The 50976-nt window shown below is 35.9% G+C and overlaps 1 protein-coding gene across 1 annotated transcript; it reads left to right on the forward strand.

Moving 5' to 3' along the window:
• The first annotated feature begins 517 nt into the window (after positions 1–517).
• Positions 518–47965, forward strand: Rtc1 (RNA terminal phosphate cyclase 1). The gene is made up of 7 exons (XM_090373823.1): positions 518–693; positions 10718–10789; positions 11743–11918; positions 22230–22555; positions 23602–23761; positions 27045–27148; positions 47789–47965. Exons 1-7 carry the CDS (start codon positions 552–554, stop codon positions 47937–47939), a joined length of 1131 nt encoding a protein of 376 aa, XP_090229949.1. The 5' UTR covers positions 518–551; the 3' UTR covers positions 47940–47965.
• The last annotated feature ends 3011 nt before the right edge of the window (positions 47966–50976 follow it).

A 50976-nucleotide genomic window follows, 5' to 3' on the forward strand; every position in this document is an offset into this window, starting at 1 on the left:
TCAACTCTGTTAGTACGTTGGTGCAAGGAGCCTTTAATCCAATAATTCAATCTTATGCAGATTTTAAAAATTAACCAAAGAAATCTATCTATCTTTTCGAAATAAAAACTTGCTACTTCCCAAGTTAAATAGGACGCGGTCTTGAATTTCAGTTCCCTGTGGTTTGAAATCCCCAGGGAACAGAAATTCAAGGATTAAGATTTCTCTCTTCCGCGTCAATTACCCGTTTAGCTGAGCAGTGTTTCATTCCTACTCGCATGTCCCAGACTACGAAGTAGTAGCGTCTCAAAAAGTAATAGAAAAATATGTAACGTGAAAAAAATAACATAAGTGTCCCAACGGTAACCACTGAAAGATTTGTACACTCGTTACGCTATAAGCACTACCCCTGGGTCTAGTACGTACACCCAAAAACTCGCGGGCAAATACATCTGCTGCTTTGGGCGACTTAAAAATATTTTCGTTAAAAAGAAGACTAGTTTTGTGTAGAGACCGCCAGTAGTCTGGTAACTTTTGGAAAGCATGGGTTTTAGATTGTTTAGGTTGAAAGCATGTCATTTTCTGGTGGAAAAGATGTGGTTGTTTTACGTGGAAGTCGATGTTTTCGCGAAAGGTTTCTTATGGCTACATTATCAGGAAAGCAGATGAAAATTATTGATATACGATCAAACTCCGAAGAACCAGGGATTAAAGGTATAGTAATTTTTTTTCCCCTTTCTATGCTCCTTCCCAACTATAGGAACGTAAAATCTGATGCTTTTGCACTGTGGTACATTTTACAAAAAAAAAAAAAAAAAAAAACACACACACACAAGTGTTGAAATCGGCATTATAAAATCCACATAGTAGTAAGATACAGAGTGGACACTCCCATAGACGACAATGTTAATTCTGGTTACAAGTTAAAACGCATAGACAGTGGAGGCACCAGTTTCAGGGCATAGAAAAACAGGCCGGAACATTGCTAAGAAATTCGCTATGTTCCAATATAAAAAAAAAAAAAAAAAAAAAGAACACTAAGAGCGGCGGACGATTAGCGAAATATAACATAAGTATATAAGTCATGGCCAAACATCCATAAGGTAGCTTAGGAGGAGGTTAAGGTGCCAGTTGCAATTAACATTAATAAATACAGATTTTTATATAGACACTACTGGGTTCATGTGGCTAATTATAGCAGGTCTCTGTACAATGAGGCCAGTGCATCCGTCTCTGTATTGAAACCTTTTATTATTACCCACCTGAATCCAGTAGTGTTTACATAAAATTCTGTATTTATTAATGTTTATTGCAACTGGCACTCATCACTGGCATCTTAATATCCCTCTAGGCTGCATTTTAGGCAATGTCTGGCCATTATATTTTAAAATATTACTTAATTGACCTTAAATCCATAAATTTACATCTGTCATTTTGACTAATCTCAACTGTTGTTTTAGGTTTCAATGTAATGAATGAATTGAACTTCAACTTCTGTTCTAATTTTTTATTTAATTCTTTTCCTTTATTTATTTATTGTTTTATGTCTGGCATCCTATGAATACTGTATCATTTACCTGCTAACCAGAGCTACTAATACATTTTTTTTTTTTTTTTTTATACTTCACAGAAATACAAAGAATCTGGAATGAATGAAAAATTTGGAAGATAATTCTCTGTGATTAAATTTTGACTGTTTTTTTTTTGCTGAGTTAGTTATTTTCTTTAACAAAAGAATTTAGCATTCTTTCATTTGAGTTAGCATTACAATAACAAAAAATAAAAAAAAATCAATCACACTGTATAATTGAAATTCTTTTTTATTTATAAATTTTCTCATTACATATGTTTGTTTGTTTGTTATTTGGTTTTTAGGAGCATTAGCAACTAAGGCCATATTGCTCCGGGATATGCGGTGGTCATTCCCTGACCTTTCCGCATCCTCCATATTTGGTGGTGACGGGCTCGAACCCCGGTCTAATCAAGAAGCATGTGCTACGCACTGCTGCTCCTTCCCACCTGGCTACGGAGGCGCCCTCATTACATATGAAGGATATTTGAATTACATGTAGTCCAATGCAAATTGAATTAGCAATATCTTCACATGAAATATCCTGTAATAGATATAAAAAGGACATGCTGATTTAATTCATAAAATTAAAAGCAAGACTAAAGATTTATATGCCCAGTACAAGAAACAAAAATGATTTAATTAATAATAAAAATAATAACACCACAGAGACCCAGTAGAATCCAGACAGGCCTATCAGTTGTATACCAATGATATACAAGATTATGACCAGCTGCATAACCAAGAAGATATCACACCACTTGGAGAGCCTGAACATAATAGCCAAACGTAGTGTATAGTGCTAATTGTATGGTACTAAAGACCTAGCAGCACTAGGTCTCCCAGAGAACATATACAAGGAACTCCAGAAAGTTGCAATCCTGAATACCTGTAGGATTGTCAGAATTCCTTGATCTACAGTAACACGTCACATAATAACCACCCTGTGCACTTGGTAGTAATACCTGTCATGGGCTGGATCCACCCAATCAGTAATAATGTAAGAGCAACAATACTACTAATAATAAAGCACTGTTTCCCAGTCTGTAATGTGACCCTACATAATCCAATCATTGATTTCATAATCTGTAGAGATGGCATCACATATTTTGTGAAGTACAGTATTGCACTGAGTGAGATAAAAGGTTTAGAAATCACTTGGTAGATGAAGACACTGTGGGAACATTGCATTATATAGCCTCGGTCTCAAGAGCAATGTGACATAACAGCCTAGCAGCAATAAGTACACAGAGAACAGATACATACATATACACTGATTTAGATAAATGGTTCAGACTTCACTTGATTGATAATGACAGTGTGGTAACATTGCATTATATGGCTCCTGAGCCACAAGAGCAATGTGACCCTTCATGACAGCAATAGGGTTCCTAGAGAACACATACATACATATACACTGAGTTGAATAAAAGGTTTAGACTTTGCTTGATTGTTAATGACAATGTGGGAACATTGCATTATATAGTACCTCAGACTCCAGAGAGAAATGTGACCCTACATAACAGCTTAGCAGCAATAGGTCTCCCAGAGAACACATACATGCATATACACTGAGTTGAATAAAAGGTTCAGACTTCACTTGATTGACAATGACACTGTGGTAATGTTGCATTATATAGTTACTTAGCTACAAGAGCAATGTGACCCAACCTAACAGCAATTGGGCTCCTAGAGAACACACACAAACATATACACTTGGAGTTGGATAAAAAGTTCAGACTTCACTTGATTGTCAATGACACAGTGGGAACATTGCATTATATAGCTTCTCAGACACAAGAGCAATATGTTCACAGAGAACACATACATACATACATACTTTAAAATAAATAAATGCACAAGGCATAATACTTTGAGTTTGGTATCTATATAATATCGGTGTTTAGTTACACCATAGATAGGGTGGTGGTACTCAACTGAGAATAAGTAACAATAGTCTTCTCTATTAGTGAAGAGTTACTTATTCGAAGTAGTGCAATATCATGGCAACTCGTCGTGAAGGCAGAGCACAATATGAGAAAGAGCAAATGATGCCTACAACAACTACTTTGTAGTTTATTAAGAGTTATCTATGGTGTATCTAAACACCGATATTATATACATACATACATATACACTGAGTTGGATAAATGGTTCAGGCTTCACTTGGTGGATGATGACACTATTGGAACATTGTATTATACAGCTCCTTAGCCACAAGAGCAATGTGACCCTAGGTAACAGCAATAGGTCTCCCAGAGAAAATTTACATACACATGCACTGAGTTGGATAAATGGTTCAGACTTCACTTGATTGACAATGACACTGTGGTAATGTTGCATTATATAGTTACTTAGCCACAAGAGCAATGAGACCCTACATGACAGCAATAGGGCTCCCAGCAAACACATACATACACATGCACTGGTAGATGATGACAATGTGATAAAAGGTTCAGACTTCACTTGGTGCCGACCGGGCTAGCCAGTTGGGTAAAGTGCCTGCCTGGCAACCCAAAGGTCGTGCGCGGGTTCGAATCTCGCCTCGGGCTTGGATCACAGTAAAATGCAAAAACTTTGGGAGGTGCATTATGGCCACAGAAGCTGATGCGCCAACAACTAACAAAAAAAGAAGAAAAAAAAACTTCACTTGGTTGACGATGACACTGTGGGAATGTTGCATTATATAGCTTCTTAGCCACAGAAGCAATGTGTCGCAGATACTAAAAATGTTTAGTTTTTCAATGAGTTGTTCACTAGGCTTTATCAAATTGCTTAGTGATCTCAACAGTGTCTAATTTAAGATAGCTCTAGAGAGTTTTGGATGCACATTGCCAGAATGGTATCAAATTAGCGATTGCTGATTTTCCACAAACAAAGACATATTGATTTTGATGTATGTAAGGCTTGAAAAAATTGAAGAGTTGTTTATGCACTACTGTGTCAAATAGTTTAGAAAGGCTTTTTTTGGTGGGGAGTGGTCTGAAATCTTATACAGCACACTTGTCACTTGTTTTTGAATACCAGAAGTATGTTAACCTGATTTAAATGCTTGGGTAAATGCCCAGTCTCAGAGATAAGCTGCAAATATGAAGCATGATAGGATTAAGAGTAGTGGCAGACTTTTTCCAAAATATGGTTGGTGAGTCATCTGGGTCTTTTGTATTGTCATTTTTCATATGCTTCAATGCTGAGTTTTGGTCATCCTCACAGATCTCAACCAGGAAATGAAACCGTAGGCTCCATATCAATAGTCTCAATCCATGACAAATGTTTGGAAAATACTTCAGCGGTGTGGAATTCATCAGACAGTAGAATTCAAACCAAATTACAGAGCAATATGTTATTTATTGTTAAGATATATGTAGTTCAGAATGGCCAGTTAATCCAGTATTGATCAATTAATATTGCTTTGATACAAGTGATCTCTAAAAAAGAAAAATCATGACAATTTTCCCCTCTATCTTTCACAGCACATGCTTAACGTTTCCCAGTTACATGTGTTTAACATGTTTCAGTAGTTTTTGAAGGGAATTTCATGCTTGACTGGACAGGCAAGCCAAATTCATAGTTTTCACTTTTTTCCATAATTTGTAAGATAGACTAAGCAGTTTTTGCACATGTGCTTGGTACTCCTGGTTCCCAAACCACTCTAAGTCAATAAAACTTGTTTCAGCATAAAGCTCTCTCTCTCTCTCTCTCTCTCTCTCTCTCTCTCTCTCTCTCTCTCTCTCTCTCTCTCTCTCTCTCTCTCTCTCTCTCTCTCTCTCTCCCCCCCCCCCCATTTTGGGCCTAATAATAAATCTTTACATGTTTCACAATTATTGCTCTTTAAAATATTTCTAGCTAGATAACCTGAGACATATGCTAATACATTTTCATCATAAATATCCATATCCTCCCAGTACCTGGGCGATTATAACTCTTTTGCTTTGTCAGTGAGACTCTGGCTGACTTGACTTGATTTCAGAAACAGTAAAGATGCTATGACATATTTCATGAAGTTTTTTATGGAATAATTTAATTATTTCATAAACTATTACTTCGATTAATATCAATACACTATTCATATAAATTAATGTAATAAGTTATGAATTAGTTGTTAATTAAGCATACTATTCAGTATGCTTTTTTTAAACATTTCATTAAACATTTTCAGGTTCTATCAATTCTGATAAATTACCAATTGGTACAATCGAACTTCAGATTTATAGCACACAAAACACTTATTTCTGTGCATGATGTCAGCAGATAATTATAATAATAATTTTAAAAAAAAGCACAAATAATTATAATAGTAAAAAAAAAAGCTATGTAAAACAAAATTGCTACATTCAACGAACACTAGACTCAAAAGAAAGTAGCAACCATGTGTTATTAAATAGCTATTCGGTTTTTTTTTTAAAAACATTTCATTAAACATTTCCTGGTTCTATGGATTCCAATAAATTACCTTAAATGTTCGCTCGGAAATCAATACAATCACAGTCCACATTTATTGCACACGCAACACTTATTTCTTTCAACAGATAATTATAATAATAGAAAAACAAATACATCAATAATCATAACAATAGTAAACAAAAGCTACGTAAAACAAAATTTCTGTGTTCAATGAACACTAGAACTCTAGACACCGAAGCAACCACATGGTAGCAACTTTATTAGCGTTGGGCATGTTTGTTATTACTCAATGAATTTTGATGGCCAGAGATCACCGTGTTAGTTTCATGTCCTGAAACTGAGGGCACTGGGAGTAATTGAGCAAATGTCCACTCTGTATCTTACTTCTCTGTGATAGAATTCATAAAAATTGATGATGTTTGTCTTTTTTTTTTTTTTTTTTTTTTTGTGCTTTTACTTATTCAGAAAACTTCATAGCTCAGTGCAAACTGTGCATTTCAAATTACAGCAAACCTTCATTTTTACGGATAACAGACTTGGTATTTAGTGGCACAAGAGTGCATTTTGTATGTACTCAACCTAGTTTCAATAGCCGGCAGCAGCAAGGGTCCTAGTCTGTTTGTGGATATGCTCCCTATCATATCGTACCCTGAAGGAGTTTACTTATACATGGGCAATGCACACATACATCATTTCTACCACCAAGATAGTTTAGTTTTAATGCATCGTTTTAATTATATCTCATATTGTGAATACCTTCACAACGAGTTGCCATGGTATTGCACTACATTGAGTAAGTAACGCTTCACCTATGGAGAATTATTTAATTCCATTTATTAGCTCTTGATCAGGATTCCATACAATATAGAGAGGCAACAAATACTCAAACAGGCCAATGGTCACAGGTTTGTTTAGAGGCATTCTAGACAAAGTGACGGGTCAGTGTGACCATGCCAAGATGTACCACCTATACTGATACGAAATAAACTGACAATTACAAGCTTGCCCCTGGACAACTAATACAACAGCTATAGGGGGCTTACAGTATAAAATGATACATATAAATTAATAACACAACAGTCATAATCAAGTTTTTGTTGTTGTTTGGTTTTTAGGAGCATTAGCAACTAAGGCCATATTGTTCCTGGGATATGCGGTGGTCATTCCCTGACCTTTCCGCATCCTCCGTATTTGGTAGTCACGGGCTCGAATCCCGGTCTAATCAAGAAGCGTGTGCTACGCACTGCTGCTCCTGCCCACCCGGCTACGGAGGCACCTCATAATCAAGTACATATAATTGATATGAAAGGCTAACACAGTGTTTCTTAATCTTTTTGTTGCTACTGTACACTTTTAAAAGCGCTAAAATTTTGCGGCATACTACAATCACTATATTCATAAATGGGAAGTTATTTCTGTTGGATATATTTAATAATACACTTATTATTTGTGTAGTATAGGTGAACAAATATAGTGCTAGGAATCAAAATGTGACATCACGTTGACAGCCGGAAGGCACTCAGATTGGCGCAGTGTAAATAAATGAATTTTTTGTTTTAATTAATTTTTATTATAAAACTTGGATTTATTAATTTGCATTTTCTGCGGCACACTTTAAGCATACTCGCGGCGCACAGGTTGAGAAACACTGGACTAACATATAGTTTCAGGATGTTAACATTACAGATGCAATTGATATGAAGGAGTTTACTTATGCATGGGTAATGCCCACACATAATTTTACTACCAAGGTAGTTTTAATGCACTTAATATCTCATATTGTGAATATCTTCGAAGCCTCGAGACTGTCCTGTCAGGGTGGTGATATCCACCGAGAATAAGTAACATTAGTCTTTTCCATAGGTGAAGCATTACTTATTTGAGGTAGTGCAATATGTGGCAACGCATTGTGAAGGTATTCACAATATGAAATATAATTAAAACGATGCATTAAAACTACCTTTGTAGTAGAAATGATGTGTGTGCATTACCCATGCATAAGTAAACTCCTTCATACTCTTAGGCAGTTAGCCAAGAAATATCCTTTATATCATATCCTGTTTATTATAATGGTCCCTAAGAAAACTTGTGAAAAGAGAGCATGTGCATCTGAATGTTGCCACAGAAATTATAAAACCGTTAGAGTGTTAGATTCTACTGTCTGTGACAAATATTGCTTTGAAAGAAGAAAAAAAAAAAGTCAGATTGAAAAGCAAATCTAAGCTTAAATAGTCTGTGTATGAAAATTCACTATTAATTCAACTTCAGCTGCTTACTTCCGACTTTGAGTAAAGTTTTTTCCAGGCACGATAAATTATTTTCTACCATGTACTGTCTATCAACCACTAAAATGAAGGTGAATAAAATCTTTAATTAATCTTTTTAGAACAAGGCTCAGTTAGACTTTAGAATAAGGTTCTTACCCATGGATCTTTGTGACAACAAATGATGGGCAGGTCTCGCTCCACCCATTGCTTCACAGTGATTGGCTGCTAGTCATCCTGTAGCACTAAATTGTTCAAGCTAAAGAAGTGTAGTTTTTTCAATAGACTTTCATTTCGACTAGTGAAAAAAGGTCAGGTTGGTTTATGCCACCAAATTGGGATGGATTCAAGAGAAAAACGGTGTCTGTAATCTTCAGTAGAATATTGACGCTGTATTTTTACTCAAATCCATCCCGGTTTGGTGGTGTAAGCTAACCTGACCTTTTTTAACTGCACTGTATACTAAAGATTATGCACTCCATTTTATGTTTGCAATTGAGCAGTAAATAATAACCTATAAAATGGATTCTTATAGAAAGTAACAATAAATTATTCGCAAGACTAGATCTTCCAATCACTGCAAAGCAGTGGGTGGAGTTAGACCTGTCCACTTGTCACAAAGATCCATGGGTAATCTTTGAGAGAGAGAGAGAGAGGATGTCCAGTGTGGACACAACTGGAAAAATACATTTTTCACTAAATCTATGGTTATGCTGGCATGCACTAATAATAGATTTAATTTCATACAGTCGAGGTTTTTGCTACTGTTATAATTAGCCATATAGTTTGTCAGCTGCATGACAAGTTATAATGGCAACAAAAATGAAACTTTGCAATCTTGTTATTGCATGTGAGAAATTAAATTAGTTTTGGCTGTATAGTACAAGGCCCCAGGGTTTTGCTACACTAGCTAAAAAAAAAAAAAAAAAAAACCTGTGCTAGCCTTTGAATTTTCCTAATCTGCTACCTGAAATCATTCATTAAAAGAAAACTTCTAACAATCCAGTCTAATAATTTCCCTATAATTTGAATTTATGGTCTTTTTTTTTTTTAATCTAAAGATTTTTTTTTTTTCCTTCTCATCTTTTCCTAATGTAAAACAAGGGCATTACAATGGCATATTATCATAACTTGGGCTCTGGTTCATTTCTTTATTGACCTTTAAGGCCATTTTTCTTTTTTCTCTTTGGATTTTAGCTCAAACTAAGCTCTGGCTCTGGTGCCAGTGCCATCACATATATCATAGGATGATATACTCCTGTGCTGATGTATCACAAAAGTTTCTTGATTGCTTCTTCCCTGCAAACAAGCAGGGAAGAAGTCCCTACGGTGTCTATTTTTAAAAAAAGTTAAAAAGTGTTAAATGCATAAAGTGTTTTACTTTTTAAAGAGGAATTTAATTTATAACAGCAACTTATTATGCTGTATTTTAATTATTTTAACACTAAATGGACCACCTAATTCTAATAAAATTGGGCAGTTTCATTTTAAGAAAACCCTAACTATTAAGCAGTTTAGAATTTTACAAAATTTAAAGTTGTCACCTCATGGGTCATTATTTCTGGAATTTTGTGTCATCACTGCACATTTACATTATCCTATACAAAAACCAATTCCAAAAATCCAAATCAACATTTATCAAATGATGCTTAGCAGTACATTGTAGGTCATGATATGTTCACGTTTGAAATAATGTGTATAGTTGTCTTCAAATGTGTACATTCCATTACCTAAATTGTTTAATTATTGAGATCTCACGTGCACACAGCAACAGAATTGGAATTAGTCATAATTGGGCGGAGAGGACAAGCCTCATGTGGTAAAAGATGTTCACAAATCTCTGCTTGTTGTCCATACTCTCCACATTGGTCATATATGCCTGCATGATGGAGCTAAGCATCAGTCTCCAGATGCATGCATAACTTGATCAGCACTTTCCACAAATTTAAATTCAGCACAGAGAATCCAGAGCATTCACCAGACCTGAACAATTGGGATTTCTATCTGTCTCAGTGAATGGCATACAGTAGTAACCAAAAATGCATCTGTTTTCTTGTAGATAAAATCAACAAGAAAACAGATGCATTTTTGGTTACTACTTTATAACACTTAATATACACTTTGTAATATATGCCACAAAGTACACTTTGGTAAACTTGTGGGCTGAGTGCAGGATGCAGCATCACAGCTTCACCAGACACTGAGGATTTTAGTTTATAGCTAGTTTTAATGTAGCGAAAATGATTAAGTTGAGAACCCATATTACTTAGACCTGTTCAACTCAGACCTGTCTTCTACATCCTTCTCCAGAATGTTCTTAATTATCACCTTATGTATTTCGGAGATTTTTATTTCCTGTTATGGTGTTATTTTTCATGTTCCGTTAATGTATTGCTCTTCGTAATCTATTTATTGTGAGATTCACTTAAAATGAGTGATTTTTTTTTGTGTGTATGCATACACCAGTTGGTGTTAATTTGATGGTGCTTCTTTTTAACAGATTCTGAAGTTAGTCTTCTTCAGCTTTTAAGCAAGGTAACCAATGGCTCAATAATAGACATAAGTGAAACAGGTAAGAGTGCAAGCTAATTTACTGTTTTATCACATTCAGTTGTTAATACCTTTGTATTTTCTTTAAACAAACTTATTAATTTTTTATTTCAATAATTTCATAAAATCTAGTTAAAACATCAATAAAAGCAATTGTTATAAGATATCTCAACATCATTATTATCACAGAAGCTAAAGATGATTTAAAATTTTTCTCTTATTATGCCAGTCACATGCTGGATTAGTTATTTGAGTGTTCCTGTTAGTAACATGGTGCTTGAAGTGTGGTGAGAGACCTTCCTGCTATCTCTTTTTGTGGACCTCAAAACTATTTTGGAATATTTACAGTTGCCTTGGACTATACCAAAAGGTTGCCCTTCCTTTGCTCTTCCCAGATTATTGATATGAATGACAAGATACAATACAAAAAATAACAAAACCAATAAAGTGCACAATTTTTTCCCTCATTCCATCTTTTTATAATAAATAAATCTATTCACTGATCTAGTACTCTCAACACTAGACAAATTAATAAATATGAAAAAGCTTATCAGAAGAGTAGTAGGCAATAAATGCAGCAGCAAATGTTTGTAGTAACAAGGGAGAGAAACTATATTATTTTTCTTAAAATGCTATATATAGGCAATGTACACTGGAATAAATTTTCAGATTGAAAGCCCTTACACAGAACTTCCCTCCCCAACTTCAAGCACTACATGTGTATAATTAACATGTTTATTGCATTGGCAGTTTTATGTTCATATTTTTTAATGAAGTAATTCTTATATAGTGACATTAAATCATTTAAGTTTATGGAATTTAACTTTTTAAGAGTAAATAGTTTTGCATTGATTTCAAATTGTTATCGTTAAAGGAAGGTGTGGTAATAAAATAATACTTTCTTTGAAAAGGATTGTTTCAACTTTTACAAAGTTTAATAAAATGTTAATGAACAATACTTTATATTCCTCTCAGGTACCATTGTGAAGTATAAACCTGGTTTACTGCTTGGTGGGAAGATAGAACATGATTGCAATATTGGATGTAGCATTGGCTATTACTTATATTTTCTACTCTGTTTAGCTCCATTTTGTAGAGATCCACTGAATGTTACGTTACGAGGAATAACAAACAGCAATCTCGAACCATCTGTAAGTATATAAATGCTAAAACCTGAGAAATGTAATGCTTATATTATGATAATGTTTCTGATTATGATAAGAGATTGAACAATGCTGCACTCTATGTAAATTTTAAAGGTAAAACTTGATTGAGCTTATTGAAACAAGCTGGAAAGAAAACTGTACATAAAACATTCTAATAACCCAACCATTTAGTGATCAATTTTGATGACGTTTTGAAATCCTTGTGGATATCATTTTCAAGTCTAGAGAAAGGAAAAATAAAGCGATTTTACAAAATTTATATAAAACCTTCTTATAATCACTTTATTATCTCATAGTCATCTTTTTTTCTTCCTCTAACAATATCCATAAGGATTTCGAGATGTCATAAAAATTGGCTTCATTAGAAGCCAATTTTTACGACATTCTTTTCTTTCCAGCTTGTTTCAATAACTTAATCATTTTTTGCCTTTAAAATTTATGCAGAGAGTAGTGTTGTTTAATCACTTATTACGATTAGTTAATTCCCGTGTGCTTTCCTCCCATATAAAGTCCCCTGTTAAGAATATCAGAAATTAAATATTTCTGATATTCTTAACAGGGAAACTTCTGCATTCGATTAAGTAACATCTAAATTAAGACTTTATAAAAGCATGTTATAGTTTGCCATAACTGGTGCCTTTTCATGACATTGTGAAGTTGCCACTATATATATTGTTTTGAAATTGGTGATGTTAATTAAAAATTACACTAGCCAACATGATTTTTACCTCCAATACTTAAATGCTGTTTTTAACCAATTTTTATGCGTAGATTTTGAAAATCACCATGATAGTTTCATGGTGATTTTCAAAAAAAAATAAATTTAATCACCCATCACGTCACAGTTATTAAATATAGAGGGAGTTTATTACGTTTTATCAAAATATGCCAATTTTGCATAATCTAGCCTGCAATGTATGACATACTGATTTATTTTAAGAGATATAAGCTAATTCTCTTAATTTTAGCAATCAATTTTGGCCTTGGTTTTCTTGTGATAAACATAATCAGACTTTTACCTAAGTTCTTAGGTTCAAATTCCGATGCAACAATTTACAATTTGAATAGAGCACGCTTAGCATTTTTGGAAGGATTTTTGTAGGCTGTGTCAAGGTTTTCCAAGTAGGTTCTAGGTTACAGCAATGGAATATACTGGCAGCAGGAACAAAGATTTGAGTGTTTTGAAAAAGACTTGAAAGGTTTTCGAAATATTTTGCTACGGAGGACAGTATGTGTTTTTGCAAAGACATTGTTGGACTTCTGAAAGAACTAGGCATAAGTCAGATGAATGGCGTTTATTCATAGATGCCTCAAAATTAAGTTTAAAAGCAGTTTTGTTTCATAATGGCAATGAATTTCCATCAGTTTCTGTTTCATTCAGTTGGACTTAAAGAAAGTTGTGAAAGCATGTCTAAGGTTCTACATGCTATAAAATACCAGGATTATGGTTGGAACATGCAGTGATCTTAAGGTTATTAGTTTGCTTGTTGATTTTTGGGGGGGGGTTCACAAAATATATATATTTTTTTTTTGTGTTTGTGGGACAGCTGTGTGGCAGAAGAACATTGTTTTGCAACATTGGGACAAGCAGGATGAGTTTATACCAGGACAATGTAATGTAAAATATATTCCTTTAGTCAATCAAACAAGGTTCTTCTTCCACCCTTGCACATCAAACTTGGATTGATGAAAAATTTTGTGAAGGGACTAGATAAAGAAGATAATGGATTTGCATACTTGAAAAGTGTGTTTCCTAATTTAACATATGCCATACTTAAGGAAGGAATTTTCATAGGAACCCAAATTAGGAAACTCCTGAAAGATGATTTGTTTGAAACCCATTTAAAGAAGGTTGAATTGGCAGCTTGATGATCATTTAAGGTGGTAGTACATGGTTTTTTGGGTAATAGGAAAGAGGAAAACTATGAAATGTTGGTGTCTAATTTACTGGAGTGCTACAAAAACATGGTTGAAAATTCATTTTCTTTATTCCCATCTTGAATTTTCCCCGAAAATCTGGGAGATGCGAGTGATGAACAAGGGGAGCAGTTTTATCAAGATATTTCCACAATGGAAAAGCAGTACCAAGGTCGCTGGGATCATGTAATGATGGGGGATTCTGTTGGTTCCTTGTGAGAGAGAGTAAGCAGGAATACAAGGGAAAATCCCTTGGTAGCAAACATTTTTAAGGACAATTACAGGTATGCTGATTATATATTATTGAAATATAACTATTTTGCTATGATTTATATTTTTTCCTTAGTTAAATGAGTTATAAAGAACGTATAATATTTTTTTACACTTGTATTACAAACTTGAATTATATGTATATACCCCTTTGTTTTAACATTAAACGTTGGTACATCCTTTGTTGTAGACGTGATAGAGATTTTTTTATGGTGATTAAAAGTTTGCCTTCAAAAACTGTTGAAGTTGATAATGATTTCTCTTTCTTTTAACTGCTTCTTCCCCTTCTTAATTTTACCGTGAGAAAAATGAATGAAAAAATTTAGCATTACACCAGATTTGGTTTCAAAATTGAGAAATTGGCTACAGAAACTTTTAAACTGTTAATAGAAACCTGAAGATTTCTTTTAATGATTGTGCTTCAGCAAAAGTATAATTTTTTAGTGATATTCTGAATTCAAATATGATTGTTGTGTTTGATGTTCATCCGCTTCAAAAACTGCTGACAATCTCATACAAGCAAGAGGTGCATACATAGCAATAATCAATTGACAATAAGGGAAATAGCCAGTGATTTAGAATTGATATTTTACACACTTCAGTTTATCTTTACCAAGAGCCAGAACAAATGATGTACTGAAGTGTGTTAGGAACTGAAAATTAACCTAAATTCATGAATTCAGTAGTTTGTATTTCTTCTCTCTGAATTTTATGTTCCATTTAAACAGAAAAATTACACCATAGTGGAATTTTTCATATTGAATAAGTGAACTCTGTCCTGAAAGGATTATCTGCTATTTAAAAGACATTGCTACAATAGTCTCTTTTGGGACTTGCCTGACTGTTCTGAGAATTAACCTTCTCTTTGCAAAACCCAGTAATACAGTTCACCCATCAGCTGGCCTCTACCTTCCTTTATAGCATTTGTTCTATTAGTTGTATCCTCTTGGAACCTTTCACCTTGTTCATTGCTAACACCAAAGTTATCAGAGAAAAAATCCATATGCAGCTGGATGGGGTTTAGTTTTTGTTCATAATTGTTGTCATACAGTGGTTTTCTAATTTGGCCCAACAATGATTTCTTTAAATCTTGCATCATGGTTTCTTAATTTTGGAATTTTTCACACAAGCTTTTTTTTTTTTTTGCCCCAGACCTCTTTTAGTTCCTAGCTTTTACGATTGGACCCAAAAAATAAAATATTTTGTTCTATTGTTTGCAGTTTTAAAACATGATCAGCAAGCAAAAACATGATCAATAAGCAAAAATAGTTGCTTATATGTCAGCTTTCAGAAATGCTAGCGATAAAATGTTTTTTAACAACTTATGTTTCAGAATTAATTTAAAAGGTAATTATCTCTTTTGCTATATAACTCATTTGTGGCACACAATGAGCAAAGAGGCCAACTTCTTATAGATCCTTACTTGTTCATAGACCGCACTTTGGATGCCACTGCTTTAAACAATTAAAACTTAACACTAAAAGTTAATGCTTACTTTGTACAAAGCCTTTGCAGAATTTTTTGTTAAGCCAAACTTCATATGCAACAGAGGAAGTTCTTGCTGTTCTGTTGTTCGACAATCCCACGACCAGAGGGAAACAATACTTGATAAATCCATCATGCAATTCAAGTAAAAGTGTAATGACCTTAAAATCAGGGTGCCTCCGTAGACAGGTGGGCAGGAGCAGCAGTGTGTAGCACACGCTTCTTGATTAGACCGGGGTTCGAGCCCGTGACCACCAAATACGGAGGGTGCGGAAAGGTCAGGGAATGACCACCGCATATCCCCGGAGCAATATGGCCTTAGTTGCTAATGCTCCTAAAAATCAAATAACAAACAAACAAACAACAAACCTTAAAATCACTACATTACTTCTAGTAATATTCCTTTTTTGATTGCATTTTGTATTTGGGACATATTATCATAAGTTTCCTTCATTTCAATAGAATGAGCTACAGGCATTGGGGGTTTTGTTTTTCTTTTAGGTAATAAAAGTAATAAAAGAGCTTTAAATTTACTCCAGATGAATTAACCTTTAGTATCATACCTATGCTTCTTAAATGTGTGGTCTGCCCATGTTGAAATAACTCAAAAAAAGAAATGCAAAAGAAATATTTTTGAATATTTCTTAACAGTTTTTTCTCCTCCTGGTTAGTAATATTAGCTAGTTTGTAAAATTAAAAATTGTATTTATTCTGGTTTTTTTTGATTTGATACTAGCTTTTGGAAGTTTATAAAATTTCCTCAATTATTTTAATAAAGGAAATGTATAATAGGAAGATTTGTAACCATAAGAAATTAAAAAAACAATTTTTTATGAATAGTGTGTACTTTTCCCTGCCTTCTTTTTGCAATCAGGGTTTCATTTTGATATCAGTTTTCAGAAGTTCACAGCTGCCAATGAATAAATTTTCTTGAAATTTTACTTAAGGTTAGTAGATGCAATGTATACTGAAGAAAGAATATATAATTTTTATCTATTTATTTTTTTTTTCTTCAAAAATCAGTTTGCTGTAAGGTTAATTTAATTTAATTTTATATTTTTGCATGCAAAGAAACTATTATAGTATTGTTCTTTTCTGTTTCAATCAAAATGTTGGGGGGGGTGCACCATTTCTTTAGCTGAACAAAGGAGTAACTGCATGCTAGGAGTAGCTGATTCACTGCAGTTAGCACAGGAACCAGAGATTACTCAAAAATTGAGCAAATGATGTAGACATTTAGAAGTTATAGTATGTCTTAAAGTACTGTTTTATTGGACTAAATTCAAAAATAGCAAATTCTTAAATTTCCAGTACTGACCAAGGTGAGTACTGGAAATTTAAGCTTTTGCTATTTTTGAATTTAGCAAATGATGTAGTTCTTTCTGAAGCAAGCCTTTGAAAGGGCTCCCACTTCTTTTCTTTGGGGATAAACTAAAAATGCTTAATAGCATTTCATACTTCATCCGACATTTTTCGTTTTTCTTGATAACTAACAGATTTGAAATCTTCAATGGAGAAATCAAAGAAAACATTTCTGTTGAAAAGTATTGGGAGTTTCCCAATACCTTTCAACAAAAATGCGTGGACAAAATTAGGCAAATAGCACAAAATTGCTGAATTCCTTTTTGCGATTGACCCAGCTGAAATACTTATGGATTAAGAATAGCTGCTATTCCTGCAGCCCATTGCATTTTTTTATTTCCCTTTCTAAATACAGAAATTCTTGTACCAACATGTAGCAAATTCTATTCTTGCAGTCTTGACCCCAAAAAGTCTGCTTGTTGCTTTTATAGATTTAAATTACATACTGGATCATTAAGCTCAGTTTGTTCTATTAAGTGTGGTTCTTTGCTACTCCATGAGATATATCTAACATTGAACTTCCATTGGGTCCTTTTCTTCACTGGGAATGGGAAGTTCTATTGTTTGTTGATGGTAAAGAAATAGAAAGATGTCCATGGAGGAATGGCTTCATTGCAGCAGCAGTGAAGGAATGGGGGGGGGGTACACAGACTAATAGATTAACAATAGCCACAGGCAGAGGTGAAAGTGATTCTTGCTCTGCTTCTGTTGGAATAAGCAGCAGCCTGGAAAGAAAGGTGCCAGAGATTTCAGGGATTTCTATCCAATTATATTAAGGGAGGCAACAAAGGAAGTAAGGAAACCTTTAGCCTTAATTATGGGAGCACCCTTGGATTCAGGGGAGGTCCCCACGGACTAGACATGTGCAGATGTATTCCTGATTCACAAAGGGTGGATCAGGAATACATCTGAACTTCTGTTCCAAGGGAAATAATGGAATCTGGTTAAAGAAGTAATGCAGGAACATCTAGACAAGACTGCAGTTATAGTTCAGACACATCATAGGTTTGTTAAGGGGAAATCTTGTCTGACCAGTTTGATTGGGTACTACAATGTGTTTACAAAGGAACTGGATGCAAAATATAATTTTGATATAATATATTTGGATTTCAGGAAAGATTTTGATACCATTGCACATAAAAGACTGCTGTACAAATTGGAGTAGTATAGCATTAAGAGCAACTTGCTGCTATGGATAAAGGGATGGTTGAGTGGGAGAAGACAGAGAGTGGTAATCAGCAGACACTACTCTTCATGGACTGTTATTAGTGGAGTCTCCCAGGGTTTAATGTTGGGCCCATTGTTGTTTTCTATATTTATCAGTGATATTGATGAATGGGCTGAGAAGTGGCAACTGAAGTTGAAGATTGACAAATGCAAAGTACTGTATATGGGTAGCAGTAACACTAGACTAACATATCAACTGTGTGGTAAAGTATGAACTCAGGTTAGTGGAGAATGAAAAAGACCTGGAGGTAATTGTGCTGTCAGATATGAAGTTCCCTGAGCAATGCAGACAGGCTGCCAGGACAGATTTTGATACCATCTTGGGGTTTTGTCAATGATAATAGGAATTTTTTTAGCAGGATAATTATCCCTTTGTATATGGCAATGATCAGGTCACACCTACTGCATACAGGAGGCCTCATTTTAGGAAGGATAAATTGCAGTATCTGGAGACTAAGCATATGTTAGGTGATCTGATTAAGCTGTTTAAAGTTTTGAATGGTTTGAGCAAGCTCAATGCTGATGGAATTCTTCCTGTTGCTTGGATTATGCACTTGAAGGGACAAAATTCAAATTGAGGAAAGATGGTTGCAGAATAGATGGGCAGAAATTTGCCTTTAGCCAGTGAGTGGTTGATTGCTGGAACAAACTTCCATCTGTTGTTAAAGTTGATAAAGTTGAAATTCAAGAAAAAACTAGATAAATGTTTGGAGGAAATGGATAGGTGAAATGGGAAGTGTGTGTGTTTTGTTTTTTTTTTTTTTTGCTGATGCTGTATAACATTCGAATATTCTATTTTATTTTTGCTGCTCCTTAAAAAACCTGAAATTTTTGTAGGATAAAAATAAAATAAAATAAATAAATAAAAATATTATGGTTATACATTAACATGGCCACTGACAATAGGAATTTATAGTTAATTGTTTCAAAAAAAAGAATACAATTGTTGACTCTATTTAGCAGTCATATGGCTAAATTTTTTGAATGGACACCAGTAATCTGATGTCCATTCAAATTCATGTGTTACTGCACTTCTGTGCTTGATCACTTGGTTATGTCAACAGTCTTCATTATGAATGGTTGGTTAAAACCATACCAAGGGAACTTTCTTTCCCTTCACTTATTCAGTTTACAGAGCACAATATGAAGCATATATGCATTGCCAAACTTCTACCTCGATCTCCCAAGTGTCACCCGAAGTCGAGATGATAAGCATGTTTAGCTATTTTTGTTATAGACCAATGCTATGATTTTGGTGTAAACTGTACCTACACAGAACAAATTCATAGCAAAAAAAATCATCTGGTGAGTTCATCAGCCACAGTGGTATCACTTCTCCATATTTGGAAGTTTATATTTCAAAATTAAGCTGTTTGTAAGTTCATCATCATCATCATGAACTTGGTCTGGCTTAGGTCTTTTAAGACCTGTTCTGTTGTAGCTCTTGGAGGTGGTCTTGATCTTGCCATCGTTGTCTTGGTCGACCAACATCTCTCTTGCCTGTAGGTTTGTAGTTAAAGGCTAATTTTGGGATCTGGTCTGGGTTCATTCTTTTTATGTGGCTGATCCATTTTTCCTGATACCGTTTTATGTCATTTACTATGTTATCTACTTTTAATTTCTCGCGGATATCTAAATTTCTTTGGTGGTCTAGTCTAATAATGGTCTTAAAAATCTCATTTGTGCTTCTTCTAGTTTGTGTGCATATTTCTTATTTATGACCCAAGTCTCATAGCTGTAGAAGAGGGCTGGTTTTGAAGTGATGTTGTGCAGTCATAATTTTGTTTCAGTTGTCATTTGTTTTCCGAAGTGGCGTTTAATCATTCCATTCATTTTATTATATTTTTGTAGTTTAGTGTGGATGTCTTTCCCTTCATTTGATATTAAATTTCCCAAATAGGTGAAGTCAAATATTTGTTCTATTATTTTATCATCAATAACAATTTTGACTCTTTGTATGTTTTTTCCACATAATCCCATTGATTTTGTTTTTGAGGTGAAGATTTTCATCTCGTACTTTTTACCTATTTTATTAAGTTCATTTGCTGCTATCTGTAGTTCATCTTCGGATTTTGCAATTATAACTTGATCATCAGCATATAATATAGTTTGGATTTTATTCCTGTTGTTCAACTGTATTCCGTTGTTAATTGTTTGTTTCCATTCTTTAAGAATTTTATTGATGTAGATATTAAATAAATTTGTTGATAGTCCACATCCTTGTTTCACTATTTTATTGGCGTTAATTGGGTCTGATAGTTGGCCATTAGAATATTTTATACAGACTTTTGAGTTTTTATATAGGCTTTGGATCACTTTCTGGAGTTGGGTTAGGATATTTTCTTCACGTAGAATCTGCCAAAGTTTTTCCCAGTTTACATTGTCATATGCTTTTTCATAATCAATAAAGAGCAGAAATGTTGGTAGATTGAATTCTCTTCTTTTCTCCAAAATTTGTTGTAGTGAGAAAATGGCATCTATTGTGCTTCTCCCTTTTCTGAACCCACATTGTTCTTCTAAGAATTGTTCACTGTATTTATTAAGTTTATTCTTTAGTATATTAGAGTATAGCTTTGCAGCAGTTGACAGCAGTGTTATCCCTTTGTAGTTGTTAGGGTTATTTCTGGAGCCTTTTTTATGTAAATTGATTACTATTCCTGTTTCCCAATCTTTGGGTATCTGTTGCTTATGCCATATGATGTTAAATAATTTTAGTAGTGCATTTTTTAGTAAGGTACCCCCATATTTAAACAGTTCTACATTCAGATTGTCTATGCCTGGGCTTTTTCGGTTTTTTGATTTTTGTGATATTAACTCTAGTTCTTCCATTGTTATATTTTCTTCATCTTTGGTTATCACAGATTCATCTTCCAATTCCCTAGTGCCTGGGTTATACCATAGTTTGGAATAGTGTTGCTTCCATTCTGCTTGGGAGATGGAGTTGGCTTTTATTTGATCATGTGTATCTAGTTGTAATTTCTTAAAAATTTTAAAACCTCTTCTCTGTGGGCCCGTGATATCACGTTCTAAAGATTTAACAAATTTATCCCAGTCATCTCATCGGATTCTTCTGGTTAGTTTTCTGACTTCTGCTCTAAGCTTTTCATATTTTATATGTAGATATAGGTCTTTAGTTTGTAGTAACAGTCTATAGGTCTTTTTTTTTTTCTCATTGATTGTTTGTTTCAATTCTTCATTCCAAGTTCTTAGCCAGTTTTTATTTTTTATAGGTTTATATCCAAGACTTTCTTTAGCAACTCCCAGAATTGATTTTTTCATGTTTGACCAGATTTCCTCAACATTATCACTTTCATCTGATTTGAGTTTATCTTTCAATCGACTTTCATACAGGAATTTAGTGCTTTCGTCTTCCAACAAATGTATTTTTAATTTCTTAGTAGTTTTTGTTGGTATTTTCTTCTTTTTTCTTTTTATTTTGAAAGTGCTTTCTACTAGGTAGTGATCACTGTCAATTTCACTGCCTATGAATACTCGAGTGTCTCTAATTTTGTCATTTAAATTTTCATTAATGATAATATAATCTATTATAGACTTTGTGTTTCTTACTTCCCATGTGAATATATGGATATTCTTGTCTGAAAAAAGTATTTGTAATTTTAAGTTTATTAAAAATGCAGAAGTCTATCAGGCATCTTCCATTATTGTTGACCACGGGTTCGCCTTCTGATCCTATATAAGTTTATATGTTATGTTTATAGATGTTTATAAGTTATGTAAAAATAAGATTAAGCTCTTTTTTTAGAATAATGTATTTTAGTTATTATAGCAAACTAGATATTATAAAATGTCTCTTCTGTAATAAATTTGGAGGAAAAAAAAAAGTAATCTGATTTCCAGTGACATTGTTAAATGCAGAATAATTTTTTTATATTTCAAATTTATACTACTACTTGTCTTCAAAACAAAACATTTAGCTACTCTTACTTTTCTTTTTTTATCTTTATTATTTGTCTTGTGCCTTATGTTCTTATTTTATCATCATTAAAATATTCTTTATATTTACTATTTTTCTAGGTGGACTGTGTTCAGTATTCATCTTTTCCTGTATTAAAGCGTTTTATGGACATAGATGAAGGTTTAAAAATGACTATTAAAAAACGTGGTTTTGCACCTGAAGGAGGTGGAGAAATCACTTTCTGTTGCCCTGTCGTACCGAAACTACGGGCAGTTCAGTGCACAAATCCTGGAAAAGTGAAGAAAATTCGTGGCATGGCCTATTCAGCTCATACATCACCAACATTTGTCAACAGATTGATTCAAGCAGCAAAAGAAATTCTACTCCAGTTTCTTCCAGATGTGTACATTACTACAGACCATCGCAAGAGAAGGCAATCAGGAAGGTATGTATTTGAAAATGAGTGGAGTGGGCCCTCGATATCCATTATTAATTGGTTCCTTATAAAAGTGCTAGCCAAAATTAAAATTCAAAAGCTGACTAGATCTATTGGTGCATCATCTCTCTTGCTTGATGATGCCCCAATGAATGATTGTAGAGTTGATTGCACCCTAGCATTCTTCCTCTCAGTAAGACTTCTTAACAGCAACATCATTCAACAATTATGGAACAAAAATTTTTCCATTGCATGAAAAATGAATTTTTCATGCAGTGAAATGGTATTTAAGTATATGAAGCATTGCTATTCAATATTTTTATTTTAAAGTACTAGCATTATTTTAAAAAATGACAGTAGCTGTTCATTTATCATTCATAAAACATTTAACCCATTTCATTCAATTGCTACAAAACAATAAAACTAAAAGAAAAAACATGCAAAATGAATTTTGCTTATATAAAAATGCTTGCTTAATAGGCCATCTTTTGGTCATTGTTTAATCATGTTTAACAAATGGGGGAAAAAAAATTATTTTCAGCTATAATGTGCTTTGTTTATAATGCATTGTGTTAAAGTCATCCCCTGACAACCTGCATTATATCAAGGTTGCATTGCACTGTATGAGTGTCACCACAACAAGCAAGTGACAGATGAAAATGGAGTCACATAATTATGTGTTGACTAAATGCATTGTGAATAGCTTGCAAATATATACTGAAACAGTGGATACAAAAGTATTTTTTTTTTAATAACTGAATTTGATATTTTAATTTTATAGACTAGGTTATTAACTTATCTAGTTGAATATTATCACTGTTTGATTATTGTGGGTGAAATTGTGTATTGTTGCTTGTATATTATATATAACTCACAAGTTATATATAATGCCTACCTAAGAATGATAGGGAAGAAGGCAGATTCCTCCTGGAAAATCAAGTATTTCTTTTGCAGATTTAAAGGTATATGATATACTGATGGTTCTTGGCCTTACTTTCTTTGGCATTTACTCAACCAGCAAACAGCTAAAATGCTAATTTTTCTTATCTCCTTAGCTCACCAGGGTTTGGTATTACATTGGTAGCTGAGACAACGACTGGAACATTTTTTTCAGCTGAAGGAATATCTAATGCTAGAGGCTCTGGGGAAGAACCAAGTATACCAGAAGATATTGGGAAAAAGGCTGCACATCTGCTTTTGGAAGAAATCCATAGGGTAAGATTAGATTTATAGATTATTCTTTAAATTATTTTAGAATCTAAATTGTAATGTAATATGTAATAGGTGTCTGCAGTGTCAGATAATGGTGATTTGCCGTTCTTGTAGATATATACAAGGGTTGTTCCAGAGAGTAATGCCTCTTTTGTAATGCAAGTTTCAGTTTTGCAATTATGTGCATAGTAATTGATACATATATTAGCATAATAATAAGAGGTTTCTATTATTTAATATGTCCTCCATCAATTTCAACACATTTTCTAATGTTGTTCCATGCTACAAATGCAGTAGCATAAAAGTCAGTTTTCTGACATTTAAACCACTTTGCTATAGTCTTTTTCAGTTTTGCACTGCTGGAAAATGTTTTTCCATGGGTATATGGAGTGGTTCAAGATTGACCTCAAGTTTTATTTTTAACAAAAAAAAAACAAAAAAAAAAACAAACAGAATCACCAAATTTATTACCTTTTTTAAAGAAATTGTCCATCTAAAACTAGCATATTTTTGCTATTGTCATGGTAAGGCACTGTTGCTGGCAGTATAGAAAGCAGTGGACAGCCTTTGGAGCCAATTTAAGGAAGGTGATAAACTCAAGTGTCTTGAATTGCTCCCTCATTGACTTAAACAAGTGATAATTATTGAGAGCTGGATTCGGGACTGTAAAGAGTGTAGTTTGTGGGTTTCTAGCCCAAGGTTTCCATCGTTGTTGCTGTCCAGTTCATCATATGAGTAGCTGAAAATTAACAAAGATTAATCCTTCTGAATTCCAAAAGACATTTGCCATGGCCTGAATTTTTTTTGGCTGTGGGGGAGTAGGATCCTTTCTGACACCATTCCAAACCAGATCTCTTTGATTCCAAAGTGAAGTAGAGATTCATATCTCATCGTTCACTATTTGCTCTAGAAATGTGTTTCCCTCCAGTTACATTTGGCAGAAACAATAACATTTATTCTGATTGAACATCAGCGCCTTTGGGACTCACTGTGCACACAGTTCCTTGAACAGTGTGTCCATGAGTGATTCTCTAAACTTCTAACACTTATGACACTTTCGATGCAATATTATTTACTGTAATTTGTGGGTATTCCAAAATCAGCTGTGAGAAAGGTTCACAGCTGTCAGCTGCACATGAGCATGTGGTAGGTTAGCAATTTCTTCATGGCCTTCAGAAAACTTGTGTGCATTAATCATACACTCTTGGACATGATAGAGTTTCATCCCATGTTGTGCACTTCACCTCTGGAGAATTTAAACCAGTTTTACTTTGTCTTTCTTTTAACAGAAATTTGGTTATACGATGATACAGCACTGTTCTATACTTGGAGTGGCAGTGTGATCTGTCTTGTATCTCTAATGCACGTGCATGACTAGCACAGTCAGTTTCAAGGACTGCAAGCACTGTTCCGACCATTTGCATTACTGTGGTGCAGCATAACTGTGGACCATTTCCAATTTACTTTGATTACCTTTTTCAGTTTCATTAATGAATCTAAAAAAAATAAATTAATTAAATTAAAAAAGAAAAGAAAAGGTTTTTTTTTTTTTTCCTTATTAATTATTGATCCTTTTTCTAAGAAATCAATTATAAGGCCTACATGGTCCCAAAAGACAGCTATAGTTTTTTCATCCAACTGTAAAATTCTTGGCTTTATTTTTGCTGGAGATGATTTTGTCTCCATTTTGTGGGACAACTTACAGTAAGGCACATCCTGATTGATTGTCCATCCTATTCAGCCATTTGAACCACTTCCTTCCAATTATTAGCAAACTTGTAATTCTAACTCTCCTCTCTTTCATATACTTGGTGACAAAGCAAACCTAAGTGAACTCTTTATATATATTAAACATCTTGGAATAATAAATACACTTTGATATATCCATAAATCATTAAAATGAATATAGTGACTCTGACAGATGCATATTGGCCATAGTTGCCCTTGTGTCGTGAAATTTGCATATGGGCTGCTGTTGGTTAGAGGATCATAATGAAAAGACCAAGTCTCATCACCAGTTACCATGGTGTCACACCATGGTAATTGGCAGGTCAGCTTAGAGTTTTTACAGCTTTCCAATAGTTCATCATTCATTGTATTGCCTTAGTATTAGTAGTGGCAGATGGTGCAATAGTTTTTGCAACTACCATCTGGTGGTGTGGAAGGTAGGTAGTTTGTTCCAACATGCAGTTACTCTTTGGCTTTCTTTTAGCATTTGGCAGAAACAATAACATGTATTCTGATTGAACAACAGCACCTTTGGGACTCACTGTGCACACATTTACTTGAACAATGTGTCCATGAGTGATTCTCTAAACTTCTAACACTTATGACACTTTCGATGCAATATTATTTACTGTAAAAGTATTACTTTTGCAATAATATGACCCTTCATGGCCCATAGCCAGGGGTTTTACCCTGAAAACTGAAATAAGGCAACAAGGCTACATTGAAATCCTGTCTCTAGGCTTCTAGTGTGTAATTGAAATTGAAACATTGCACTTTGAGCATTTCATTTTTTAAGAAAAGAAAGAAACTATTGGTATGTAAATTGGTCTACTGCAGGGGAGAAAAAACTGGATTTTCCATAACCATAAAAATATAGGGGTGTAGTAGAGGACGTGATAATGAATTTTTTCCTGCATCATTCAAAACTCCCCCCCCCCCAAAGGGAATCTTTCCATCTGTATTTACTCTTACAATTATTGTAAATTATGAATGAAATCATGTATTATACATATTTTCATTCGTAATTCTCGCACACACAAAAAAAAAGTTTATTTGTAAACAATACATTTTATGCACTGGTGGATCCTGAAATTAATTAATTGTGCTGAATATTTTGCAAAAACTATTTCACTCAAACAAAATTAAAGCACTAATAATAAGGTAAGTCACCTGAGTTCTGCAAATGTTTTCATTGTAGCATTATGGTATATCAAAATTGGTAAAGGTGGACCTGTCTCATGTTTATTATGCTTGCCTGTTGTAGTGCCTGTAGGCATCTTTTGGAGAATAGGAGGTTTGAATTCTTTCTGAAATAAAGGACCTATCATTTGAATTGGGGGAAAAAAATCACCCTTTACATATGTGCAAATTCTTTAGTTTATCATTTCAACATCCACTGAGTAATGAAGGACACTCAAATAGAACTGTTTATTAGGAAAGAAATTTTGAGAATTGCTCTTAGCTGATATAAATAGTTATGATAATTAATTTTGAAATTTTTTTTCATCCTGTATATGTTTACAATTTTTTATGGAGAATTTATTTTTCATTATTTTAGGGAGGATGTGTGGATACAATAAACCAAAGTTTAGCTTGTCTTTTTATGGCTCTGGGACCACAGGATGTATCCAAAATGTTGATTTGGACCCCATCCCCATATACGTAAGTTATACTTTTTATCTTTCTGAAATAATGAATTCTTATTGATATATGTTAAGTGCTTGTGGGTAAACACTATATATTGGTGACATAAGATGGTTATTGTTTTCTAATCAGAGTCTAGCTTTTCTACATTCTATAGAATGTAGAAAAGCTTAACTCTGATCACTTTTGTGGCAGGCCTTTTTACGTGATCTAATATAATGCAGAGCAACCTTGATAATTATATCTGTTCATCAGTGTTCATTCCATTACAAAACCACTGACTCCAAGATTGGATTTGTACACACTTTATGAATAGATAGAACAGAATGAATTTCTCCAAACATCTACTTATCTCATATACAGGAAGTCCCCGACTTACATAAGGGTTGCGTTCCGCGGAATGGTACGCAAGTCAGAATTTCCCTAAATAAGCATTTAAGGAAATTCTGCACTCGCAACTGTGTGTGCTGAATTTGATAGAAGCAAAAAAAAAAAAAAAGAAATGTTCAACAAACATGTACACTGGTGTTCAAAGAAAGTGCTTCACCTAGGAATTTCACATTTTTATCCCTTTTTCGCGATGGTATGTTACATTAATGACTAACATCACAAGTAGGAATTTCACATTTTTATCCCTTTTTCGCGATGGTATGTTACATTAATGACTAACATCACAAATAGAAATATAAACAAAGGATATTTATTAATAGTTAAGGCAAAGCTAAGTAATATTTGACAGGTGCTCTCAAAATATTCCAAAATGAGAATTTGCAACCTTTATACAACAGTTTTGGTAAACAAGACAATTATGGCTGAAATGTTATCAGAAGCCCTCAATTTGCTTCAGTTTATTATTTTAAATGGAAAACAAAATGAAAAGTTCACCAGGTGCAAACTAATATTTAGTTGAACCGCCTCTAGCCCTGATGAAAGCAGCACACCGTCGAGGCGACAAGATCAATTTCTGAAGATAATCAACTGATAGTTCGTGGTTCCAAACATGAATTATGGCTTCACGAAAGGGCTTTCTTTCTGGCAACTGCAGATTCCACACAATGCCAACAGTTCTCTATAGGATTCAGGTCCAGGCTGTTTCCTGGCCAGCTAACAGTTGGACCGTTCTTCCAACCATTCTTTCACCCGTATCAAATGTTAGCAGACATTACTGTCAATCTCTAATGCAGAAATGAAGCTAAAGTAACTACAGAAGTGCCTACTTACACTTTTCGCCCAAGGACAAGGAGCAGAGTCATCCTGAAAGATGCAGTTACTTGGCAGGTTGAAATGGTCTCTAATGGTTGGCAGCAATTTGCCTTCCAATATAGCCAGGTATCCATTGGCATTTACAGAACCTTTTATAAACTGCAGGTGACCTACTCTGCGATACGAAATGCACCACCATATCATTTGGCTGGTAGGGAATTCCACTGTAGACACCATATAGTCTGCATGGTATTCTTCACCACATCTACAGCGAATCGTTTGTCAGAGCCATGCAAGTTGAATTTCTTCTCATCCGAGAAAATAACTGACTTCCACTGCTCTGGGGTCCATTTGACCTGCTCCTTACACCAAATTAATCAGGACTTTTTCATTTTTTGTGTGAGGAGTGTCTTCTGACTGTTACTGCACTTGCTACCACTTCTGTATGTTCTTCCCATTCTCTTTTCAGCTCAGACGAAGAAGCTTTATGGTTTTTAAGGCATAAGCGCTTTTTGCATAGAGACTCGTCTGCGTCCGGTTCCTTTTTTCCTCTCAGCAGAACCAGTATATCTTGAGTTTGGAAAGAAATCTACTCACTGTCCACTGATTACAAGACACTCTATAAGCAATATGACAGGAAGAACATCCTTCCTCATGTAAAGGAACAATAGTACTCTTTCTTTGTGGCGTCAACTGCGCGTAACTCGCCATCGTGACAAGCAAGGACATCAGCTGTTACTTTCAGCTATATAAGCACACTCCTCAACTCTTGCAGAGCGTGCTTATATAGCTGAAAGTAACGGCTGATGCAATCTGTAAGAAATAATACCATATACTTACGTTATTCGGATGACAATTACAATTTTAAGGGGTGATGCACTTTCTTTGAACACTAGTGTAAATAGAATTATTCAATTTTTTATTCTCATGCACAGGAAAAATTATAAAAAGAGAGAGGAGACAGGCATAATGTCAGCAAGTTTGAAGGTTGTTGCCAGAATTAACTCTCCAGCTGATAAGCACGCTGCTGTGGAAATTTAGAAGCAGTTTTTTCCCAACACATCACAAAATTTCTCTGCAGCTGCAGAATCGGCACTGGCGACTTCACCGAATGGCCTTCAGGGGCACTTGCTTCTAAATCTGATTTTCTATCCATATTATTAATAGCTTTTCCATCTTTGATAGAGCACCTGAATGCTGTTTTGTGATCACTGTTGGGGCAGACTGGCCCTGGTGTGAAATACGTTGATCCTTGAACATGTTTTTTTATACGCATCCTGTCCCTTAAATAGTATTCACTGTTGAAGCAGTGAGACCTAATTCTGTGCAAATAGATGACAAACTTTGTCCTGCTTCCTACTTCTTAATTAATCATGTTCATTTCTAAATCAATTTTGGTTTGTTTCATTTCGTTTCCTAGCACTGCCAGCACTTGCACTTTCCATTGGTCCCTTTCCCTTCACTATTGTAGTAAGTAAATAGGAATGAAGAGAAGATTCTGAAAATTTATTTCACCATAATACCTTAACTTAAAAACCCACAGAATTCTAGCTATCGGTATTATCGCAAATGCAATAAGATTGAGTTTACTACTCGTTTAAAGCCCAATAAACCGGAAAGTGAAAATTGTTTTATGGTAGTGACATCCAGAAATATGTTTTAGAAAAATATCACAAAGGCGTTCAAAATTGATTCTTGTAACGGAACATATGATAACGATGAAAGTGTTGTGCAATTTCCATTATAAAAATGACCTTTTAGAGAGATATCTGGATGATACCTTTGGGTGAGAGAAACGCATAGGATGATAGGTTTAATTTCTTTTTCTTTTATTAATTATTATTTATTTTATTTTTTTTTTATCATTGTTTTATTTGGGTTTTTTTTTTTTTTTTTTTTTTTGGTTTGTTTGTTTATTTGGTTTTTTAGGAGCATTAGCAACTAAGGCCATATTGCTCCGGGATATGCGGTGGTCATTCCCTGACCTTTCCGCATCCTCCATATTTGGTGGTCATGGGCTTGAACCCCGGTCTAATCAAGAAGCGTGTGCTACGCACTGCTGCTCCTTCCCACCTGGCTACGGAGGTGCCTTTTTTTTTTTTTTTTTGGCTAGTGCAGCATAAGCCATAGGCTTTCTTGCACCACGCAGCCATTACTAATACTTTTATTTTTTTATGAAAACCCCAAACACGAAAGGTATCAAAACCTATAGTACTTAGTACCGTGCATGGGTTGAAGGAGAAGTATGGGGGGAGGGGATTGCCGGAAACTTTGCTCTAGAGACTAAACATGGGTTTCACCACTTCAAGCCTCCAATAAGCAAAGTGGTGGTATTCACCGGTTGATGAAAGTCATCTACCACCTATAGCGAAAATTTCAACTTCCAAGGTCTTGGAATGAATTACCAAAAAAAAAGACATTTCCATGTTTTTTTAAGTTTGCACCGGCCGGCACAAACTTACGTAAAGTTGAATTTCCGTAAGCGGGTATTATGTGTCAGGAAATTCCTGTATAGGTGCACAATTTCATCAATCCTTGCTTCCAGTACAGTATGTCTCAAACTGGAGACTGTGAAGCTTAAGGCAGGGAACCACAAAATATAAAGTATTTAAAAAAATTATTATTTTTTTATTAATCTTATCACAGACACACAAAAAAATCTGTTTATTGACTGGAAAAAAAAATATTATTACAATTGCATCGTTATTGTTTAGGTGAACTGATAAATACATATGAAACCTTTCATATAATTAGATATAGACATTGATGAAAGATTAACCCAAAACCCACAATTAGATTAGGTTTAAAAACTCTCATGAAGATTTAAAAATTCATTTTATGCCTGAACCAATTCTTGAACTGTTCGAGGCAGGGAAATATAGCATTTAAATACCATGCACTCTGAATACCAAAATAAGCCTCTAAAGTTTTTTTGAAAAGAAAACAGCAAATAAACAATGGCAAATACAATTTTCTTTACAAAACATATCTACTTGACTGATAAATTATTAAAAGTAATTTATCAGTCAAGACTTTTGAAGTAGCTTTATTAATTGCCAAAACCAATAAAGATCACATAAAGGCAAGAAACTTGTATTAACAATGGCAATAAAAATATGCAAAAGTACGTTGAGCTAAAATTGCTGAGCCTCTGAGGACACTCCTTGTTTCAAGTGATACAATTAAAAAGAGGATGAATTTCACTGAAGACAATATAGAGTCTCAGTTCATTATCTAACAGATGTAAAAACTTCATACTGATTGCTAGGTGCAGTGTCTTGGATGTGGATGTACATCAGAATTCTGCACTAACTGCTATATCACTTGTGTGCACTGTGGTCACCATTTTCAGGAGTGTAGTTAAATTCAGGCATTTTAAGAGGTATAGTCATTAACAGTTAGCATATAAATTTGCTAAATATAAACAAAAAAAAAAAAAATGACCACTCTGTCAGAGACAGCAAATGTCCTGAGTATCTGTGGGGCCCTTAAGCAGTTAAGTCTTAATATTGATTATGAATAAAAAAAATAACCAAGAAACTTAGTTTCACCCTGCTGTAGCACTCTAGAGCTAGCAGATGAACTAAGAAAAATCCTCATCAAAAGATATAGATCTGATTATTATTCAAGAATCATACTATAAACCGAACAATCCTGGCACTGTGAATGTAAAATCTAATATAGATATCATTGATATCTTCCTCTCACCTAATTGGTTTGCTAAATACTGGGAAGTTCATGAGGAATGGACCATAAGTGATTGCAGGAGAATTTTTTCACCTCCAGCTCCTCCATCATAATTTCAGATTCTTGCAAAAATCTATCAAATGGAGAAAATTAAACAAAACTTGTTGCAACAAATCTCAGCAGAAATCTACTACTAAAGTGGACCAGTATGGTTAAGATAAACTTTATACTGTTTCTTACTCGTGTGCAGGCTTATCTTATGGAAGATAAATGAAATAGCTTGACTAAGAAGCAAGATATTAAAGCCAAAAGGAAGTAGCATTAGCAGTGGCAAATGAGGCAAGAAAGCAAGCTTATATAGCATCCACCAAGAGGAGGGGAAACCCACCTCCCATTCCACCTGTTCATTTCCTCCATTCAATAGTTTGTCTAGATCTTCCTTGAATTTATTTAAGCTATCACTTCCACAACACAGATGGAAGTTTGTTCCAGCAATCAACAACCTGCTGGCTAAAGGCAAACTTCTGCACACCTGTTCTGCACACAAATTCAGTTTGAATTTGTGTCCCCTCATCTGTGAGGTTGGAGAAAGAGTAAGAATCCCATCAGCACTGAACTTGCTAAATCCATTCAAAGCCTTAAACACACCTCAATCAATCACCTCACAGGTGCCTAGTCTCCAGATACTTCAATTTGCAGAACTGAAGCCTTTCTTGGTAACAGCACTCCTTTGTTCCCCTCACCAGTCTCATTCCATCAGGTCCACATTCTTCCTAAAATGAGGCCTCCAAACCTGTATACAGTACTCAAGATGTGACTTGACCATTGCCTTATACAATGGGATGATCACCTCCTTATCTCCACTAACAAAATTCCTGTATATCATTGATAAACCCCATGAGCTGTCCTGGCAGCCTATCTACATTGCTCATAGAACTTCACAATTATCCCCAGGTTTTTTTCATTTTCCACTACCCTGATTATATTATCACACAGTTGGTACATTACTCTGGCGTTACTGCTACCTATATGCAGTACTTTGGATTTAGAAATATTAAACTTCAATTGAAATTTCTCAGTGCATCTGCCTAACTCTTCTAGATGCTGTTCCGGTAGCATACTGTCATTAACCACCCTGCCAACTGCTGTATCATCTGCAAACTTCAACATTAAGCCTGATATGCCTTCAATATCAGGCTTAATGTCCAATTTCTATATTTATTTCTATATCATTGATAAATATAGAAAACAACAATGGGTCCTACATCGAACCCTGGGGGACTCCACTAATAATATTTGTCCACGAGGTGCAACGTACATTGATTACCAATTTCTATCTTCTCCCGCTCAACCATCCCTTTATCTATAGCAGCAACTTGCATTTACTGCTGCTCCAATTTGTACACAGTCATTTATGTGGAACAGAATCAAAAGCTTTCCTGAAATCCAAGTATATGATATCGAAATTATTTTTTGCATCAAGTTCCTTTGTGACCATATTGTAGTGTCCAATCAGATTGATCAAACAAGATTTCCCCTTAACAAACTAATGCTGTTTTTTCTGTAAGTATAATTGTGGCCTTGTCTAGATGATCCTGCATTACTTCTTTTACAAATGATTTAATTTTCCCTAGAACAGAAGTTAAACTAACAGGTCTCTAATTGGTCATGTCACCCTTTGATCCCTCCAAGGATGCTCTCATAATTATAGCTAAGGGTTTGTTTACTTCCTTAATTTAATTGGGCAGATCCCATCTATCTCAGGTGCCTTTTATGTTTAACTTCAACAATTTCTCTTTCACTTTCCACTGTTATTACAAAATTATTTAGCTCCCTATTAGAATTTGATAAACTTACAGCATCCCTTTCCCTAAAGAATTTCTCATGTGTGCACCATTATGATTCATTCAATTCCTTCTATTTCCCAAATCAATACACTATGATCACTGCCACCTAGTGGTTCTTTTATTTGACAAATAGATATTTATTGTATACCCAGTATAAAATGAAATATAAGTACAATTTCAGTAGCTTTCGGAACTCGTGTCCCTTTCTCAACTGACAGAATTTTTTTTTTGAATACAATACAAGCAAAGTGTGGCACGTTAAATCCTTCTTTTATTTGATTTTTCAATGCATTAATAATCACTGCTGATAATCAGAGGGAGTTTTGCTCCCTCTTCTTAACTCTCTAACATGCTGTTGTGGAAAACAGTCATCCAATAAATCAACAAAAGCCTTGCTAGTCTATGAGTGACCAACCCTCAAGTTCTAGTCAATAGCTGGAAAGTTAAAAATCCCCTGTTTTAAGACATTCTGATTTACTAGCACACTATTTCTTTGTACAGTTGTTTGTTGTACTCATCAGAGTCATTAGGCCTATAACACACTCCTACTCTCATTTTTGTTTTCCCATTGCTTATGTCACACTAAACTGACTGAACATTGCACTGACCACCCATGTCAAGTGGATGCACTTCCTTAGATTTTGTGCTTCTTAACTAAGAGTGTAACTCCTCCTCCCATCCAGTATGTCCTTTCTGTACACACTGTTCTCCCCATATTCAAATTTTGCATCACTTATATCTGAGTAACATCACATCTCTAATATCCCAACAATGTGTGCATTTGATGTTTTGGCCAACACCTCAAATTCATCAAATTTTTATTTACTATACTCCTAGCATTGGCGTACATGCAAGTATATATGCACCTGTTCTTACTCTTAGTTATCCTAACACAGCTCATCTATTTACTTATTCCTTGATGACTCCCGGCAGTTCTTGAAATCTCCAGGCTTCTGCTCATTCCAATAGAAGCAGTGGAAGAATCACTTTCACCTCTGCTTGCAGGTACTGTTAATCTATTAAGTCTCTGATTTCCCCCATCCCCAAGCTAACAGTTTTCTGACCCATCTAAAAAAAAAAAAAAAAAGGTAAACTGCAGGATGGAAGCCTCCTCAATAGTTCATATTGAGAGAAAATGGACCATAATCTGCCACGCTGGTCCAGTACGGGTTGGCAGATCGACTGTATTTAGCAGTCAGGGGCTTGAAGCCCGGTCTACTCGAGCGTGTGCTATTGCACTCCCGCTCCTGACCACTCGGCTATGGAGACCTCTGACCCATCTAACACTGCCTCAATAGCATCAGAAAATATTCTTGCACCCGTTCTATTTAAGTGTATCCCATCCCTGTAGAAGCATTCTCTCCTGTTAACAAGTACAGACCACGCTGAGAAAATTTCTACCCTACGAGCCTTGCACAATCTCTCCAGGGTCAAATTGATTGACAAGGCGCTTATCATATACTTCCTTCTATTTGTGTCTGAGTAGAATTGCAAGTACTTTCAAATTTAACTCTAACTCACGACTTTTTTTAAACATTTCCCTGTGCTTGTTAAGTAAGCTGCAGATCTTCTATTGTTAATGTTATCAGTGCCAGCATGTACAACATTACCTTTTGTGCCTTTAAAAGATATCTGCTCTACAACATCATAAACCTTTGCCCTAGGCAGACACACTCTGATAATATTCTACCTATCCTTTTGCACAATATATTTTCTGTTTCCCCTGACAATAGTCACTGACAATGTACTAGACTCCTATGAGCCTAGTGCATTGTGACTTGCCTGAGGATCAGGTGCAAGCTCTCAGCTGCCCACATTGATGTGGGCAGCTGAGAGCTTGATGGGGCTTTCAATTTAATTCCTTCAAGGGTATTCACCCTGTTCACTCTCATAAATGTCCATAGCAATGAAGAGTTGGTGCTTAATATTCTCACACTCCTTATATCAAGCACATAGAAAGACATCCCCTTGGTGATATCATGTCCCATTCCTGATAGATCTGCAAACATCAAACAAGCTGTATGTTTCATAAGGCTGTGATTCGGAGAACTATCCCCTCCCCCTCAGTTCTTCCCAGAGTCATGGCACTCCCACTAGCTTGAGCCCTTTGATTTGCTGCTCTGGTCTGAGGCATGATTTTCATTCAAATTCGATATAATTAAAAATACTACACTAAACAAATATATCTAATGCAGTAATAACACTATGCACTGGTTATGCTGGCCCCGGGTGCCAAGCGATTGACTGAGCGATTTCTACTTGTGCTTTCACTGCGACTTTTTGATAGGTGAATTCTGCGTTCTCTTTTACGTTCCTCTCTTTGAGAAATCCTTTAATTTAGTAGCTCTTGTATCAAAAGTACTGGTAGAGAGCAAGGAAGGAAAGTAACCTTTCTTTATTTTTCATATCTAATAGACTAACTCCTACTAATTTCGCTTGGTCATCCAGGCACTGCTCCTGCCTCCCCGTGGCGGGGCCGGTAACCTTGGCAGAAAAGTTCATCTGCCAGGGGCTAAAAGGAGCCAAGATGGAACAAAATATGTTTCCTTGTTTAGAACCGACAAGCAGTCGGCTAAACACAGAGCACGAACATGACTCTTCGCAAGCAAAGAGGTTAAAAACCATTTCCTCTGCGACCGAGTTTCCTGCATTTTTAATAATGCATTCATTGTCCACACAACCTGTCGGCAAGCTATCGCCTTTTCTGATACAGAAATGTTTAGAATCGGTTGTTGGATCCCCTAAAATGGTGAAGCGTCTCCAATCAGGAGACCTTTTAATTGAAACCTCAAAAACATCTCATTCGGAAAAATTGTTAAATTTAACAACATTCAACAATATTCCAGTGTCAGTTACGCCCCATAACACCCTGAACTCGTCTAAAGGTGTTATCAGTGAATGGGACCTATTAACTGTTTCTGAAGAAGAAATAGTACAAGAGCTTAGCGAACAAAAGGTGACACATGCACGGAGAATAATGACCAAAAAAGATGGCAACCTACTACCAACTAGGTCTATTATTTTGACGTTCAGCACTCCGAATCTTCCATCTTCTGTCAAAGCAGGTTATTTAAACTGCAAGATTAGACCTTACATCCCGAACCCCATTCGCTGTTTTAAGTGCCAGAAGTACGGCCATGCACAGACTGCATGCAGAGGCGATGCTGTGTGTCCTATTTGTGGCTCTAAGGAGCATTCCCAAGGAGAGTGTACAGTTTCCACTCCTACTTGCCCAAACTGTAAAGGAAGCCACCCTGCATTTTCTAAAGCATGTGACCTCTGGAAAACAGGAAAAAAAATCCAGAAATATAAAGTGGAGCATAAAGTTACATATCCTGAAGCAAGAAAGCAAGTGCTATTAACCATGCCTAGCAGATCATACGCATCAGTGACCAGAAGTAGCCGCTCAATTGCAACACAAACAGATGTCTCCATAGAACCAAGCAGTTCTTTTTCCACCTGGGCCAAAACTGCACTGCTAACATCCAAAAAGAAACTTACAGTCAATGAGACCAACAATACACCAATTAGTATCCCAACTGATGCTATCTCATCATTGCCCGAAACAGCAAAATCAGCAAATGTTGAAGACCAAGAAAAAGGGAAACAATGCAATAGGAAAATGGAAATTGATATTCAACCAGAGGATGAAGAGTCAGTTTTAGAATTATATGCTAATGATACCATAGAAACAGGACGCCCAACCTTTTCAAAGAATGAAAAATCAAAACAAAGCAGACTGAAACCTTCTCAGAAAAAACAGTCAGATCAATCTTATTCAATCAAATCCAAACAATGAATAAATTCATACAATGGAATTGTAGAGGATTACGTAGTAATTTTGATGACCTGAGTGATTTACTTTTTCAAACAAATGCAGTAGGTGTATGCTTACAGGAAACATTTCTATCACCAAAAGTCTCTCTCAGATTCAAAAATTACACCATGTTTAGACGAGACAGAGATTCTGATGGTCCTGCCCGTGGGGGCGTAGCTGTTCTTGTAAAATCTACTATACCATCAAGACATCTCCAGCTACAAACTTCCTTAGAAGTTGTTGCAGTTCGGATGGCATTGGGAATATCATTAACGCTTGCATCCATTTATATCTCGCCCAATTATCCTTGCTCCCTGGCTGAACTTGACAATCTAATTGCACAACTGCCACCTCCTGTCTGCTTATTCGGTGATTTCAATGGCCACCATCCATTGTGGGGATCTTCCACCATGGATAGGAGAGGCCAATTAATTGAATCATTCCTGGATAACCATAACCTGACTCTGCTGAATTCTGGCTCTCCGACTTATATACAACTACCTACAGGTACTACCTCAGCCATAGACTTGTCCATCTGTTCAGCATCTCTTTTTGCAAGCATGAAATGGTTAGTGTTGAATGACCCATTCCATAGTGACCATTTTCCTATTATCAGTTCAATTGAAACCCAGGCTGTGTCATGTCCAAAAGGCCGTACTTCTTGGAATTTTTATAAAGCAGACTGGGTAAACTACTCAGCTTGTGTCCTTCTCGACACTCAATATGTTCAACATCAACATATTGATGACGTAACTGACCACATTACCAGCCAAATCCTATATGCAGCAGAAATTTCCATCCCAAAATCAGACCAATGCAAACATGTACACAAAAACCAGTGGTGGAATACGGATTGCTCTAAAGCAAAAGTAGAAAAAAACCGTGCTTGGAACCGGTTCCGCAAATGCCCAACTACTGCCAACCTAATTTTATACAAAAAACTCAGAGCCAAAGCAAGGCAAATTAGGAAGAAAGCAAAACGTGACTCCTGGATAAGCTTTGCATCAACTATTAACAAAAATACTGACACTCGAATTATATGGAAAAAAATACAAGCTCTCAATGGAAAATTTCCTCCTCAGCAGTCCCCGATAATACAATGGAATGGGCAGGACCTATCCTCTTCTACTGACATTGCAAATGCTTTAGCAGAATCTTTCTATAACATTTCCGCCTCCTCCTCTTATGTCACCTCCTTTCAACGCATTAAATCTGTTGAGGAACGTCATAAATTTAATTTTTCAACTAGACTCTCACTTCCGTATAATCAACCCTTTTCTATAGCTGAACTCAAAGAATCCTTGAGCAAATCTCCAAATAGTGCAGCAGGACCAGACGGCATTCACTACAGTATGCTGAAGAATTTATGTGAAGCTGATCTCTACATACTATTACTCTTTTACAACCGGATCTTCTCAGAAAATACATATCCTCTCTCATGGCGTCATTCCTACATTTGTGCTATTCTAAAACCAAGTAAAGATCCTTCCATAGTTGAGAATTACAGACCAATATCCTTGACAAGCTGTTTGGGCAAAATCTTTGAAAGGATGGTGCATAAGAGGCTCATGTGGGTGCTAGACTCCCAAAACGTTCTTTCCGATCACCAATATGGCTTCCGTAAAAACAGATCTACCCTAGATTTACTACTCAAAATTGAATCTAACATACGTAACGCTTTTGTCATGAGACAACATCTGGTGATGGTGAACCTAGATATTCAGAAAGCATTTGATACCACTTGGCGTCATGGTATTATTAAAGATATACATCAGTTGGGGCTGAGAGGCTACCTTCCACAATTCATCCAGAACTTTTTAAGATTACGCACCTTTCAAGTCCGATACCAAAACATGCTATCAGCAACTCACATTCAAGAAGAGGGTGTTCCTCAGGGTTCCATACTGAGTGCTACCCTATTTGCTATTCGGGTCAACCACGTATTGGAAGAACTTCCAAAATCCATACAAATATACATGTATGCAGATGACCTCACCATATCCTGCCAGTCACAAAGTATGAATACTGTTGAAAGACAGTTACAAATTGCTCTTTCTAGAATAGAATCGTGGACCTTACGTAATGGATACCGCCTAGCTGAGCAGAAATCCACCACTACTCATTTTTGCAAATTACGGTCACTGCATCCCGATCCTGAGCTAAAGATCAATAACATTTCAATTCCTCTTGTTGACACTGTCCGTGTTCTTGGTCTCGTACTGGATAAGAAACTGAACTTTAAAGCACGTGTAGCTTATCTTAGAACTATCTGCTTGAAAAAGTTGACTATTCTCCGGTGTGTGTCATCTATGTCATGGGGTGCTGATCGACATACCTTGATCCATCTTTATCGAGCCCTCATCAGATCCCGCTTAGACTATGGCTCTCCAGTGTATGACTCTGCGAGAAGAACTACATTAGAGCAATTAAACTCGATCCAGCACAGTGCGCTGAGAGTTTCTCTAGGAGCTTTCAGAACCTCCCCTGTTCAGAGCCTTTATATCGAAGCTCATGAGCCACCTTTACATCTTCGGAGGAAAACATTACTTTTGATGTTTGCCGCAAAAATTCGCAGTTTGCCCTCCCACCCTAGTTGGAAATATCTGTATAATACCGAATGGGAGTCATTTTACAACAGTAAGCCAAATGAAAACCGACCTGCTGCACTTAGACTTAGAGAACTCACTCAAGCATGGAATATAGACATCAGCAATATATTTCAGGACATGACACTTCCTGATCCGCCTTGGACAAATATTTCTGTTAATTACGACGATTATTTTCAACAGTGGGGTAAGAACACCTTGTCGCCCTCCAATATTGCACAATTACATGAAACTCACTCTTCTAACTCAGAGGCCTGCAAAATATATACAGATGGATCAAAAACTGAGACCCAAGTAGGTGCTGCAGCAGTCTTCCCTTCAGTCACCATTTCTGTTTCATTACCAATAGAATGCAGTATCTTTACTGCTGAACTTTATGCTATTAATTTAGCTCTCGACCGGATAACTGAATTTTTAATTACAACCACTTTAATATACACCGACTCACTCAGTGCTGTCACTGCTATAATAAGTGGTAACAACTCTTCTCACCCTGTAATAAAACAGATTCGTTCTAAGCTACTTGCCTGTAAGGAATTGAAACAAACTGTGACATTCTGCTGGATCCCAGGACATTCTGGAATAGCTGGCAATGAAAGAGCGGATCATGCAGCCAAACAACCAGAATCCACCATTACGCAGAAATTTCAAGTTCCATATACAGATTACAAACACATTATCTGTAAAGCATGTTATAACAGTTGGTCATTAATCTGGAAAGATTATCCAGGAAATAAACTCTACCAAATAAAACCGGAACCAAAGCTATGGCAATCCAGCTTCAGCAAAAACAGGCGAGATGAAATAATTTTAGGAAGGCTAAGGATTGGGCATACGCACCTCACTCACCTATATCTATTAACTAATGACAGCGCTCCACAATGTACATTCTGTCAAGTACAACTGACAATTCGCCATTTATTAGTGGACTGTCCCCACTTTCAAAATATCCGCTTAAACACCTTTAAATCAATAGCTAATACACAGTCATCAATAAATTTATTACAGATTCTGGGTGATGATTCTAATGAAAAAGAACTATTTATTTTCCTAAATCGTATAGGAATATATCATAAAATATAGTTATATCCACTATTAGAAAGACACAATATGGCCCTAGCAGCCTATGTGTCGTTAAACACAACAACAACAACAACAACAACTGGTTATGCTATGACATTTATGTTATTAATTATATATAATTAGAGTGTTCTTATTGATATGAAAGTTATGCAGTAATAATACTACCACGCTACCAAGATTGTTTTATATGTATTAGGCTCTACCATTATGCTTGAGAGTTAAGTTAATTATAATATATAACAAAATTATCCAACTAATGCTAACCTAAGTGATTCGAACTTTGGAGCTATCTGTTTACTATAATTTTAAAAAAAATTGATGGTTAGAAAAATAAACTGGATGGTTAGCAATCCAGTGAAACAACAACAAAAAAAATAATAATAAAAATAAATAATTAGCATTAGCATTAGTAGAGGCATATGATGCAAGAAAGCAAGCTTATTCAGCATCAGCCAAAAAAAAAAAAAACAACCACTACTCCCATTTCACCCCTCCGTTCGTTCGAAATACCTGTCCAGCTGAGCCTTAAATTTGTTTAGGCTATCAACTTCAACAACAAGCAATGGGAGTCTATTCTACAAACCAACTGCCCGCTGGCTAAAGGCAAATTTCCGCACATCTATCCGACATCCGTCCTTCCTCAATTTGAATTTATGCCCTCTCAGGTGATTATTCTGAGCAAGAGGAAGAATCCCATTGGCATTGAGCATGCTCAAGCTATTCAAAGCCTTATACACCTCTATCAGATCACCTCGCCGATGCCTAGTCTCCAGGCTCTGTAATTTGCAAAACTTAAGCCTTTCTTCGTAAGAGCAACCCTTTGTTCCATTCACTAATCTTGTTGCCCTTCTCTGTACTCGTTCCAGCAGCTCTACATCCTTCTTGAAATGAGGCCTCCAGACCTGTATACAGTACTCTAGGTGTGGTCTGACCGTTGCCTTATACAAGGGAATAATCACATCCCTGTCCCCGCTAGAAAAATTCCTGTATATCATTGACAAGACACCATGAGCTACTCTTGCAGCACGTCTGAACTGCTCAGAGAATTCATATCTGCCTGCACAATTACCCCCAGGTCCTTTTCATTCTCTACCGCTGTCAGCGTAGTACCACAGAGTTGATACGTTGATCTGGGGTTACTGTTTCCCATATGTAGTACTTTACATTTGTCAATGTTAAACTTCATTTGCCACCTCTCAGCCCATCTGCTCAACCTTTCCAGATCCTGTTGCAGCAGCATAGTATCAGTAGTGTCCTTAACAACCCTGCCAACCTTGGTATCGTCTGCAAACTTGGACATTAAGCCTGATACACCATCATCAATATCATTTATAAATACAGAAAACAACAATGGACCCAACACTGAACCCTGAGGAACTCCACTAATAACATTAGTCCACGTTGAGCAGTGTCCATTGATTACCACTCTCTGTCTTCTGCCACTCAACCATCCCTTTATCCATAGCAGCAATTTGCCTCCAATGCCACACTTCTCCAATTTGTGCAGCAGTCTTCCATGCGCAACAGTATCAAAAGCCTTTCTAAGATCCAAATATATAATATCAAAGTTATTCCTTGCATCCAGTTCTTTTGTGACTACATCATAGTATCCAATCAAATTGGTCAGACAAGACCTGCCCTTAACAAAACCATGCTGTGTCTGAGCTATAACTGAATTCTTGTCCAGATGATCCTGCAGTGCTTCTTTAACCAGTGTCTCCATTAATTTTCCTGGAACCGAAGTTAAACTAACAGGTCTATAATTACTTGTGTCAGCCTTTGATCCTCCTTTGTGAATTGGGGTTACATTTGCACATCTCCAGTCCATGGGTACCTCCCCTGAGTCCAAAGAAGCTCTCATAATTATGGCTAGGGGTTTGCTTACTTCCTTTGCTGCCTCCTTTAATATAACTGGATAGATCCCATCCACCCCGGGTGCCTTTTTTATGTTTATCCTCAGCAATTTCTCCTCCACTTTCCTCTCAGTTATTAAAAAAATCATCTAGCTCACTGCCAATGTTTACTTCACCTACGACATTCCCCTTCCTGAATAACTCCTCATGTGTGAATGTAGATGCAAAATACTCGTTTAGATTGTTAGCTACCTGAGCTGGATCCTCAACTGTTGAACCATCAACATCCAGTGGACCAATCTGATTCATCCCTTTCCTTCTTGAGTTTAAATAGGTAAAGAACTCTTTTCTGTTTTTCTTTGCATCCTTTGCCAAGGATTTCTCATAATCTGCCTTTGCCTGCCTAATCTTCTTTGTGACTTGGTTACAGACCAACTTATATCTATCATAGGCTTCCATGTCACCCATTAATTTATATGTATCCCTTGGATTTTTCTTCTCTGCCATATATCTCATTAGTTCATCTGACATCCATTTAGGCCTAAACCTTGAACAATATTTCTTGGTTGGTATGTAAAGCCTGGTAGCTTCCAAGATTAGTTCCTTGAATGCTTCCCATTTTGAATTTGCTGTTGGTAACATCATCAGTTGGTCCCACTGTATAGAATTTAAATACTGTCTCAGACCATCATAGTCGCCTTTACGAAAGCAAAAACCCTTCCCTTTACCTCTGATGGTAGTTACCTCCTTGAGTAAATCCCACTTCAGCACACTGTGATCCACTGTGATGCCACCCAGTGGTTCCTTTATCTGCAGATTCCTAATGCATGAAGAATCACTACTGATAATCAGATCAAGAGTATTACTCCCTCTAGTTGCCTCCCGAACATGCTGGTGTAGAAAACAATCATCCAATAAATCCACAAAAGCCTTGCTAGTGTGTGAGTGACCAACCCACAAATTCCAGTCAATATCTGGGAAATTAAAATCCCCCATTATAAGACTCTCTGATTTACTGGCCCATTCTATTTCCCTGTACAGTATCTTATTATATAGCACACTCCTACTCTCAATTTTGATTTACCTATGCTTATGTCACACCAAACTGACTCGACACTGCCCTGTCCATCCATGTCAACTGGCTTCACTTCCTTGGATTTTGTGTTTTTTAACTAATAGCATAACCCCTCCTCCCCTCCTGTCCTGTCTATCCTTTCTATACACATTGTACTCCCCAAATTCCAGTTCTGCATTCCTTATATCTGTGTGACACCACGTCTCTGATATCCCAACAATATCTGCCTTTGATGTTTTGAGCAATACCTCAAATTCATCAAATTTATTTACTAAACTCCTAGCATTGGTGTACACGCAAGTATACATGCACCTGTTTCTATTCTTAGCTACCCTAACACAACCCATGTGTTTACTTGTACCGCAATGACTTCCAGCAGTCTCTGAAATATCCTGCATCTTGTTTTTCAGGCTTCTGCCTATTCCAATAGAAGCAGTGCAAGAATCTCTTTCACCTCTGCCAGTGGCTACTGTTAATCCATTAGTCTTTGTCTCCCCCCCAAGCTAGCAGTTAGCCGACCGGGCTAGCCGAGTGGGTCAAGTACCTGCCCGGCAACCCAAAGGTCGCGGGTTCGATTCCCGCCTCGGGCTTGGATCAAAGTACTGCAAAAACCTTAGGAGGTGCAATATGGCCACAGAAGTCGATGCGCCAACAACTACCAAATCAAAAAAAAAAAAAAAAAAAAAAGCTAGCAGTTTTCCGACCCACCTAACACTGCCTCGATAGCATCAGCAAATATTCTTGCACCCTTTCTATTTAAGTGTATCCCATCCCTGTAGAAGCAATCTCTCCTGTTAACAAGTACATTCCAGGCTGAAAAAAATTCTACCCCTTGAGCCTTGCACAATCTTTCCAGGGCCGAATTGATCGACAAGGCTCTCATCATATACTCCCTCCTATCGTGTCTGGGCAGAATTGCAGACACTTTCAAATTCAACCCTACTTCACGGCTTTTTTTCAACAGTGACCTGTACTTGTTAAGTAATTCCGCTGGTCTCCTACTCTTAATATTATTAGTGCCAACGTGTACAACTATATCACCTTTTGTGCCCTTAAAAGATGATATCTGCTCTACAACGTCATCAACCTTTGCCCCTGGCAGACATACCCTGGTCCTGTTCCACCTATCCTTTTTACAAAGCATGTTCCCCGTTTCCCTGACAATAGAGTCACCAACAACTACTAGTTCCTGTGGGACCAGCGCATTCTGCCTTGGGGGCTGCCTCTGTGTTGCAAGATGACCAAGTGCAAGCTCTGGCGTTGATGTGGGCAGCTGAGAGCTTGATGGGCCCCTCAATTTATTTCCTTCGAGGGCATCCACCCTGTCCTTCGAGGTCTCATATAGGCCCATAACAATGCAGAGTTGTCGCCTAATTTCCTTGCACTCCTTGCATCGTGCACACACAAAGACATCCCCCATGGCAGTATCATGTCCCGTACCCAACTGCTCCGCAAACATCAAGCAAACAGTGCATCTTAAAAGGCTGTGATTCAGAGGGCAACTGCCCCCTCTCAGTTCTCCCCTGAGTCACAGCACTCCCATTAGCTTGAGCCTTTTGCTTTGCTGCTCTGGTCAGAGTCATGATTTCGATTTAAATGTCAATAAAATTACAATTTCAGAACAAAATTAAAACCTTAAACTTGTATCTTAACACAGTTATAACGCTATATTTATTTTTCAGTATCGAGTGTTATCTACGAGTTCCCTTTATATAACTTCCGTATCGAGTATGTATTAATTATTTGTTACGTTTGTACTCTAAGTCGTTATATATATATATATAGTTAGAAGTACAATTTAATTGACAATGAAGTTTAACAAGATTAATAGATCTACTGATTAATTGACAATATTATATTATGCACTATACTATACAAAGCTAATGCTATCGAATTCCGGATATGCTGTATCGCGTTTCAGTAACGAGTGTTATCTACGAAATTCCTTTATATAACTTCCGTATCAAGTTATGTATTATTTATTTATTTTTACTAATTATTTATGTTCTGTAACCTAAGTGGTTATATGTATAGTTAAAAGTACAATTTAATTGCCAATGAAGTTCGACAAGATTAATAGATTTTACTGATTAATTTTCATGTAACAATGGCGGCTGTTTATGAACGGTAAACACGTGGATTTGATACCCTTTCCGATACTAAGTAATACCTACAAATCTCTAAGTTACTTTAACTTTAAAGGTGCCTCCATAGCCAGGTGGGAAGGAGCAGCAGTGCATAGCACACGCTTCTTGATTAGACCGGGGTTCGAGCCCGTCGCCACCAAATATGAAGGATGCGGAAAGGTCAGGGAATGACCACCGCATATCCCGGAGCAATATGGCCTCAGTTGCTAATGCTCCTAAAAACCAAACAACAAACAAACAAACAAACTTTAACTTTAAGTACCGTAAATAGGAATATAAAGCTACTCTAGAAATAAGTTAATATGTCAATTTAAACTAATAAAGCAGAAAATAAATCAGAAAAAACTTCTCTGTTCCAAGAGCGGCAGAAAGGCACGTCCGCACAGGAAACTCTCGTCCTCAAACTCCAAACTTCAAACTCTCGTCCTAATGCTCCAAAATTGAGTTAAAACACACTAAAACAATAGTATTACAAAAAACAAAACACCTAAACAGCTTTGGTTTTATCACAGGAAATGAAATGCCCCTGGGTCCATGTGTATAAATTAACTATGAATAACACCTTACCTGGAGAAATATACATTTCCATAAAATATATTGCCACAAGAAACTATAACCTGGATTGCCTCCTCAGATCAGATATTAAATACAATCACTGCTAGGCATAACTTAGAAAACAATAAGCCTGAAATTGACCACAAAAAATATTAATGTCTATTCAAACTTATTCCAAATGTACCTTCAAATGAATTTTTCCCCAAAATCTAAACCTCTCCTCAAACTTATTCACAGTTCCATGAACTATGTTATAATGGTATCCATGCAAATTCCATAATGTGTAGTGCATAATGCATATTTGTTTATAGAAATATACCATGTTTGCTCTCTCATTTCTGGCTATGGCGGAATGGTGGAATTTGATGAAATATGCCCTTATATTGTGTTATTTGGAGAGTTGTATTTCCATTTAAATGTTATGATAAAACACCATCTTGGAGATGATCATCCTGATGTGAGAATGGTCATCTCCAAATTATCCATGAAAGACTTCAGTCTTTACCTACTACATATGTTATAGGTTTCATCTTTTTTTAATTATTAGAGAAATATCTGTTGGGCATCTGTCTGGCACACAGATTGAGATATTTCAGTCAATATGTGTTTTCTCCTTAAATTAATTTGGATCATTAAGCAAGATTACTAAACACATAGGGAAAAAAAAAGGGAATAAATTATCTTTTGTGTTTTGAATATTTATAGGATGAGTGAAATAGTTTTATTCCATTTTTTATTATAGAATTTTCTTTTCAAATAGTTCAGTAAAAACTTTTTCTTATTAGGCAGGAATTTTTGAGACTTATAAAAGAATTTATACAGAAAAGAAATTTCAAGATCGACTGTGTGTATCCAGAAAATAGCAGTGGACCTATAAAAGCCATGTTGATCAATATTGGAACTGGTTTCACAAATATAGCAAGGCGTACCTTTTGATGTAAATAAAGCTAATTGTGACTTGGGCTGTGTTTCTTTATTATGTTACAGATTGTGCACAGTTATAGCAGTCCATGTTTTTCTGTTCAGAAAATATATTAACTGTAAAGTGTTTCTGAGAAGCTGATGGTTTAAATATTTTAAACGTCCCTCCTTCCATATTATGAGATGCATGGCTACAGTATATGCACACAGTATGCTGGCATTAAGTAAATTTACAATAGTTTAACTGCTGTTTATTCAAGAAAGAAATGTTTTACAACTGGATTTGTACCTACTGCCGCTACACTTTGAGCAACTCTTGTTGAAACTATGGTTTTAAACACTGCACAACTATTCAACGGTTAATACCTGTCCTGCACAAAAGGCTAGCACACTGCATGCATATACTGTTTCATTCATACCATGGTTCGAAGGCTTACAGTTGATAAAGATAAGATCTTACCGAGAAACTCCAGGTTTAAGTTACTTTATTGCAATGATTGTTGCATGGTAATTTAAGATTTTAACAGTTTTATAAGAGGACTGTTCAATAAAGAATGATCATAATTTTTCATGAACTGTACTGCTTGCTATTTCTAGCTGAGATGTGGCATTTAAGACCAAACCAAGCTGTATCACATAGCAACTGCACAGTTGACTCGTGCACAATGTTTGACCTTAGTGGTCAATCAAGTTTGTGCCTGTTCAGTTTTGCCCACATAACAATGGATGTGACATGCAAGGAACAGTATACTACTCTCAAATTTTGTTTCTGTCTCAAGAAAACATCAGCTGAAGTGTATGAAATGTTAAAAGCGGCTTATGGTGAATCTATGCTTTCATATAGTACATCTTGCAGTTTAGAATGTTTAAAGGCGGATGTGATCCCAAAAATTGCCAATCCTGAAGCTCCAACCACTGCTGTCAGTACAGAAACTATAAACACTGCTGCTGTAATCATGAGAGAAGAATTGAACAGTAAGGCAACCGGCAGAGATGTTGAGAATATCAGTAGAAAGCAGCACTCGGGTATTCTCTGTGACAATTTGCATACGACATGTGCTTGTACATGCTGATTCCAAGGCACAACAAGTTTGGATGGAGGTTTGTCAGGAGCTGCACTGGATGGTTATTGAAAACAAATGATGAGACATTGCTTCATCATTTTGATCAAGAGAGTAAGCAACAAAGCTCTCTTTGGAAGTCTACATCATTGCCAACACTGAAAAATGCAAGAGTTTGACTTCTGCAGGAAAGGTTATGGTCATCTCTTCTTTTGAAATTCAAGGGATGGTTTACCAGCATGTTGTGCCATATCATACGACAGTTATGGGACCTTATTACAGAATTATACTGCACGCTTTGTGGGATCATATTCATTGCAAATGGCAACTGTATGCAGGTGGGTGGATGCTGCTCACAACTATGCAAGACACCACACTACTCGTACTGTCAGTGAGTACTTAGCCAGCATCATATCAAATGTGTCCCTCATCTGCCCTACATCCCTGATCTTGTGCCCTGTGATTTTTTTTTATTTCTGAAGTTGGAGGAGCTCTGGGGAGAAAAGTTGTAAAGGCATCAGAGGCAACTGTAAAATGCATGGCTTCCGTGGTTGAAGAATGGCAGACAGTGTAAGTGCATTTCATCAAATGGGGACTACTTTTAAAAGGACCATCAAAATATGCAATTAATAAAGACATACTGTGAAAAAAATATATATATATAATAATCATTCTTTATCGAACAGCCCTTGTATTTTCAATTTTAATAAATTCATTTGTTTACCCAGTAAAATCCATTTTTTTCCTACATCAAAATTGCAGGTACTCATTTGCTACTTAACTCAGATCTGGACACAGGCATCAAAGTCCAACTTCTACAACATCAAGCAAAAATGGATGATATATCCTGATTCATGGCTACCAGTCATCATCACTATATCACTGGGGTTGCAACTAAACTTGGATGCAACTTTCTTTTCTTTTTTTTTCAGCATGTAGTTACTGAAACTGGCATTTATCAGTCATGGATTTGTCATTTCTTTTAGGAGTTTTATTTTGATACTAATGTATAGCCATGGTTTTATGATGAGGAAAAATACTGAGCGAAGTGAGGGTGGACCTGTTAACTTACTGCAAAACCTCCCTCCCCTTATTCAATTTCAACTAATGCATTAAAATATTCTCCTTATATAATATTTTGTGCAACTACATAAAACTTTAATCCATAATGCATTTAAAAATAAATTTTAACACCTAAATTAGTATCACTTATTTTTTTTTTTAAATTAAATTAAAAAAAAAAAATAGATATTCATGTTTATGGTACTTATGGTTTGACTGCCTATAAATTTTATTAGTTATTCAGGGACTTTCAGCTTTAATGGTATGCTGTTTCCCATAAGCATATTGCTGGTGCTCTTTCTTTCAGAAAAGAGAACCACCTCCATGCTTGAAGAGACTGAAAAAAAAAAAAAAAAAAAAAAAATGTTGATTCCAATAAGATGGTGCAACAGCTTTAAGAAATTCTCTGGATTTGTGGTCACTCCAATCCCAAAGACTGTCACCTAAAAAAAAAAAACAATGGATGTTTCGATTTTGAACCCTTAACATTGCTAATTTATTTTTGAAATTGCAAAAATAAATTAGCGATGTTATCAATAACCATAACATCTTACCAAACTGGTGAGACAAGATTTATCCTTATCAGAGCCATGTTATGACTCAATGACTCATTACTACTGAAGTGACTCTGTATGCATCCTTAACCACCTGTTCCATCATTTTTTTTTTCCTGCCACAGAAATCAAACTTAGACTTAAAGGAACTCAAAAGTATGAGATTCTGTAAGTATCTATGTGGAGAATACTATGGCACCATATTTATTGAAGTTTTCAAATCCCTAAACAATACTGCTTTTACTGATATGCAAAAGTTCAATAAAATGAAATAATTGTACAGTTGTCAAAACAAGCCATGATAAAGTTACATGCATAAGTTTAATCTACAATATGTCTGGATCAGGATCTCTCATCAAATCACTGCAACTAATT

Source organism: Mastigoproctus giganteus, chromosome 5 (genome assembly GCF_048544385.1).
Source record: "Mastigoproctus giganteus isolate SK-2022 chromosome 5, ASM4854438v1, whole genome shotgun sequence".
In the NCBI taxonomy this organism is placed as follows: Eukaryota; Metazoa; Arthropoda; class Arachnida; order Uropygi; family Thelyphonidae; genus Mastigoproctus; species Mastigoproctus giganteus.

What these genes read in the sequence shown, in the direction of transcription:
- Rtc1 (XM_090373823.1), top strand. Translation starts at nt 552, where the DNA reads ATGTCATTTTCTGGTGGAAAAGATGTGGTTGTTTTACGTGGAAGTCGA. An exon ending in AAGAGAAGGCAATCAGGAAG is followed by an intron (nt 22,556 to 23,601) that starts GTATGTATTTGA and finishes TTATCTCCTTAG; the next exon opens with CTCACCAGGGTTTGGTATTA. An exon ending in TGGACCCCATCCCCATATAC is followed by an intron (nt 27,149 to 47,788) that starts GTAAGTTATACT and finishes TTTTCTTATTAG; the next exon opens with GCAGGAATTTTTGAGACTTA.